Raw genomic sequence first — 72,089 nt, 5'->3', positions numbered from 1 at the left:
TGCGATGTCTGTGACCAGCCGGGAGCTCCTCCTACTGGTAAGTGACAGATCATTAAGCAATGCGCCACACAGACCTGTCACTTACCAGTAGGAGGAGCTCCCGGACGGACACAGACATTGCAGCAGCCAGCAGGTAAGTATGATGCTTCTAATATTGCTAAGTAACCATGGCAACCAGGACTGCAGTAGCGTCCTGGTTGCCATGGTTACCGATCGGAGCCCCAGCGATTAAACTTGGACTCCGATCGGAACTCTCCGCTGCCACCAATGATCGGGGGGGGGGGGGGAGGCCGCACACTGTGCCACCAATGAGTTAAATACAATAGAGGGAGGGAGGGGGGGCCGGGGGGGGGCGCACACTGTGCCACTAATGATAATACAATAGAGGGAGGGAGGGGGGGCCCGCACTGGCCACCAATAATATTCAAACTGGGGAGGGAGGGGGGTCTGCCCCCTGCTGCCTAGCAGCCCCTGATCTCTTACAGGGGGATATGATACACGCAATTAACCCCTTCAGGTGCGGCACCTGAGGGGTTAATTGTGCGTATCATAGCCCCAAGTAAGAGATCGGGTGCTGCCAGGCAGCAGGGTGCAGTCATGTACACAGTTTGTAGTATATTCTAACTAGAAGCGTCCCCATCACCATGGGAACGCCTCTGTGTTAGAATATACTGTCCTGATATGAGTTTTCACGATGTAACTCAAATCTGATGGTATATTCTAACATAGAGGCGTTCCCATGGTGATGGGGACGCTTCAAGTTAAAATATACCATTGGATTGGAGAAAACTCCGATCCGATGGTATAAAAGGGACTCCTGACTTTACATTGAAAGTCAATGGGGACGGATCCGTTTGCAATTGCACCATATTGTGTCAACGTCAAACGGATCCATCCCCATTGACTTGCATTGTAATTCGGGACGGATCCGTTTGGCTCCGCACGGCCAGGCGGACACCAAAACGACTTTTTTCTCATGTCCGTGGATCCTCCAAAAATCAAGGAAGACCCATGGACGAAAAAACGGTCACGGACCAACGGAACCCCGTTTTGTGGACCGTGAAAAAATACTGTCGTGTGCATGAGGCCTTACTTAACACTGTTTGTTTTCAGCTCTGGAGCTCACAGAATAGATAAGGAGGAGGAGATCTCACTTATAGAAAGGCAGGAGGCTCATATGATCTTCAGAAACAGTGTAGAATCCGTATTATTATATAGTGGCTGGCACTCACTTTCTGGTGCTGCATGAAAACAGACATAAGCCCATAAATCAATGAGTTACAACATTTATTAATATACATATAACACTCTAAAAACTAATTTAAAATAATAATAAAAATACATAAACCATCCTATTATTTGAGATACTGCCTTGCGATAGATCACAAATGGAATAAGGATTGTTGATCGGTAAGTATCTCAAATAAAAGCAACAATTGTATTAAAAATGCAATAGTTGTTATATGTCATCCAAATACCATAAGATCATATATTCAGGTGATGTGCAACAATTCTCGCATCTCATAAAATTCCACTCTGACTCTATAACAAATGTGAGTCACCATTTGTTACTTTCTTATTAGTAGCGATTAGTGTTTGTTAGGAAGTATTAAAGTCCCTGCTTCATGTCACAGGGGGCTTCCAGTGTAGCAGGTAAACTTCACCGATGATTCCTTTCCTGTTAGTAGAAAATGATTATATAAGAGGGTCTTAAAGTCCCTTCTTCATATGTTATAGTCAGGGGCGTCATTAGGTCAAAATATTCGAGACTTGAGCCCCGGATGTTTTGACCAGTGCCCCAAATGTATTGCTGGCACTGGCAGGGCCGGCTGGCGCTCTGACTCTCCTGCGCTACACCGGCCCCACTGCTCGCCTCACTCCAAAACTGTATGTGTAAATTATCCTAATCTCCGCCTGCCTGCAGATTTACTTAACTTTTAACTTGAAAAATTATCCGCAGCCGGCGCCGCTCATCTCACTAAATTTCTTACTGCAGCTCCGCCTCCGGTAACAGCAGGCAGTGCGGGCGGCGCTCGCTCACTGACGTCAGACGCCTGCTCCTCCCACTAGGCGACGCAGGCGCGTGACGTCAGTGAGTGAGCACCGTCCGCACTGCCTGGAGCTGACTAGCTGAGAGAGAGACTCTTCTCTGAGTAAGACTAGGATGAGCAAAAGTTAAAGTTGCACTTGCAGAATACGGATTACTAGGATTACAGTTTAAAATGTTAATGTACAGTTGTACATTCCTGTGAGCGGAGGGGAGGGGGATCTGTGGTGGATCTGTTATGGGGAGGGGGATCTGTGGTGGATGGCACTGTTATGGGGAGGGGGATCTGTGGTGGATGGCACTGTTATGGGGAGGGGGATCTGTGGATGGCACAGTTATGGGGAGGGGGCTCTGTCGATGGCACTGATATGGGGAGGGGGATCTGTGGATAGCACTGTTATGGGGAGGGGGATCTGTGGATGGCACTGTTATGGGGAGGGGGATCTGTGGATGGCACTGATATGGGGAGGGGGATCTGTGGATAGCACTGTTATGGGGAGGGGGATCTGTGGATGGCACTGTTATGGGGAGGGGGATCTGTGGATGGCACTGTAATGGGGAGGGGGATCTGTGGATGGCACGGTTATGGGGAGGGGGCTCTGTCGATGGCACTGTTATGGGGAGGAGGATCTGTGGTGGATGGCACTGTTATGGGGAGGGGAATCTGTGGATGGCACTGTTATGGGGAGGGGAATCTGTGGATGGCACTGTTATGGGGAGGGGAATCTGTGGATGGCACTGTTATGGGGAGGGGGCTCTGTCGATGGCACTGTTATGGGTAGGGGGATCTGTGGATAGCACTGTTATGGGGAGGGGGATCTGTGGATGGCACTGTAATGGGGAGGGGGATCTGTGGATGGCACTGTTATGGGGAGAGAGATCTGTGGATGGCACTGTAATGGGGAGGGGGATCTGTGGATGGCACAGTTATGGGGAGGGGGATCTGTGGGTGGCACTGTTATGGATGATCTGTGGGGTTGCCCAGATGGCTAGGCCCTTCACTGTAGTTATTAGCCCCATTCAGCAGTCCCCCATTCACTGAAGGGGGACTGCCGAAAGGGGTTAATAACTACTGTGAAGGCCCCCCGGTGGCGATGAGGGTGTGGCTTTATGGGATGGGGGCATGGCTTCATGTGGGCTCGTGCCACGGATGTCTTCAGACCCTAGCAACGCCCCTGGTTATAGTTTTCCTCTGTGTTAGACCACACGTTAGATAAGTCCTGAAGTGATCAATAGCGCAGTATATATTTATATATGAGCGATATATAGAATATTCAGGTTACGTTACCGCTCCTAATGTCTGCGCTGTGTTTGCCGGCCTAGTCCAATGGCGTCCCACGTGATCAGAAGGCAATCTCTGTGCTGTATCACCGGGCCCCAGAGCGGGTAGGATAGCGCCCTCTGTATAGGATTAATGCAAGGATTGTAATCCTTAGTAACATGACTGTCACAGTCCTTGTGGATCCACAATGTCCATGAATTTGAGCTTATTGAGGAATTTCAGAAATCTCATTAGAAGCCAGATTACTGCTTACAAAATACCAAACGCGTTTCGGAGATACATTCTCCTTCTTCAGTGGTGACAATATATTACATTCCCTACTTTTTGCTCTGACAGTGGGTACGTCTGTTTGGAGTGAGCACCCATTCACTGATCACAGCTCAGTCTCAGGATCTCAGCTAGCTCTGACGCGTTCCCGTTTCCTCTCTGCCATCTTCTGTGTCTTGGCTACTAGGGATGGATCTTGCCGGACAACAGACTGCAACTTAGCTGGAATTGAGCCCCCTAGTGGTCAAGAGTTTGCATCTCAGAAGCGGGCAGATTTTTAAATGAAGTAATTTAGAAATGTACATAACGTTGGACAAAAGTGTTTAGCCATAAACCAAATTTATAATCTGGTCTGAACCACTCTGATAAATTTAGCACATTTTTTGACTTCCTGTGTAAATTTATGCAGTCTATATATTAAACAGAATTAGTAAATCTGCCCTATTAAAGGGCATCTGTCAGCAGTTTTGTACACTGGCTGACCTGTTACATGTGCACTTGGCAGCTGAAGGCATCTGTGTTGCTCCCATGTTCATATGTGTCCCACATTGCTGAGAAAAATGATGTTTTATTATATGCAAATGAGTCTCTAGGAGCAACACAGATGTCCTTCAGCTGCCAAGCGCACATGTAACAGGTCAGCCAGTGTCATAGGGACAAAACTGCTGACAGATGTCCTTTAAGTCAATTCGCCTGCGGCCTATCAGAAGAACAGGGGAGGGACACGCCTCTCCCTCCCCTGCCGCAGCACAGGCATCTATATCGCTGTCCTAAGGACAGCAATACAGATGGATTAGATATGGAGATGAGCGCTTCCACAATGGAAGCGCTCATCTCCTACTGCCCCCCCACCACCGCCGCCGCTGCAATTACATCCAGGGCCGCGCCGCCTGTGGTGATTGGCGGTGCGGTCCTGAAGGATAAAAAAAAAAAATTTGGCTGGTTTTTCTAGGGGGGGGGGGGGTCCAGACCCACTGGACCCCCCCTGTGGGTGCGCCACTGCGCACAGTCCTTGTATGAGAGCCACATACAGATGTAGTAGAGCTAACACTCATGCTTTATGAGATGTGTTATCTAAACTAAATGCGTTAAGCAAACACCTTCAATTGCTTTTCAATGGCTTTTGTCTCAAGATAACGCGATAAGTTAAGAAATTTGAGTTAAGAGTTTGAGTGTTAACCCTGCTACATCTGTACGTCCATTTCTCTACCTTTCACATGAGTGTCCTCTGAAAGTAAACAGTAAAGCCTCCCATTGAATAACTTCAAGCTGAGATCCTGAAACGTATACACTTAGCATATTAGAAAACTGCACACGAGCTTTGTTTGCTGTACCAAAGAAATAATTCGGACACGTACAAAGTGATACAAGGCAGCGATATGCGCAGACCAATAATACAGCGGCATGTAGAGACTATCATTTTCCTACAATGGATCGTCTTTCGATGTGGCCTTCCTAATAAACACAATAAATAAGAGCCTGGCTTTTAGCCATCAACCACCAACTAGACAGGAAGGCAATCGAAACCTAGAGAAGACGTGCAACAGCGCCCCCCTCTGGTGATTTGTGCAGCATATCGCCTCAGCAGTGTGGAGCTGTGTCACCCAGGAGAGCAGGTGCAGCCGCTATTTGCTGTCCAACACTTCTGACGCTTGCGTGCTTGAAAATGTTAGAGAGTATTTTATACGCGTCACACAATAACCAAAGCATATCAAAATGCCAGCCATGTCAGAAACAATATCCAAATGTTTCCAGGCGCTTTCATGCATGAGGCGCAAGTGCACGCGCCAGACTGAAACAGGACATTTCTCACCACGACACAGTTTATTATATTAAGGACAATCTGACGGCAAAGATTCCTAAAGAGTTAAAGGAGTTATTCCGAGCTCCGGCCATCGATGGTTTCTCCTCAGCATAGGTCATCAATATCAGATCAGTGGGGGGATCCGACGCCCGGCACCACCGCCGATCAGTTCTATTACCGGATCCCCACCAATCTGATATCGATCACTAGAGATAAGTGAAGTTTTGACAAATTCGATTTGGCTGCTTCAACGAATTTCACAAAACAATTCTAGAGGGTGCGATGACGGGGGGCGGCGATTGTGTAATACCCCAGAGTAATATTACCACTTCTGTATGTCATCTGTGTATTTATTCCCGGTCCTTGGGCCTTGATATTATTGCTCTGACACTGATGTTCATGTAATGTGCCTGTAAAAATGTCAAGAACAAAAGCCCTTGTCCTGCGCGATACAGCATGCAACGCTGCGATGCTCATCTCAGAGGGGAAAAGGGGGATATGTCCAGGTTCAGCTCTGAACTCAGATAACCCCTTTAAAGGGAATCTGTCACCTGGTTTTACCCTATAGAGCTGCGGACATGCACGGATAGATCTCCGCTAGCATGTCCGCAATATACCTGTCCCATAGCTCTGTGTGGTTTTATTTCGGTGAAAAAATGATTTTATAGATATGTAACTGAGAAGTTACAGTGCCGTAATCTTGCAATGCGAGAGCTAGCGCATGCGCAGTTCGTTCACTGAGGCTGATGCCAGCAAAGGGAACTAACACTTTGCCGGCACTGTGCATGCGCTAGCTCGCACACTGCGATATTACGGCACTGTAACTTTGTGAGCAAGGAGGAGATTCCTGGATGCAGGCGGTGCTGGGCTCCTCACAGGGGGCGGTGCTGGGCTCCTCACAGGGGGCGGTGCTGAGCTCCTTCACAGGGGGCGGTGCTGGGCTCCTTCACAGGGGGCATGGCTGGGCTCCTCACAGGGGGCATGGCTGGGCTCCTCACAGGGGGCGTGGCTGGGCTCCTTAACCGTAAGTAACCACGCCTTGGGTACCTTACTTGGCTAATTTACATATCTATAAAATATTTTTTTAAACAAAATAAAACCACTCAGAGCTATGGGACAGGTATATTGCGGACATGCTAGCGGAGATCTATCCGTGCATGTCCGCAGCTCTATAGGATGAAACTAGGTGACAGAATCCCTTTAACGGATTAAAGGGGTTTTCCAGCACCAGATATTGATGACCTATCCTCATTGTAGGTCATCAAGTATCAGATCAATAGCTATAGCCCCCCAAAAAACCTCTTTAACTCTTTATGGGCATTTGTAGCATGAATAACCCCACTGACAACTATTTTTCTCTTCCCCTTTAAAGAAATACAACCCACCTTGCAAAAAAAAAAAAAAAAGGAAAAATAAAAAAGTTACGGCAGGGATGAACAAAAAGAAATTGCTGAAAAGTCCTGAAAGCCAAACTAGGTCACGAAAAAACCAGCAACTTTTGATATCCTGCAATAAAGAGAAAAATCCACTGTATAATCCCAAAATATCAGAATGTAATATACGGCAATAAAACCCATGCTGTAGTAAAACATACGCTCGCGTTCCGTCCTCACCTATTTTTAGAAAACATATTTAAAAGCATTTGTTCTGACAAAGCTTCCACGTCAGGATTGTCAGATTTACCGAGCCTTTAATGCTTTCCCAATAGGAAAAGCCGGGAGCTGTCCACCCTCTAGTGCTGAATTTCAACAGGTGCAGCCTGTGGGAGAGTAAATCACGGAACAAAGCGGCCGGGAGGAATTATAGTTCAGTGGAAATAAGCGCCGCAACGTGAGCGTCTGATCTGACAACAGACAGCACCTCGTCCGTGGCCAAGAAAGTACTTACAATGCAGCTGATTGATGTCGAAGTCCTTTGTGCAGGTTCCATGCACGTATCTGGGGAAGAGGAATTTCTGGGCAAACAATGAAGGGTTAAATTGTAAATTCTTTCACGGTGAGGTAGGCGCCGAGAGGTTTTTGGCGGCTCAGCGGGTACATTTCATTAAGAGGTCTTTGACCCACGTGTCACAAGAATGAAATACGTTTGCAGTGAAATATCGCCAATCTAGCTGAAAAGGATTTAGGTCCTGGGCGGACTTCACTGACGCATAAAGTCAAATGTGAAAGATACGGAGCTATACCGTCCCGAGCCTTAGGGGTGCAGCAGTGAGTCCTCCAAGCCAGAGGCACGCCAGCTGTTGTGAAACTACAATTCCCAGCATGCTCCATTCATTTCTATGCAAGTTCTGAGAAGTATTCAGAGGAAGAATGCATGCTGGGAGTTGTAGTTTCACAACACCTGGCCAACCCCCCGCTCTAAGCCATTATCTGATTAACACGGGTTGAACCAGAGTCTAAGGGATTATGCATTCTTCACCCTAGAACCCCTGCATGGAGGGATGGCCTTTCCCCTATGCTCCGCCAGAGTAGTTTCAGATTAGCAGCAGCAATGTAGCAGAGTCGGAGGCGTTGTCCAGAACTAGGCAGAGGTCACCAACAGGTAGACAGAAGGTTTCGTAGGACAAACCCTTTAAGTATGCCACCCATGAGGAAAACATTGCATGCCATGGCAACCTGATACCTCTAAGAGCGGCAGGAGCTCCCGGACAGGAGTATAGTCATCTGTATCGCCGTCCTCAGGGCAGCCATACAGATGGAAGTGCTGCGGCGAGGCAGGGGAGGGAGAGGCGTCTCCCTTATCTGTTCCTCTGATAGGCTGCAGGCACTAGGCCTGCAGCCTATCAGAGGCCGATGCAGGCGGTGCGATGACGTCATCGCGCACCCTGAGCCATAAAGCGCAGGACACTGGCCGGAAGAGGCCTGCATCGCATCGCTGCCAGCCTGATGGAGGTAAGTATATGTGTTTATTTTGTATATATGGTACAATACGGAGAGGAGTGCTATCGGGGCATTTGTTACTGGCAAATGATTGGGGGGCACTTCTTACTGGCACACGATTGGGGGGCATCTATGGGGGACACTTCTTACTGGCACATGATTGGGGGGCATCTATTGGGGCACTTCTTATTGGCACATTATTAGGGGCACTGTGGGGGCATCTATGGGGCACTCCTTACTGTCACATTATTGGGCGAAACTTTTTATGGGCACATTATTGGGTGGCACTATGGGGACATCTATGTGGGCACTTATTACTGGCACATTATTGGGTGGCACTATGGGGGCATTTACTGAGGCCACAAAGAATGGGTATTTTATATGGGGGGCACTATGGGGGAAGGGGGAGAGGAACACTATGGGGGCTGCTACTGAGGCCACAATGAAGGGGTATTTTATATGGGGGGCTCTGTATAGGGACATTTTATACTGGGACACATTATGGTGGGTACTATGGGGAAGGGGGGAGAGGACTACTATGGGGTCATCTACGGGGGCACTACACCCCCAAGGAATCTTTCAAGGGATGTAGTGAGCACTTTGGCCCAATATGCTTTTCATATAATTTAGAAACCCTTGGCTGTAAAAAAGAAAAATTACATATTTTACTGAAAAATGTCACTTTAGGGCCAAGTTTTTCATTGTCACAAGGGGTAACAGGAGAAAGTCACCACAAAATTTGTTACCCATTTTCTCCTGAATACGGCAACACCCCATATGTGGTTGTCAACTGCTGTATGGGCGTACGGCAGAGCACAATATGGCTTTTTTAGGGCAGATTTCACTGGAATTATTTTCAGGCGCTGTGTCGCATTTGAAGTTACCCTGAGGTACCCCAAAACGTGACCCCATTTTGGAAACTACACCCCCTATAGTATTCATCTAGCCGTGTAGTGAGTAATTTTCAAAATTATAATTGGCTAATAATATAATGAAATGTGGAGTGTTAAAAACCAGTGGATTGCATAATAAATTAAAAATGGTCAACATTGCATAAAAGTAAAAAAAAATAGTAAATTGATTAAATTAATAATCTAGGGAAGTATGGTAAATGCGGAAACACTGCTTAATGCAAAGTCCAGGCTTATCTGGACGGGTGTCACATTGATATGTGGTATCCTGCCGTATCCCAATATCCCATTCTTGTAACAGACCCTACATCTCTTTTGGGCTCTGCTTTTTTTCGCAGTAGGGGGCACCTCTAGATGCCGCTATCCCACTGCTATCCTGGCGCTGCTCTCCAAATATTAAATTTTTAATGATATGTTCTTGAAAATCAAGGTATGTTCCTTGGTTCCTTGCTTTTTGGAACATGACAAAAGAATTATACAGGGCTACTTGCATAAGGTGGGCTGCAAGTTTCTTATACCAAATGCGGAATTTCCTGACCGCGCTATAGGGCTGCAGCATTTGGTCTGCAAGGTCCACCCCTCCCTTATATTTATTGTAATCATATATGCAGACAGGTTTACAGACGGTGGTGTTTGTGCTGTTACTGTCTGGATGTATAGACGGCATTATGAGGACATCTTTTTTTGTCTCGATATTTTACAAGTAAGATGTCGCCATAGCAAAGGCCGCATCTTACTTTATTTTCGCAGACTTCAATTTTTGGTTGACTAAAGGTTTGGGCAGGCCACGTTGATTGCGGCGTATGGTGCCACATGCCACTGTCTTTCTGACTGAAAGGCACCTGAAAAGGGGTACGCTGGTGTAATAAATGTCAACGTAGAAGTGGTACCCCTTATCTAAAAGAGGGTGCAAAAGATCCCACACTATTTTACCTGCCACATTGAGGGAAGGGGGGCATTCAGGAGGGCAAAACCGGGTATCTTTGCCTTCAAACACTATAGGTGTAGCCAGATCCGCTCTCACAGAGCTTATACATTTTTAGCCCAAATCGTGCCCTCTTCCTTGGCAAATATAAATAAATAAAAAGGACAAGTGACTCGTCCATGGCAATAATCTTCTCTGGGGTGTAGGCCTCATTAAATTTTTAATTTAAATAATTTATAAGGTGCCTTATTTTTTTAAAGTCTGTCATGGCTGGGGTCATCAAGTGGGGGGCACTGCGTGTTGTCAGCGAAATAAAGGAATCGCAGGATTGTCTCAAATCGCCATTCCTTCCCTATACATGGGGGTATCGTACAACTCATCAGATGACCAATAAGATCTCATAGTTGTTGTTTTTTATGAGACCCATATTTAAAGGGAGGCCTCAAAATTTTAAGATGTCCGCCACAACAACAGGGCACCATACGCCAAAAAACAAACAAAAAAACACTGAAGTTCTGTGGGGAGGAAGGGTGGTTGGAGGATGGGGCGTCAGGGGAACAGTGTGTGTTTGGGGCACTGTGGGGTGTTTACTCACTTGGGGGCGCTCTGACAGGAGACCAGGGCAGTGCAGCTCCGATCTCCTGAAGTGTAACTGTCACAATGAGGAGATCGGAGCTGCGCTGTGTGATTTTTTTTTTTTCCCTGCCGGCAAGCAGGACGTGCTGTGATTGGTCACTCAGATCTGAGTGACCAATCACAGCGATCGGGAAACAGGGACCGCTGTGATTGGTCCCCTGGCGGGTGCCCGGGCAGCTCTGCTGTCTGTGACACCCGTTAAGATGCCGGTTTCACCACGAGTATACTTGCGGTGACACTTTGAGTTCATGACTTACTGTGCACGTCATGATGCGGTAACTAACACCACATCATGACGTACATAGTACGTCATCCTTCACTAAGGGGTTAAACCACACTGGAAATCGATCAAATGTCTTACTTTCTGATTGAAGAAACCTCCATTGGTATACTCTCAATGTCAACAAGACTCTCCGCTGCTAAATCCAACCACGGTTGACTCATCTGCTTCTCCTTCCTTCTGGTACAGCCGGTCCACTATATTAGGAAAAACGGCGAGGCATCCAAAATAGTGACGCGCGGCAGTGGCAACAGGCTTCTCACACGCTTTTATTATACTTACAGAAGGACAGTTAAAATAACATATCATAAAACCACCCCATGGTGGTTGTTACATGTGCACTTGGCAGCTGAAGACATCTGTGTTGCTCCCATGTTCATATGTGCCCGCACTGCTGAGAAAAATTATGTTGTAATATATGCAAAAAAGCCTCTAGGAGCAACGGGGGCGTTACCATTACACCTAGAGTCTCTGCTCTCTCTGCAACTGCCGCGCCCTCTCCACTTTGACAGGGACAGACAGTGAAAATGTGATAATGCCTGGCCCTGTCAATCAAAGTGGAGAGGGTGCAGCAGTTGCAGAGAGAGCAGAGTCTCTAGGAGTAATTGCAATGAGAATAAATCAATATATAGGAAGCTATGTCTCCCGGGGGAAATGCAGCTAAATGTATTATATTACTTTTCAGAGGGATAGGGGAAGGACAAATCATCCCCCTATAATAGGTACTATGAATTAAGAATATAGCTTTATTTCATATCTCCTTTAAAATATATCTGGTGTGAAATGAAAAAGTGCATTAAAAGTACAAGTATACATCCAATATATATGTATAAAATATATCAATCTTTATTTAGCACCACTACACTAAAATATTGTATATAATAGAAACCTTATGTAGGACTAGATATGTCCTTACATAAATGTGCGCAAACCGGTCCACAGATAAGGACAATCCTGAATGCCCAATAAACAGGTCAGGAAACTATATTAAAACATGACATCCAGTGTAAAAAGTCTAGCCCCACTGGTATCGCTGGAATAACCAGATTCCTCAGGGATCTCCAACTGGAAGGCCACAGAAGGTTTGCACCATGGCCATGTGAATGCTGCCTAAAGCAAAAATAAATGAAAAGACTCTGCATTTCATTGATATCCCACCAGTATCCCATTAAATGAATAATGAGATAATTATACATATCACTCAAATAGGAAATCTATTATTATTATTATTATTATTATTATTATTATGAACAAAAAAAAAAATCTGTGTCCAATTTGAGTATTTCAAACATATTAATTGCTCCCATTGTAAAGAGAATTTATTGCTCTATGAATATTGCCGGTAATTATTTCTAATGCAAAAAGATTTTTTACTATAGATATCAATTATAATTTATTATTTAAGAGATTTTTGCTCTATAAATACTAATTATAATTAATTATTTATTTACTATTCTTAGTGTTGAGCGAATCGAAGCATCCGAAGTGGAATTCCTTCCGAAGTTTAGGAAAAATTTGATTTGCAGTGAATCTGAATTTCCTTGCACTTCTTGGTAACAAATCAGTGTTTTCTTAAAATGGCGGCTATACATGTTACAAATTGAAAGTAAGAAGCCCGGGAATGTAAGATCACCCATAATGCCATGCAGACAGCCAATTAGCAGCTATCCAGCCCCTGTGATGTCAAGCCTCATCCCGTGCGGTCTCTGCCATTTCACTGTGAGCTGAGCATAGGGAGAGACGTGACAAGCACTAGGGACAGTGTTGCTAAAAGCTTTTCATTTTGGAATATTGGATAGGGAGACTGCAGGGACAGTGTAGGATGAGTTTTTACACACTGTAGGGAGAAATTAATTACACAACCAAGAGATGTTAGGCTAGGGTGTAAGACAATATGTGTGTGCATAGATAAAGAACCTAAAAAGTCACACACATATATATATTTGATAATGCTTTATTAGTAGAAAAACACAATAATTATTACATATATGGCGGTTTCAATTAATGGTAAAAAGTGCAGGAGTATAAAGTGACAAGTGCATAGGAGCCACCCAACCAATCCAAAAAAAGGTTGATATATCTGATAGGTAAGATGGTACAAAGGGTAATGGGACGATTAAGAGCAATGCAATGAATGGTATGAATCCCAATAGTACTTGCAAAAGCACAACGTCCTAATTACACTACCAAGGATCACTGGTGTATAAGCGGAAAGACATAAGTCCACACTTATAATGTACAGAGCGGTAAGCAGTAAAATATGAACATCAATAAACCAATGCTAGTCCGCCTGTAAACAGCAATTCAATAGAACCGACCGTGGTAACCTATACTGACCGGAGAGGATAGTGTGATGGCTCCTTACCCGACGCGCGTTTCGCCTTGCTTCTTCAGGGGGCGTACGCCCCCTGAAGAAGCAAGGCGAAACGCGCGTCGGGTAAGGAGCCATCACACTATCCTCTCCGGTCAGTATAGGTTACCACGGTCGGTTCTATTGAATTGCTGTTTACAGGCGGACTAGCATTGGTTTATTGATGTTCATATTTTACTGCTTACCGCTCTGTACATTATAAGTGTGGACTTATGTCTTTCCGCTTATACACCAGTGATCCTTGGTAGTGTAATTAGGACGTTGTGCTTTTGCAAGTACTATTGGGATTCATACCATTCATTGCATTGCTCTTAATCGTCCCATTACCCTTTGTACCATCTTACCTATCAGATATATCAACCTTTTTTTGGATTGGTTGGGTGGCTCCTATGCACTTGTCACTTTATACTCCTGCACTTTTTACCATTAATTGAAACCGCCATATATGTAATAATTATTGTGTTTTTCTACTAATAAAGCATTATCAAATATATACACTGTAGGGAGAGCATAGGGTGAGCATAGGGGGACTGCAGGGACAGTGTAGAGAGTTTTTACACACTGTAGGGAGAGCATAGGGTGAGCATAGAGAGACTGCAGAGACAGTGTAGGAAGAGTTTTTACACACTGTAGTGAGAGCATAGGGTGAGCATAGGGAGACTGCAGGGACAGTGTAGGAAGAGTTTTTACACACTGTAGGGAGAGCATAGGGGGACTGCAGGGACTGTTTAGAGAGAGTTTTTACACACTGTAGGGAGAGCATAGGGTGAGCATAGGGAGACTGCAGGGACAGTGTAGGAAGAGTTTTTAGACACTGTTGGGAGAGCATAGGGTGAGCATAGAGAGACTGCAGGGACAGTGTAGAGAGAGTTTTCACACACTGTAGAGAGAGCATTAGGTGAGCATAGAGAGACTGCAGGGACAGTGCAGGTATTGTAATCTGAAGCTGAAGGGATCCACACTAGACAGTGCAGTTTGCATCAATCCCTGTGTAGGATACAGAGCTATCTAATCAGTGTCCTCTTTGGTAAATAGATAAGCAATTCTATTAGGCCTTAATTCTCAAATTGGGGTGACTAACTTCTAATTTTATTGGGGTATCCACCTTGTTCAATACATAAGAAATTATTTTAGGCTGTCGATGTGCACGTCCATATACTGTATGAGACCTGCCTGTCCTACTGACAGTAACCGTTTCCCTACCAGAAAGGACTAGCTATACATGTTGCTGTGATGCACAGTGATGTACACCGAGATACAATCTCCCTGCAGGCCGAGATATAGCTGATTTAATACGCTTCATGATGAATTCATTCGTAAAGAAGCAAATTTTTTTTTTAATTAGGTGGAGTACCCAAATCAAATTTTTGAAAACGTCACTCATCTCTAATTAATATACTGGTTACCAATTAAGCCAGTATTATAATTAATTGAGATATATTATATATATATATATATATATATACAAACTCACCTAAAGAATTATTAGGAACACCATACTAATACGGTGTTGGACCCCCTTTTGCCTTCAGAACTGCCTTAATTCTACGTGGCATTGATTCAACAAGGTGCTGATAGCATTCTTTATAAATGTTGGCCCATATTGATAGGATAGCATCTTGCAGTTGATGGAGATTTGAGGGATGCACATCCAGGGCACGAAGCTCCCGTTCCACCACATCCCAAAGATGCTCTATTGGGTTGAGATCTGGTGACTGTGGGGGCCATTTTAGTACAGTGAACTCATTGTCATGTTCAAGAAACCAACTTGAAATGATTCGAGCTTTGTGACATGGTGCATTATCCTGCTGGAAGAAGCCACCAGAGGATGGGTACATGGTGGTCATGAAGGGATGGACATGGTCAGAAACAATGCTCAGGTAGCCCGTGGCATTTAAACGATGGCCAATTGGCACTAAGGGGCCTAAAGTGTGCCCAGAAAACATCCCCCACACCATTACACCACCTCCACCAGCCTGCACAGTGGTAACAAGGCATGATGGATACATGTTCTCATTCTGTTTACGCCAAATTCAGACTCTACCATTTGAATGTCTCAACAGAAATCGAGACTCATCAGACCAGGCAACATTTTTCCAGTCTTCAACAGTCCAATTTTGGTGAGCTCGTGCAAATTGTAGCCTCTTTTTCCTATTTGTAGTGGAGATGAGTGGTACCCGGTGGGGTCTTCTGCTGTTGTAGCCCAAGGTTGTGCGTGTTGTGGCTTCACAAATGCTTTGCTGCAGACCTCGGTTGTAACGAGTGGTTATTTCAGTCAACGTTGCTCTTCTATCAGCTTGAATCAGTCGGCCCATTCTCCTCTGACCTCTAGCATCAACAAGGCATTTTCGCCCACAGGACTGCCGCATACTGGATGTTTTTTCCCTTTTCACACCATTCTTTGTAAACCCTAGAAATGGTTGTGCGTGAAAATCCCAGTAACTGTGAAATACTCAGACCAGCCCGTCTGGCACCAACAACCATGCCATGCTCAAAATTGCCTAAATCACCTTTCTTTCCCATTCTGACATTCAGTTTGGAGTTCAGGAGATTGTCTTGACCAGGACCACAACCCTACATGCATTGAAGCAACTGCCATGTGATTGGTGGACTAGATAATCGCATTAATGAGAAATAGAACAGGTGTTCCTAATAATTCTTTAGGTGAGTGTGTATATATATATATATATATAAAATGAGTTTCTGTATGTCTGGATGTTCTTTATGCGCGACCAAATGACTGGACCGATCTTCACCAAATTTGGAACACAGGTACAAACAGTGTCCGGGAAGCTCTCTAGGACGTACCGTTCCTGAGATATTCCCAAAAAATTAGCCCCCCCCAGATACAAGCCTGCAAGTCTTTCTCTTCAAATCCCAACTGCCATAAACACAGTTTTTTCCAGGTTTCCATAACAACCCAGCCATTTTTCTTTACTGCTTAAAGGGGTGGGTACTGTGGAGGTCACTGTTTTTAAAGGGGCGGGCGCAGTGAGGGTCATGTTTTTAAAGAGAAGGGCACAGTGAAGGTCATGATTATTAAAGGGGCGGGCACACTGGAGGTCACTGTTATTAAATGGGCGGGCACTGTGGAGGTCACTGTTATTAAAGGGGCGAGCTCTATGAAGGTCCCTGTTAAAGGGGCGGTCACTGTGAAAGTTACTGTTAAAGGGACGGTCACTGTGAAAGTCACTGTTAAAGGGGCGGCCACTGTGAAAGTCACTGTTAAAGGGGCGGCCACTGTGAAAGTCATTGTTAAAGGGGCGGTCACTATGAAAGTCACTGTTAAAGGGGCGGTCACTGTGAAATTCACTGTAAAAAGGGCGGTCACTGTTAAAGGGACTGTTAATGGGACGTTACTGTGAAAGTCACTGTTAAAGGGGTGGTCACTGTGAAAGTCACTGTTAAAGGGGCGGTCACTGTGAAAGTCATTTTTAAAGGGGCGGGCACTGTGAAAGTCATTTTTAAAGGGGCGGGCACTGTGGAGGTCACTGTTATGGGGGAAACTCAATATCTTTTTACGACACACGGAAACATAAAATGAAATAGATGAAATATACCCGTGCAAAGCCGGGTCTTTCTGATATATATATATATATATATATATATATATATATATATATGCCATAAATTCTTATCATGGTTAATATTAATTATAATCTCTCAACTGATTAATCATGACATATTAATTCAGATATAAATTATTATTATTTACCATATAATCACTCTATAACTGCTATAAACCTTTGACCCTTCACCCGTAAACTGGATGTTATAATGAATTATAAATTATCCCCACCCCATGAATGATGTGGGCACATATGAACATGGGACCAACACAGATGTCTTCAGCTGCCAAGTGCACATGTAACAGGTCAGCCAGTGTCATAGGTACAAAACTGCTGACAGATGTCCTTTAAACAAAAGGTTTAAAGGGACATTATCGAGTCTCACTTTAAAAAACCAGTCCGCAAGCAGTGCAATTATGAACCTCACTGTATTACATTAATAGAAGATGGCCAGTCAAACTGGAGTTCTGGTTATGAAATACCTTAATGTATGCAGAGATTGGGTGACGTCAAGGATCTGCATGGGGAAGAAGGGGTTAATGCGCAACCAAATTCTGAAAAGGAAGAGCATCTACCTCCTCTGGAGAGCAGCATGAGATCAGCAAGGTACCCAGCAAAGATGCTCATAAATCAGGATAAACAGCAAACAAGAGCCGAATGCTACAACATGGAGAGGTCTGTGTCAGGAGCAGAAATCAGTGCACATGATAAGGATGCAGAAAACCTGGTGGAAAGACCTGCTTTAGTATTTTCCAAAGCATTTGTGCCCTCTACTGTAGAGCGCTAAAGACAAAGTTATAGGTGTGCAGCTACTGCCCCCTGCTGGCGACCATACCAGACTGCAGCTGGGCCAAGAAAGGTTGGCTTGAGTGATACTAAATCTAGACATCAATGCCACATTCGTTACAATGTGATAAAAGTGTGAATATTGTTTCATAAGAAAACGTAACAAAATATCACTGAGAGGATAAGAGATCCCTTAATGCTTCTTTCAAGAAAATCACTACCTAGAACTCCATCTTTAAATAAGGCCTTAGAGTGCACTCAGCAGCTGTGCTAGTAAGTACAATATGCCCCATACATTCTTAGAAGCGTGTGTGGCAGGTTTCATATCCTAAGGGATATCTCCTAAAAGGGTTTTCCAAGACTTTTTTTTACTGATGAGGTCATCAGTATCTGATTGGTGGGGATCCAACACCCAGGACCCAACCCCCCCGATCAACTGTTTGAGAAGGCGCCAATGCTCGTGATAGCGGCTGTGCTTGGTATCGCAGCTCAGCCCCATTCACTTCAGTGGGGCTGAGCTGCGTCTATGCCATGTGGAGGATGGACTTGATCTCACATAGCCGAGGCGAAGCTGGAGAAGGCAGTGAGAGCTGGCGTCTTCTCAAACAGCTGATCGGTGGGGGTCCCTCACCAATCAGATACTGATGACCTATCCGGAAGAAAGACCTGAAAACCCCTTTAATAGGAAAAGATTCAGCAAACCTTCTAATTTATTCATCTAATTCTAAATCCATGCTTAGGGGCCATGTGGCCGGTTCTGCATGACTAAGCAGACATAATGGGGTTCTCTGTAGTGGGATGAACCGATTCGCTCACCGCGGGTCTAAATCCTTCATGTTTTTTTAGAAAGTGGTGAAGGGAAGAGGCGACACAAATTCTCCACAAAAAAAAACATATTTGAAAGACAATGCGCCATAGGGTTCCATACTAATGTTATACCACTTGTTATACCGTCTGGTATCATTTGTGTTCAAAACATGGGCCAAAAATGGTTGAAGACTGCGGCAAAACAAGGTGCAAGGTAGGCGCAGACAAAAATCTGGCGCAACTTTCTTCTGCAGAAAACTCCTGTCTAGCATGTTTTAAATCAGGGATGCCCAACCTGCGGCCCTCCAGCTGTTACAAAACTACAACTCCCAGAATGCTTGCTTGGACAGCCTACAGCTATCAGGGTATGCTGGGAGTTGTAGTTTTGCAACAGTTGGAGGGCTGCAGGTTGAGCATCCCTGTTTTAAATGAAAGAAAACTGTGGTGCCCAGTACATTGCATAACATCAGTACAAACCAATTGCACAAGCTCTTAGGCCACTTTCACACAGGCCTCATGCACAGGGGCATTTGTGCGGCCGTTCCGTGCATTGGGGACCGCAATTTGCAGTTCCCAATGCACGGGCGGCCGGGACGGATCGAGACCCATTCAACTTGAACATGTTCTATTTTTTGCGATGCGGAGGCACGGACAGAAACACCACGGAAGCACTCCGTAGTGCTTCACTGCCTCCGTTACGCACCGTAGCTCCGGATTGCGGACCCATTCAAGTGAATGGGTCAGCATCCGTAATGCGGGGAGCACACGGTCAGTGCCCGCATTTTGCGGACCTGCTGTTTGCGGGCCGCAATACGGCCACAGCTGGTCAACGCCCGTGTGCATGCTCAGTGTTTGATCAGTGATTTTCATCAGTGATTGATCCTACACAGAGATGAAGTATAAGGCCAATATCTGCTCCTGTTCTGTGTTTTTGACTCGCACCTGGTTTTGGCTCACAGTCACTGATCTAAATCACTGATCAAACACTGACTGTGTAAAAGCAGGCTTAATGGGCATCTGTTAGCAGATATCTGTGACACTGGCTGACCTGTTGATCATATGTGCCCGCATTGCTGAGAAAAACTATGTTTTATTATATGCAAATTAGCCTCTGGGAGCAACGGGGGCGTTACCATTACACCTAGAGGCTCTGCTCTCTCTGCATCTGCTGAACCCTCTGCACTTTAATTGATGGAGCCAGGCAGTGAAAGCATCATAACGCCTGGCCCTGTCAATCAAAAAGTGGAGAGGGTGCGACAGTTGCAAAGAGAGCAGAGCCTCTAGGTGTAATGGCAACGCCCCCATTGCTCCTAGAGGCTCATTTGCATATAATAAAACACAATTTTTCACAGCAATGCGGGCACATATGAACATGGGACCAACACAGATGTCTTCAGCTGCCAAGCTCACATGTAACAGGTCAGCCAGTGTCATAGGTACAAAACTGCTGACAGATGCCCTTTAATCTGTTTTAAATCCGATTTTGTATAGTGGGAACCTCTTATCAAGAAGTTCAATTTTAGTTGTTCCAATTGCTTTTTCATTTCTAAATCAAGGCAGCAGAAGAACAGACTTTTTCATCGGCATTTAATTAGCTCGCGTTCAACGTGCCGCCGTGGAGTCTCCGGTCTCCCATTCTGAACCTGGGTGTATGTTTACTGCCTACAACAAAGAGCAAACAGAAGATATCAGTGCGGGCCCCGAGGTCCTCGTGTTCTGCTGGTATTATCTAGGTATACGGCTTAGCTAAATGGGTTTTCAACCTCGGGATGAGCCTTTTGTGTTTAGTTTAGGCTTTTCAGCCTGTTGTTTTATGATCTGCGGTGCGGTCTTCCTAAAGAGTAAACTTTAACCAGTTGTGATTTTAGAATGTCAGAATGACTGCGACCACATCTTTATTTCGTGGCTGACTCGGAGTACAGCACCCGGCGGAGGGAAAAGATTATCATGACAAATCATGAACACTTGCAGCGTGTCACAATACGCCGGGTCCCTACGCTGACAGCTGTTAATTACTTTTAAGATAGTCCCTGCCTCCATTCACAAAGTGTAATCGACTGCCAAATATCCGTGTCAGCGGTTGCCGGCTATACCCACCACAGGCAGGCCGAGATGACTCGTTTCATAAGAGAGACATTTGTCTGTTTTGGGATTTCTTGCTAACATTTTGATTAAATTAGCTGGGTTATAATTAATTATATTAAGCGGCACGCTTCGTATTAGTTTATTAATCGAGTCTAAGTTAATTAAGTCATAGAGTTAATGGCAGAACCTAAAGCTCGGCTCACTCAGGGCAATTTTCGGACATCGTTTGGGCATATTTTTTTTTGTACTGTCTAGGTCACACATTGCAGTTTTTGTGCGGTGCTTTCACAGCCTGTGATGAGGAGGATAGCAGCTTCCATGTGAGATGGCAACTGAAGAGGTCCACCTCCACTGACAGAAGAGGCGCAGTTCGCGATGACTATGATGAGTAATGCAGACCACTGGGAGACAATGAAATGGAGGAATAGACACAGGAGATAGAGCGCAGACTAAAGATGAGCGAAGTGACCTCCAAAGTCGATTCGCTAAAACATTTGTTAAAATGTTCTACGGAGATCCTTCTCCATACAGCAGTAGAATGTACTGCCTCCAATGGGGCAAAGTCCGTTATTGGCGAAGTTGTGCGACACTTCGTCAAATTACTTCAGTAATTAATTATTACAGTGAAAAACCTTGGAACCGAACTCGGGTTCACTTCCAAGGTACCAATCGGAACCGAACCTGAGTTCGGTTCCAAGTTTTGAAGTGGGTTTTCACTGTAATAATCAAATACTGAACTTATTCAACGAAGTCTCATGCGACTTCATGAATAAAGGACTGTGCCTCACAGCATTTTACCAAATTTTTTTGTGAAGTGGCTTCGGATATAGCATCCGAAGCTCACTTCGCTCATCTCTAGTGCAGACCATAAAGGTAAAGATTTTGTTGCAGAAATTTCTTCAACTGTCCAAGTCATCTCAATAGGATTGCATAAATCCACATGCTTTCCACCAAAAGAACGCTGTTCAGAGTAAGTTAACTGATTTTCAGCTGGAGAAACGTGTACAACAAAATTTGATGCATGTGAAGGTACGCTAACTTTCATAAACTTACAAGTTTTGAACTTCCCTTGCCGAGGCACGTTACACATGGTCCTGCGGTTGTGAGGCCAGTTGGATGTACTGCCAATTTGGAGACGGCTTATGGTAGAGAAATGAACATTCATTGCACGGGCAACAGCTCTGGTAGACATTCCTGCAGTCAGCATGCCAAATGCACGCTCCCTCAAATGTTGTGACATCTGTGGCATTGTGCTGTGTGATCAAACTGCACATTTCAGAGTGGGCTATTATTGTGGGCAGTGTAAGGCACATCTGTGCAATATTCATGCTGTCTAATAAGCACCATGATATGCCACACCTGTGAGGTGGGATGGATTATCTCGGCAAAGGAGAAGTGCTCACTAACACAGATTTAGACAGATTTGTGAACAATATTTAAAAGTAATGGGTCTTTTGTGTATGTAGAAAATGTTTCAGATCTTTGAGTTCAGCTCATGCAAAATGGCAGCAAAACCGAAAGTCTTGCTTTTAAATTTTTGTTTAGTGTAATAATGAGCAGGTGCTTAAAACAATCATATGCAAATGTATTTTATTATAGAAATAAAAAAAGCATATAACAGATTTATTATTTTAATGGATGCGTAGATACATTAAAAACACAATAGGTGTAATCTCATAAAACCATACCAGTTCGTCTATCAAACTGCGGCCTCCGCAGTTATGTACTCATGTGGATCCACATTTAATAAATAAATACAGCAGTGAGATAAATATCGCAGTGTGTGAACATAACTATGCTGCAGATTCTTTTTACATTTTAATACAGGCACACAGTATACACATTTTTTAACTTTTTTTTTTTTACTAATAAGCACCATAGAAAAGGATATAGTAACGTCATTGATCTGTGACTTCTATTTCTTTTTTTCTTTATATTTATTTTAATTAGTATTTTTGCCACTGCTATATTTATTAATTAAATGTGGATCCACATGAGTACATAACTGCAGGGCCCGCAGTTTGAGAGACGAACTGGTATGGTTTTATGATATTACACCTATTGTGTTTTTTATGTATCTATGCATCTATTTACCGGTAAATACTATTTTGTTATTAGCTTTTTTTTATTTCTATATAAAAAATGCATTTGCAGATGTTTGGTTTGAACACCTTCCCATTATTATATATTATATTTTCTCTGTATCTGTAGGCACCAGATAGGTGCATGAGCTCAACAATACTGTGCTGAAATATTGAGAGTGCATTAAAAAGGTTTTTTTTATTTATTTTTTTATTTTTTTATTTATACCCATTTTTTTATGTAGGTAAGCCATCAATTTTTTGTCTACTCCGCTTTGACCCCATGGTTTGCGCCGTGTTCACAATTTTTAATGTAGTTTTTAATAACCCAAACCAGGAGTGAACATGTGTAATGACTTCACACCTCCTGTGTTTTGGATCCATTCCTAGTTTCCATGCAGTACTACAAAATGTAGTCTTCTACAGACACTTCTAGAAGCATGTTTTACCATTGCAGTTCTCCCTTTATCGCTTTCAGCTCCACCATATATTAAAAAGGCCCAAATCTAACTCTTGAAAAGGGTTATGTAGACAGTTCAACACACTTGTATCATGGCCAGCCTTGGGGGTGTGTGACCTCGGCCACTATTGTTGAAGGCAGTGATGTATCTTGGTTTTGTGCTGCCCTAGGCGAGACTAAACTCGGGCACCCCCCCTAATATAAATTTGACCCACCCCTTCCTGTCACGGCCAAACCCCTTCCTCTGTAAACCCCACCCTTCCTCTTTAGGCTCCACCCTTTCCTGTTTTGCATAACCATATTAAGAAATTTATCACGATAACGATATATATATCGCAATAAATACCCGTTTTAAAGAAAAAAACACAAGGGGACGTTATACTGTATGGGGGCAGCCTCAACGAGACGTTATACTGTATGGGGGCAGCCTCAACGAGACGTTATACTGTATGGGGGCAGCCTCAACGAGACGTTATACTGTATGGGGGCAGCCTCAACGAGACGTTATACTGTATGGGGGCAGCCTCAACGAGACGTTATACTGTATGGGGGCAGCCTCAACGAGACGTTATACTGTATGGGGGCAGCCTCAACGAGACGTTATACTGTATGGGGGCAGCCTCAACGAGACGTTATACTGTATGGGGGCAGGGGCAGCCACAAGGAGACATTATACATACTGCAGACATAAGGAGACGTTATACTGTATGGGGGGCGGGGACCGGGGCAGCCACAAGGAGACACTAAACTGTATGGGGGCTGCCACAAGCAAATAGTGCACTCTGCACTGTGTCATAAATAAATGTGGTATGTGTGTCAGACTGTCTATGGTGGCCCTGGCCTCTCCTTGAGGCTGCCCCATACAGTCAGTATGGGGCAGCCTCAAGGAGAGGTCAGGGCCACCATAGACAGTCTGACACACATACCACATTTATTTATGAGTCTCACTCTCACTGTGCACGTGCACTATTTGCTTTTTAACTCTCTCGTCTCACTCACATTTGTTCCTCTGCCTGGACCTGGTCCTGTAGTGTTGGAGCCATGAGTAACGCCATGAAGTGTGGTGTTGAAGCCATGAGGGACGCCTGAGGAAGTCAAGTGCAGGTGGAGCGCATCTGCGTTCCAAAAACGAGCTGTAGAGGTCGGCACTTCCGGTGCCGGACCTTCGTGGAACGCATTTGCGTTCCAAAGCGGCACTTCCGGTTAGACCACATCCGGATGCTGGTTCCAGTCATATGTGGAACGCATGTGCGTTCCAGCCCGACTCTTCCTGAAGTGTAAGAGCCAGGAAACAGAGCCGAGGGGAGAGACGCACCTCTCACGTCACTACTAGAAGTGACGTGGGTAGCAAGGCCGGGTAGGTGAAAATTCCGGAAACACAGGGAGGAGGAAGTAAGTAGTAAGTCACTCCTTCACTATGCGGCGCCGGCGAGGCTGCCGCTCGCAGCGGCATAGTGAAGGATCGGCAAGCATCGGACAAAGCAAGGGGAAAAACTAACTAGGCAAACAAGGCATTTTGCCGCCCCATTGGCAAGTGCCGCCCTAGGCAAATGCCTTGTTTGCCTCGTGATAGATACGCCCCTGGTTGAAGGAGGACACAACAAGTTACTGGTATCTGAGGCTTGTGCCGTGACCCAGGAAGAGGATAGCAGAGGAGATGACTGATAGTACCAAGAATGGTGGCAGTAGTCAGTACTCACTCTGATGCTTCCCTGGGTCATGCAGTGATGGGAAGGGTGCACCTTCTTCAACCTGGTCTTGAGGTTCTCCTGCCTGGTGTTGGTTCAGGGTGTCCTTGATGGTGATGGATTGTAAGGTGCAGGACAGGGTCCCATGCAGCGTTGGAGGAAGGAATGATGAGAAATCTTTGCAGCAGAACAATTCTTTAACCAAATCCAGACTGGGCCATTTACTCCCTTCCTGACTAGGCCTAATTTTGCAAATCTGACATGTGTCAATTTATGTGGTAATAACTTTGGAACGCTTTTACTTATCCAAGTCATTCAGAGATTTTCTCGTGACACATTGTACTTCATGTTAATGGTAAATTTGAGTCAATATGTTTTCAAACCTTTACCTTTATTTATTAAAAAAACTCCAAAAGTTAAAGAAAATTTGAAAAAATGTACTGTTTTCTCATTTTAAATCTCTCTGCTTTTACGACAGATAGTGATGCCTCATAAAATATTCATTAATTAACATTCCCCATATGTCTACTTTATGTTGGCATCATTTTAATAATGAATTTTATTTTTTAGGACGTTCGAAGGTTTTAGAAGCAATTTTTGACATTAAGAGAATTTTCAAAGTCAACTTTTTGAAGGACCAGTTCAGTTCTGAAGTAACTTTGTGGGGCTTAAATAATAGAACCAACAGATAAATGACCCCATTTTAGAAACGACACCCCTTAAGCTATTAAAAACTGGTTTTAGAAATGTTGTTAACCCTTTAGGTATTCAGAGGAATTAAAGTAAAATAGAGGTAAAATTCCAAAATGTCACTTTTTTGCAGATTTTAATAAATTTTTTCCTGGAACACATCAAGGGTTAACAACAAAACAAACTTCAATATTTATTACCTTAATTTTGCAGTTTGCAGAAACACCCCATATGTGGTCGTATACCGCTGTTTGGGCACACGACAGGGCACAGAAGGTAAGGAGAGCCATATGGTTTTTGGAGGGCAGATTTTTCTGGAATGGTCTTTGGGCACCATGTTGTATTTGAAGAGACCCTGGGGTATCCTCACAGTGAAAACCCCACCCAAAAAAATATTATGCACACGCTACAATTCATTAGCTGACTATTGTGCAAGTAACCAGGAATAAAGGGATGCTATATTAGAAAGTTAAGTAAGAAGATGCAACCATGGGGCGGTCTTCAACGTCAGTCATAATGCTGCACCTTTTTGTATACCGGTTGTCGTACTCACAGCAAAAGATTCTTCACAAATATCCACTGCGAGAGGTGGATAATTACACAGGTGATCAATCTGTGCTTTGGTGTGCCCAAGCACCATAGACTTTATTTGACAAAGAGCTAAGGAGGCCAGAGGTCCACAGACTTCTCCATGCACCTCTTTGGCATCTGGCAGGGAGGGTCTGGCAGAGGAAGTAGGAGGAAAAAGTGTGCACTGAGTTGCTTGGATTCATCCTTATTGCACTTAACCGCTCATTTGCATATGGATTATAAGTACTTTTTCTCCAGAATGTAGCAACGCATCGCTACGTGAAAGGTATCACTACATTCAGCTGAGCTGAGCTACATGCACTGTGCCTGGTTTATCAGTGAATTTCCTGGTGGCACGCCCTCTTTAACATAAAATGCAGGCATCTTTTAGGTATGGTTATCTGTACCCTGACCGTGCACCACATAAGGAGTGAGCACCAACAGAAGGAATAGCACAGGACCAGCCCTTATACAGTCCTGAACAAAAGTTTAAGACCACTTGAAAAATGGCAAAAAATCATATTTAGCATGGCTGGATCTTAACAAGGTTCCAAGTAGAGCTTCAACATGCAACAAGAAGAAATGGGAGTGAGACCAAAAAAAATTTGAGCATTCAATTTAATGAAAACAACAAATAAACTGAAACAGGCTGTTTTTCAGCTGATCAAAAGTTTAGGACCACACCCCCCAAAACAGAAATCCAACTTCCAAACATGAACTCAGTAATGAGTGGCTCCGCCGTTATTGTTGATCGCTTTAAAAATTTGTTTCGGCATGCTTGATGCAAGCGTTTCCATGAGATGAGTGGGAACATTTCTCCAAGTGGTGAAGACAGCCACTTCCCCTGCCATCCATCCCCAAAGGTTCTCAATTGGATTTAGATCAGGGGAACACGCAGGATGGGCCAAAAGAGTGATGTTATTCTCCTGGAAGAAGTCCCTTGTCCTGCGGGCATTGTGTACTGTAGCGTTGTCCTGTTGAAAAACCCAGTCGTTACCACACAGACGAGGGCCCTCAGTCATGAGGAATGCTCTCTGCTACATCTGGACATAGCCAGCGGTCGTTTGACGCCCCTGCACTTCCTGAAGCTCCATTGTTCTACTGAAGGAAAAAGCACCCAGACCATTATGGCGCTCCCTCCAATGTGGCGCATAGAAAACATCTCAGGTGGGATCTGCTTGTCATGCCAGTAACGTTGGAAACCATCAGGACCATCAAGGTTAATTTTTTTCTCATCAGAGAATAAAACTTTCTTCCACCTTTGAATGTCCCATGTTTGGTGCTCTCTTGCAAAGTCCAAACGAGCAGTTCTGTGGCGTTCAAAAAGGAGACAAGGTCTTTAAATGCGTTTTTTGTTTTTGGAGCCCTTCAGTCTCAGATGCCGTCTGATGGTTATGGGGCTGCAGTCAGCACCAGTAAGGGCCTTAATTTGGGTCGAGGATCGTCCAGTGTCTTGACGGACAGCCAATTGGATCCTCCGGCTCAGTGCTGGTGAAATTTTTTGGGGTCTTCCACTTGACTTTTTTGTTCCATAACCCTCAGGATCATTTAAGAAATTCTAAATGACTGTCTTACTGCGTCCCACCTCAGCAGCGATGGCGCGCTGTGAGAGACCCTGCTTATGCAGTTCAACAACCCGACCACATTCAAAAAGGGAGAGTTTTTTTGCCTTTGCCATCACAACGTGTGACTACCTGACAGAAAATGACAATCCACATCTTTGCACAGATTTTGCCTTTTAAAGGCATGTGTTTCCAAAATTTGGATCAGCTGAAAAACAGCCTGTTTCAGTTTAATCGTTCTTTTCAATTAATTGAATGCTCAAAAAATGTTTTGTCTCACTCCCATTTCTTCTTGTTGCTAGTTTAAGCTCTACTTGGAACCTTGTTAAGATCCAACAAAGTAAAATATGATTTTTTTGCCATTTTTCAAGTGGTCTTAAACTTTTGATCAGGACTGTATGTACAATGATAAGTTTCATAGTGCTGCTAGGTACGAGAAGCAGATTACCCAAGCATGCAGCGCATTAGGGGGCCCACTCATAAACTGCACCATATATTTCTATTAGGGGTTCCCATTTTATCTGTCAAATATTTAAAGGGAATGTGTCGTCAGAAAATGACCTATAGTTTAAATTGCATTTTTCTGTTAAACATATTTTTGGTTAATTTTTTTTTCATTTTCCGTTTAAAAAATGTATACAATCCTGCCATTTCACACCGCCCACTAGGTCTAATAATAGGTGATGATTTTTGTAGATTGTAAGCTCTAGAGGGCAGGCTTCTCTCCCCCTCTGTACCAGCCTGTTAATAAGGCCTCTTGCACACAAACGTATTTTCATTCCGTATCCATTCAGGTTTTTTTGTGGACCGCATACGGAACCATTTATTTCAATGGATCCACCCAAAAAAAGAAGGTACTCCGTGTACATTCCGTTTCCGCATTTCCGTTCCGCAAAAAAATTTAACATGTCCTATTATTGTCCGCATTACGGACAAGGATAGTACTGTTCTATTAGAGCTGGAGCGCACGGCGTCACTGGTTGCTATGACGCCGTGCGCTCCCTGCTGCCGCCGCAATACAGTACTACACTGGTATGATCTATACCAGTGTATTACTGTACTGTGCCGGCAGCAGGGGGCGCACGGCGTCATAGCAACCAGTGACGCCGTGCGCTCCAGCTCACAGGAAGGGATCCAGGCCGCGGTTCCACGGCCCGCACACGGCCGTGAACAACGGCCGTGTGCATGGGGCCTTAGGGGACAGCTGTTCCATTCCGCAAAATACGGAATGCCCAAGAATGTCATCCGTATTTTTTGCGGATCCGTTTTTTGTGGACCACAGAATGCATACGGTCGTGTGCAAGAGGCCTAAGTTCATGCCTGGTGTGCTTGTATTTTTATTATGTATGTACACCCCCTCTCAGATGTACAGCCCCATGGAATTAATGGCGTTCTCAAATAATGAATTATTAATAATAATAATAATGATTTCCTGTTCCTGCAGGTAACTTTTCAGTAGCCATTATCTTTATCACCACAGCAGAATTACAATGACAAGTAACACCTCTATGTAGATAACACAGGATCCACCATTCACAATAGGTGATATCACATCTTATCGTCTCACTCCTGACCTCTACACAGGTCACAGAGCATGCCTAGAAAACTGTCCCATAGAAGTCAATGGGGCTGTGTCGATGCTCTCAAAAGACAGGAAGTCTTAACGCATTTTAGGCACAGTGGCCAGTGTGAAAACTGCAGGATTACATATATACAATATAATTTATAATTTAATATAGATACTGACATGGATTTTTTTTTTTTTAAATCACAGAAATTCAAAAACAAATATGTTTAACATAAAATTGTGATTTAAAGAATCTGTCATTTTCTCATGACACATTCCCTTCAATACAATTCAGGCTGCCTGCTGCAGTTACATGTATAACAACTCAGAGATTCTTAAAACGTATATGCAGAAAGCTCCGATTTGTATTATTTAAAGGGGCACCCCTGCTGAGCAGCGGTTTGAAGAGAAACAGGAGTCGGACTGCGCCGATCCTGAGGATAGGTCATCAGTATGAAAAAGCAGACACCCCTTCAACTATATGGGACATAAGTCCGAGGGTATCTTCAGACAGAGTTTTTTGGGCACAGATTTCAGTGCGGATTCGGTGCCAAAAATCCATCCGGAATCCCATGGCTGAAACCAAATCCCATGGTTTTCAATGGGAGGCCGTGCCACAGTTCATCCAGCCAAGGATTTTTACCGCATGGTTTTCCAGACTGTGCCAAGAATGCACAGGTCCATGTGCTGTCAGTGCAGCATAGTCATTGCACCACAGCATGCAGCACTGTTGGAAAGGTCAGCAGAAATGCGTTCCTCTGTGCGCAGACTATGATTAAAGGGGTCTTTGAGATAGAAAAACGTGTCTAATTTGTCCCAGACACAGCGCCAATCTTGTCCACTGGCTATCTCTGGTATTGCAGCTCAGCCTTATTAAAGCCACTGTCCATGGTTAGGAAAATATGGCGGCTTTTTTTTCTAGAAGCAGCGCCTCACCTGTCCATTGGTTGTGTGTGGTATTGCAGTTCAGCTCCATTGAAGTGAATAGGACTGAGCTGCAATACCAAACATGACCTATTGGACATGTGTGGCACTGTTCTTGATAGAAAGCAGCAATATTTTCCTAGTCTTGGAAAACTCCTTTAATTAGAAAGGGGCTGAGCTGCATATCCAACCACAGCCCACTGGGACAAGGGTCCAATATTTTTGTAATCCGATACAACCCTCTTAAAGGGGTTTTCTGGGATCAGCATATAGATGACATATCCCTTGGATAGGCCAACAATACCAGATATGGGGAGATCCAACGCTCAGCACCCTCGCTTATCTGCTATTTCAAGGGGCTGCTGCATACATTCAAGTGCTGCAGCCTCTTAAAAGTTTACCAGAATGGCGTCTTCTTACTAGTGGTAATACCATGTATTGCATCTTTGTCCCAATCACTTGAATGGGACCATGTGGCAATACCCTGCTCCACAGTCACTATCTATACAGCGTGCAGGTAGATGAACGACGTTGGTGAGGTTGAGCGCTTGTATGTGGTCCATGGCTCCTCCAAACAGCTGATCGACGGCGGTGCCGAGAGCCAAACAAACCCTCATCCCCCGAATGGATAATGATGACCAGTTTGGAGATGGACCATCCATCAATACGCTAATCGTGGAAACCCCCCTTTTAGTAACTTCCATTCCTAAACACAATGGCCTGTTCAGCTTGGATTGCAGACCATGCTGCGTTTTTTATACATTTGTGTGCTGGCCGTTCCGTGCATTACGGACCGCAACTTGCGGTACCCAAGGCAAGGGGCAACATCCGTGCGGTTTTGGCAGACGGATGCAGACCCATTCATCTTGAATGGGTCCGCGATCTGTCCGCACCGCAAAAAAATAGAACTACAGAGTGGTTCCGTGAGGTTCCGTGCCTCCGTTCAGCACCGCACCATCTGGATTGCAGACCCATGCAAGTGAATGCAAACTCACTGTTTGCTAGCCGCAATACGGGCACGGCCGGCAGACGTTCGTGTGCATGATGAGCCTTAAATACGAAGCATTCATTCAATCTCAGTGTTTCCTGATGCCGGACAACTCTATTTGCTTCGAGTCTTAAGTGCCAAACCACAATCAGAGAGACTGCATTCATTGCACTGAGCTCCACTGTCCCCACCGCTGACACTGACTGCAGAAGGGATTTCCCGACATCGCTGGGTCTCTAGCTGTAAGTGGTGTCTTTTCATGTCCAGGAGAAAAGTGGACAAACGTGATCTCTTAGAAATGTAGAGCAGTTCTGTCAACACTCATCTAAAGGTAGGTGCTGACGGAGCAAACACTGTTCACATTACTGGTGCGTATCACATTTCTTTAGGCGATTGCTTTACATGTGGAATATTAGATGTTCACGTGTTTTGCTCTTCTGCTGCTTTATCAATTGCTAAAACCAACTATTTCCCTTTTCAATAAACGTACAGTAAGTTGTCACAGCCCCACCCATTCCTCTGTTAGGGCTCATGCACACGACTGTTTTCTGGTTGGCAAAAAAACTGATACCGGCTGTGTGCATTCCGCATCTGGCAGAATGGAGCGGCCAGCCCTAATAGAACAGTCCTAGAATAGGACATGTTCTATATTTTTGTGGGGCCTCGGAACTGACATACGGATGCGGACAGCACACAGTGAATGGGTCGTATGCGGACAGCACACTTTGAAGTGAATGGGTCTTCATTCGACCCGCAAAAGTTGCGGATCGGATGTGGACCAAAAATACATTTGCGTGTGTGTGCCCTAAGAAAAACAAGAGCGGTCATCGGGCGATTTTACTTTTGTTTTATTCGGCCCCTAGTTCTGGTCCCTTTCCTCTTATTGTAGTGGCGGTGCTTTTGGTGCCTAAAAGGACAGCATTGGTTGCGCCCTGGGGTCTCCTCGGTGTATGAGGTACGGAACTGACTAGCTTTATATGTGCACCATGACAGAACAGATGCCTTCCAACATAAGTTTACTAAAAACAGCCCCTTTCTACCGAAAATGGAAGAAAAGATATTGAACTTATAGTAAAGCCATTAAAATTTACAGAAAAGTTCTTAAAAGTCGATATTAGTGGCAGATTGGAGACCTCGAGGGTTCACTGAGTAGAACGAGGATGGCTGGCCATGTTTGGTAGATGAGATTTATTGTGATCCCATTAGGGGGTGGTAGAAAAGATCTTGAGTTAGGAGGATGGCGCAATGGATAGCTTTTGGACCGATGGCATATGGCAGTGGGAATGGCCTTATGAAGGGGGGGTTGTGGGGGCTTTTTCTTTATTTGCTTTGGTTAACTTCAGATTGCGTTCCTGTACTTGATGTCTGAACGGGACAGTGACTGGCAATTCCTCTATATCTTGTTTTTGTATATTTATGAAACTCAATAAAAATAAATAAACCTGTTTCTTTAAAACTATTTTCGAATTGTCAAAATCTGCCGCTTTCTCAGCTGCAGAAACCGCGGCGGTTGTTTACTTTAGATGCCGTGGAGCTAAATCCCAAGTGGACACCAACTGCAGCTTCCAACAGCATCTGTTCGGACATTGTGCCAAAAAGGGAAGTTATTGCTTTAAACCGCCAAAATTCCATTTGAATAAACCGCTAAAAAGGAGTTTCTAGTTTGATTGTTTTTTTCTTTTTAGGGATTTCTAACATTTATATTTTTTTTATTGGCTCTCTAGCCAGCGGTACGTGTGGAGAAATGTACATTCACCTGCTCCCCGCCATACCTCTCCAGATCTCTAGTCTGATCTTCCAGTCTTCATCTGTTGAGTTCTGCACAGACGAGGTCACGCTCCCCACTGCAACCAATGACTGGCCACAGCAGTGACTTGTCTCCAAGTGGCACATGACTCAGTAGTGACGTACTGATGAGCCTAGTCATTGGCTGCCGCAGCACACATGATCCTGTCTATGTGGAAGTTGACAGATGGGGATCGGGAGCTCCGTGTGTTCTGCTGTTAGTGTTGCTGCTGCTGGGGAATGAGGTAAGTATGTGGAGTTTGTTGTTTCTTTTACTGCCTGTGAAGCGGGCACTATACTGGGCATATTACTGCCTGTGAAGGGGGCACTATACTGGGCATATTACTGCCTGTGAAGGGGGCACTATACTGGGCATATTACTGCCTGTGAAGGGGGCACTTTACTGGGCATATTACTGCCTGTGAAGGGGGCACTTTACTGGGCATATTACTGCCTGTGATGGGGGCACTTTACTGGGCATATTACTGCCTGTGATGGGGGCACTTTACTGGGCATATTACTGCCTGTGATGGGGGCACTTTACTGGGCATATTACTGCCTGTGAAGGGGGCACTTTACTGGGCATATTACTGCCTGTGATGGGGGCACTTTACTGGGCATATTACTGCCTGTGATGGGGGCACTTTACTGGGCATATTACTGCCTGTGAAGGGGGCACTTTACTGGGCATATTACTGCCTGTGAAGGGGGCACTTTACTGGGCATATTACTGCCTGTGAAGGGGGCACTTTACTGGGCATATTACTGCCTGTGAAGGGGGCACTTTACTGGGCATATTACTGTCAGGGGACACATAAATGGGTATAACTACTGTGAGGGGCACATATCTGGGCAGAACTACTGTGTGGTGGCATAAAGGGGGAATAATTACTATGTGGGGGCATTTAGGGGACTGGGTGGGATTAGGTGTTTAGTTAGAGGCGTGGCCTAGTGCTGAAAAAATTTGCCACAGCGCGCTTTGCATAATGTCCCACCGTTTTTTCAAAAGTTGGAAGGTATGTATATGGCGGCCAGACAAAAAGCCGGCATATATGTCAGATACAGTGAACTCTGGCAGTCTGTTCATCCGCCAGAACAGACAGCCGCAGTTCACAACGCAGATGTGGTGCAAACTGGTGCAAAGCTAAACTGACTTAGTTGCCCATAACAACCAATCAGATTCCACCTTTCAATCTTCAGCGCTCCTTTGGAAAATGAAAGGTGGAATCTGATTGGTTACTATGGGCAACTAAAGCTACTTTCACACCAGCGTTTTTTTCTGGATCCATCATGGATCAGCAAAAACGCTTCCGTTACTGATAATACAACCGTCTGCATCCGTAATGAACGGATCCGGTTGCATTATTTTTAAAATAGCCAAGACGGATCCGTCATGAACACCATTGAAAGTCAATGGGGGACGGATCCTTTTTCTATTGTGTCAGAGAAAACAGATCCGTCCCCATTGACTAACATTGTGTGTTAAGACGGATCCATCTTGCTCCGCACCGCGGACATAAAAACATTGCGGACATAAAAACGCTGCTTGCAGAGTTATTCTGTCCGCAATGGGAACGCAACCAAACGGAACGTGGTGCACTCCGTTTCGTTCAGTTTTGTCCCTATTGACAATGAATGGGGACAGAACTAAAGCGTTTTCTCCCACTATTGAGATCCTATGACGGATCTCAATAGCGGCAAGGGAAAGCGTTGGTGTGAAAGTATCCTAAGCCAGTTTGCCTTTGCACTCGTTTTAATAAATCTCCCTCTTTTTCCCCAGAATGAAGCCAGGGATCGCTAAGTGAAAAATGCTGAGATAGTCCTACGAGGAATCATCCCTGGTTTATCTGTGAATTTCCTGCTGACACACACCCTTTAATTATGACTCCGTATAATCATAGGAATATCCGTCACCTACAGAACTAGACATTATATCAGCGCTATTAAAGACGTCGGCTATAACTTCCGAGTCGCCATCGCCCGCACTTCTACGAGATGAATCAGATTTGATGAAACGCTGCAGAATACAGCCATTTTACAAGATAGCACTACGAGCCAAAAACTGAAATTGTGGGGAAAATCTATATACACAGATGAATCCTACTGACCTTTTGTCAGCTGTATAAAGCATGGCTGCCCAGTTAATGAATTGTCCTCCATTAATAGGAGGAGTATCGGATAAGATGAAGTGCACAGGCCCCGGCACTAATCATATCTAAAGATTTGTAGGTACACAATGCAACGGGAGCAGAAGATGCAGGAGCTCTGGAGTCGGGATAAATACGTTTTTTGCCCTATCTGCTTTCTGTCAAGTCAGAATTTATCTGTCTGGGAGTGATAGCGATAATCAATGAGCTTCGGATCCCAACTGATGGAACGGGAGGCGGCAAAGTATTCACGTGAATGTATTGAGCCTCCGACATTAGGAAGAAAATACTGTAAAAATACTGTAAGCTGTGACTATAAAAATGGCGTGTGAGGATGATAATACAGACATCTGATATCGGTAGCAATGATTCCCTGAAGTATACAGAGGTATTAGGCGCCATGTTTAGTACTGTTCATAGCGGTCACAGGGGATGTCTACTATTCTCAGTGATATGCCGTACATTATAACGCATTGTAACTGACTGAGACGGGATAGCACCCACTTATTCTATGGATGCTGGTTGCCAGGGGGAGAGTTGGCATTTCAGGGGCCCCAAGCAAAGTTATGTCTGGGTGTCCCTGACGCACAGCTAAGCTCCGTCCATGTTGCACCGCTAAGCCCTGCCTCATCATACCGCTAATAATGTGACCCTTTATGCACCCTCCCCCCACAGTATAATGTCCCCTAAGTATCTTTAACACAATATGATGCCCTCTTTTGAGACTCCAACACAGTATAATGGCCCCTTAGGTGCCCCTAACACAATATAATGTCCCCTTATGTGCCCCAACACAGTATAATGGCCCCTTAGGTGCCCTAACACAATATGATGTCCCCTTATGTGCCCCAGCACAGAATAATCCCCCCATTATCTCCCACCATCACAATATCATGTACATTTATCTTCCTCCATAACAATTTTGTGTCCTCTTATCTGCTCCCAACAAAATACGGTGTCTTCTTACCTGCCACCAACACAATATGATGTCCCCTTTTGTGCCCCAACACAGTATAATACCCCTTATGTGCCCCAACACAGTATAATGCCCCATATGTGCTCCCAACACAATATAGTGTCCCATCATCTGCCCCCATAAGAATATGGTGCCCTCTTATCTACCCCCAACAAAATACAGTGGCCTCTTACCTGCCCCTAACACAATACAGTGTCTCCTTATTTGCCCCCAACACAATATGCTGTCCCCTTATCTGCCCCCATCACAATATGCTGTCCCCTTATCTGCCCACAACACAATATGCTGATCCTTTATGTGCCCCAACACAGAATAATGCCACCAAATGTGCCCCCAACACAACATTTTGTCCCATTATCTGCCACCAACACAATATCATGTCCATTCATGATCCCCCATAACAATATTGTGTCCTCTTATCTGCTGCCAACAAAATATGGTGTCCTCTTACCTGCCACCAACACAATATGGTGTCCCCTTATCTACCCCCAACACAATATAATGTCCTGTTATCTGTGCCCAACACAATATGGTACCACCTATCTGCCTCCAACACAATATGGTACCACTTATCTGCCTCCAACCTAATATGGTACCCTCTTATGTGCCCCAACACAGTATGGTTTTCCCTTATCAGCCCCCAGCTCAATATGGTACCATCTAATCTGCCCCCAGCACAATATAGTGTCCCTTTGGTGTCTCCAAAATGAATACTAACCTAGCCTATGTTTCCATGATGAACGGAGCAGATCTCTCAATGCAGATCTGCTCTGGTCTATCTAGCGACTAGGCGCAGCAACAGTCACTTTATTGCGCCAGCCATCACCAAACCACCAGTCAACGGGTGAATGCTGACGGCTGAGGACGCTGATACAGTTGAAAGTGGAAATTCCACCGGAGAGGCCCAGCAGCCAGGTGGCATTAGGAAGCCCTGGACTTTAGGGCCCCTTGCATTTGTGTGGTCTGCATGGTGGCCAAGTCTGCCCCTGTCAGTTGTACAGATTTCTGCATATATTATATAATCTATAGCTATTACTACTCAATCTGAAGCTTTGTGTTATAGATTCATGAAAAATGGAGGCCTCAAACATCTTCGCATAACCCAGAAAGAACATAGAAAATAATATTAAAAGAATAGGTGATAAATGTTGCTGGGATTCTAACTGCTGGGATCGCAGTCAGCCCTTGAAGAGACAAAGTGGAGGATGGGAGTGGTAGTGGCTCTGACTATAGAATGTGTAACAGTGGTTTCCCTCAGGCCGTTGCTCTCTAGGGTTAGTGCAGTGACAGGAGGGTGCACCCTTTCTTCCCTCAGGGCACTCTCTGTAGTTTGGGCTACTGCCTGGTGGTAGTTTGGGGTGCTTTTGCCTATGCACAGGATAGGTCATTAATATCAGCTCAGCAGGGGTCCAACCAATAGATGGCGCTGTGCTTGGTGATTGGTAAGCAGCTGATTGGCAGGGGTGTCAGACCCCCCACGAGAATAGGCCCTCAATATCAGAATTTCTGAAAACTCCTTTAACATCCCTGTCCCTACACTATTAAAAATAGGCCAAGCAACTGCATTTACATTTTATGCGCCGCTTTCTCTTTAAGAATATTCAAGCCATTAGTTGTCTCCACTACAACAGCTGTTGGATAAAAACTCCAAATATTGGTGCTTGAAAACATGTCATTAAAAATTATGCTAATAAATAGCAGGATTCCATTAGATCCCAGTCACTGGTTACATCTCCCAAACATCTGTTCTGTAATGGAGCAAATAATAAGCACGCGCTTTATCAAAATACTTCAAAAACACGTGCGGAGACACACGTCTAAGTATTTCAGATAGATAGGTACGCTGTGCCTTCCTGAAAGTTTAGTTTTTGTTTTTATGAAGCATGAAGCAGTGCGGCTAACAGCCTGGTTATATGCATATTTAAAGGGGTTGTCCCATGACTAATGTAAAAAATGAAAACCAGACATCATATAGTCCATCACAATACCTTTCTAACAAAGTGAGAACCAGCCCTGTACCTCACATGGATCCAGAGATCTCCCCATTCATTGTTCTGCTAGATCTATATCAAGCTGACAGCTCAAGGGGAGTGTCTTTTCTGCTGCAGCTAAGGGGGCGTGTCTCAGCTCTTCCTTTCACAGCTCAGGGGTCGTGTCTTAGCTCTCCCTATCACAGCTCAGGAGGCAGTTGAAAGATGGAACTGAGCATGTGCGACCTTCTCAGTGAGCCGGACACAGAAATAAGAAATTAAGTGGCACTATAAAGATACATTTTACTGAATAAAACTGTGGCTATACAAAATTTTTAATTACATGCAATTACAAAAGTATTCAGATACAGGAGCTGATTTGAAAACTGTAGAATTTTTTTTGTGGGACAACCCCTTTAAATATAATTATTTACGGGAACCTTTGATATTGAGCAGGTTATAGAGCAGGAGGAGCAGAGCAGATTGATGTGTTGTTTTATGGGAAAAGATTCAGCATAAGGTGTAGTTTATTCATTTAAATCTCTGCTCTTTCTGGGCTTAGGAGTCCAGTGGGTGGGCTTATCAGTGATTGACAGCTATCTCTGTGATAGGGAAGGCTGTCAATCAGTAAGTGACACCGTCCCCTGGACTTCTAAGCCCAAAATGAGCAGAAATTTCAATCCATAAATTAATAGGGTTCTATTCCGTTTTCTTATTACTGATCTAGGTCATCAGTATCTGAACGGCGGGGGTCCGACACATGGGACCCATGCCGATCAGTTGTTTGAGAAAGCAGCGGTGCCCGCAGTAACGCCACAGCCTTCTTGCTGCTTCCCGCAGGTCAGGCAGTGTTAACTGTTTTTGTCCTTACACAACCAATAGAGATACACAGTGCATTATGAACTGAGGGCTTTTAACATTAAATCACAACATTTAACTCTGGAAAAACAATCTACTTTTAGCAGTGATCCGCTGGGTCACTGCATACACACTATACGAAACATGGATGCCATAAAAGATAACAATTAGGCCTCATGCACATGACCGTATGTATTTTGCAGTCCACAAACTGCAGATCCCAAATGTTTGCATGCCGCAATTATCTATTAGAACTACCTATTCTTTTCCGCAAAATGGACAAGAATAGGAGATGTTTTATCAGTTGCAACAGACGCACGGATGCAGACAGCATACGGATGACAACCATGTGCTGTCCCTTACAGTCCACTCACTAGTGACAGTAAGTTAAAGGGGTTGCCTATCCTCAGGTCATCAATAGTAAAAGCCCGGACAACCCTGGGAACTTAAAGTGGCCCATGAAAAAATACTAAAATGGGGCGTTTTGTAGTTGGGTCCAAATTGATGGAAGGCAGGGCCAGCAATACCCCAACAGAGCCAAATACCACATCCACCACAAAATACTGCCAGAAGCACAAAATACAACTTCTACTGGCCGGTTGTGAGGAGGGCCCAGACAGCCCCCTGGGCATTGGCCTACCGGGTAATTTCCCTGTAAGGTCTATAGCCAATCCACCCCTGCCTTTAATCCAGGGTTCCTCAACCCCAGTCCTCAGGTCCCACCTGCCGGTCATGTTTTCAGGGTTTCCTTGGGATTGAGCAGGTGGTATAATTATTGTCAATGTATCAGGACTTACCACAGGTATTCATTCTGTGGGACATTCTTACATCATGACCGACAGGTGGGCCCTGAGGACTGGAGTTGAGGAACACTGCTTTAATCTATCTACTGGCCTGACAATGAGATGCTCTACGCCTGGTGGAACAGTCAGTTGTTTGATGACCCAGTAGTTTGAATTTCATTTTCAGTGAAAGACCACTATAGCATTCATTCAATGGGGAACATATTCAAAGCATTACAAGCTTTTTTTTTCCGTAGAAGTCCATACAAAGTAATAAAGCCTACACAGAACTGACCACTTATCAGTCAGCTGCTGGCGCTAGTGGAGCTCTACCCATATGCATTCCCAGAACTCACCCCCTTACCTTGTGATATAGGGGGTCCTTTTTTAAGACTGGCGTTTTAAACGCCAGTCTTAATAAGGCCCTGCGCTGGCGATGGATCTGGCAAAGTTCTGTAGAAGCACCGACCCCTACATAACTTCGGCGGATCCACCGCCACTTCTAAATCTACTCCAGCTTCCTTGCTGACGTAGATTTAGACCATTTTCTATGCCTAGGGCTCATGCACACGACTGTGTGTATCTTACGGTCTGCAAAACACAGATCCACCCCAAAAAAGGATGACATCCGTGTAACATCCGTTTTAAGACTGCCTGTTTTGGTCCACAAAACCGACAAGAATAGGACATGTTTTTTGCGTAACGGACATGCAGATATACGGACACAGAGTCATTTCCGTTTTTTCCAGCCCCATTGAAATGAATGGTTCCGCATAGGGACTTGTAAAAAAAATGGAATTGAAATAGGAAGAAAAATATGTTCATGTGCATGAGCCCTCAGATAGGCGTAGAAAATGATGATGATGACTGCCACATGCCACGCTCACTTTTTTAGACCTGGCGTGAGCGGGGAGAAGTCGCAGATTGCAACGCAAAGGACCTTTGAGCCGCAATATGCGCCAGAAATACGCCTAATTTAGGCGTATTTCTGTTTGATAAATGAACCCCCAAAGTGGCCATAATAGAACCCATCGTGCACTAGAAAGAGACGTTTTCTGAGCCACAAATGGAGACATCACCGGGCAGGAATACTGTAGCTAATATTTACTTGATATTATCATATTGCTTTCACGTGTTGTACATTTAACTGCTACAGCGAGCGACAGTTCGGGAAGTCGTTCTTTCATAATCCCCCTGAGCCCAATCACAGAACTGATTATGTCAGTTTTCTCATTTCTATCTGCATGTAATGAATATTACAAGGTACTAGGCTCCATTACAGTATAGAAGGAATATAAATGTATTCATTTACCATTTTACTTCAGTGTAAAATATTAGGCCTCTTATGTGAAATGAACAGCTTGTAATTACACCCCGGCGATGTCTGTACTGGGATTTTCCCATCAGTTGAGTTCATTGGTCACAGGTATAGCCTTAAAGGGGTTGTCTGATTTACATTTTCTTAAGGCAAACTGCTGTGGGACTGGTAAAATAATGGAAAAAAAACTTGAATTCACATTCATCAGCTCCTTCCGATCCAGCACCGTCGCCCCTACCTCTCCTCCAGGCTGCAGCCGCGACGTTTTGTGGTGGCCGTAGCAATACGTAGTAACATAGGGGGACATTTATTAAGACCAGCGATTTAGATGCTGGTCTTAATCCCTCTGTGCTGCCGGTGGATGCGCCAAAGTTATGTTGAGACGTGACCTCTATATAACTTTGGCGTTTGCTACCGCTGGCCATGCGACATGCTTTAATCCAGGTATGTTCAACCTGCGGCCCTCCAGCTGTTGCAAAACTACAACTCCCATCATTCCCTGACAGCCTACAGCTATCATCCTACAGAAGGGCATGGTGGGAGTTGTAGTTTTACAACAGCTGGAGGGCCGCAGGTTGAGCATCCCTGCTTTAATCTATGCCAGCTCCCTTGCTGGAGTAGTTTAGGGTAATTTTCCTAGCCAAAAACTGGCAGGTTGAATGAGGCGAGCCTGCTGGCCTGCCTTATTCCCCGATCACACCCTGCCCCCTTTTTTCGCCACTTTGCAAAATTGACGTGAGAGGGGAAAAGTCACCGATTTTACAGCAAAACACCTTTGCCACAAAACCTGTGATATAAATAAGCCAAAAATTGGCATAAAAACATTAATAAATTACCCCCTTTGTTTGTAAGCCTGAAAAAGGACATCTGTCCATCCAGTTCAGCCTGTTATCCGGCAAGTTGAGAGCGTGTATACCACTGCAACCAATCACTGGCCTCAGTGGGCTATTGTCATATACTGCTAAGAACAGTGATTGGCTGCAGGTGTATAAGGGACATCACTGTGGCTGTTGGAGGAGAGGAAGGAGAGGCAGTGCTGAATCAGAGAGGGCTAGTGATATTCCGCCATAAGTAACATTTTATCCAGACAAACCCTTTAAAGCAGGAGAATAGCAAGAGTGGGTCAACAGGGCTCACATTTATTAAAGGGGTTTTCTCATCTCAGACAATGGGGACATATCGGTAGGATATGCCCCCATTGTCTGATAGGTGCAGGTCCCACCGCTGGGACCCGCACCTATATCGATAACGGAGCCCTGAAAGTGAAGGAGAGCACACTGCGCATGCGCAGCCGCTCTTTATTCATTTCTATGGGGCCGCCGAAAATAGCTGAGCACTGGCTCGGCTATTGCCGTCTGCCCCATAGAAATGAATGGGAGCATGGGCCGCGTATGCATTGCACGCTCCCATTCTCTTCTATGGGAGAGGCAGGGATTAGCGCTTGGTGGTGGACGGACCCCAGGAAATCTGGGGTCCTCCAGCCACAGCGCTCGCCGCTCCATTCTCGATATAGGTGCGGGTCCCAGCGGTGGGACCTGCACCTATCAGACAATGGGGGCACATCCTATCGATATTCCCCCATTGTCTAAGATGGGAATACCCCTTTAAAGGTGTTGTCCGGGTTTGGAGCTGAACACAAACATATCCCCATCTTCACCCAGGCAGTTCCTCTGAGATGAGCATCAGAGCAATTCATGTTCCAATGTTCTCCCTTGCCCTGCGCAATTCAGAATAGGGCAAGGGAGGCTTTTTCTGCCGATCCGGGATGTACCGGGTCTCTGCTAGGCATAGGCTTCTGCCCAGCCGTGTGTCACCACGCAGGACATGTGAGAGCATGGGTGCATGAAATGCTCCGATGCTCATGTCAGAGGGGCTGCCTGGGTGAAAAAGGCTTATTTTGCATGAAATTGGAGAGGGTGGATTGGTGACAATTGTGCCTAATTTATAAAAAGTTCACAGCTCTTAACAAATCATTACCTTTGGATTATCTGAGTTTCTTTTTAGGGTATAGGCACACCTGGCCGAAATCTCACCATCCAAGGTGCAGCCATTGACCACTGCAGAGGGCGGTGTGTTGGCCATATGTGGTCGATGCAAAATGTGTCAATGTCCTAACAGCCGTACATTTGTGCCACTGATTTTGTAACCTTTTAACAAAGGAATTTGGTACATTTACTGTTCGACTACACCAACTTTTCTGAAATATTTGCCAAATTGTGGTGCCATTTCACAACTCTACACCAAAATTTTTGATTGCTTAGCCAAAGTTCTGACCTCAATAGAGATGCTGTGGCAGGACCTTGAAGGATTCCAGGAAAATTATTTTTTAACAATTTCCCACAGCATGACCCCTGAAACAGAAGACTCATACTTACCTGCTCCACGCCGCTCCAGTCCTCCATGCTACACTGGTTGTCTTCATCTTCTGGTCAAGACACTGTTTACATCCGGCTGGCTGTGGGCACATATATGTCATGTAACCCAGTTGCTTACTAATTGTCAGTGGTCACATGATGTACAGGGTGTCACATGACTCATGTCATGTTTCAGTTAGGCCATGGATACATTACGCTGAACTGATCCATGGGCTGTACCATTGTACTGTGCAGATAGAGGTCAACTGCCTGATATAAGAAAGGTATTGTAGCAGAAATTTTTATACATTTATATTAGAAAATTATATGATTTCCTTTCATATAAACAAATAAATAAATAAAAACTGTAATACCCCTTTAACCGCCTCCGGACCGCCTAACGCAGGATCGCGGTCCGGAGGCGGCTCTCCCAGGCACAGCGACGCATATACACGTCATCTCGCGGAACGCGAGATTTCCTGTGAATGCGCGCACACAGGCGCGCGCGTTCACAGGAACTGCAGGTAAGCGAGCTGATAAACAGCCTGCCAGCGGCGATCGTTCGCTGGCAGGCTGTAGATGTGATTTTTTTAACCCCTAACAGGTATATTAGACGCTGTTTTGATAACAGCGTCTAATATACCTGCTACCTGGTCCTCTGGTGGTCCCTTTTGCCTGGATCGACCACCAGAGGACACAGGCAGCTAAGTAAAGTAGCACCAAGCACTACACTACACAACACCCCCCCTGTCACTTATTAACCCCTTATTAACCCCTGATCACCCCATATACACTCCCTGATCACCCCCCTGTCATTGATCATCCCCTGTCATTGATCACCCCCCTGTAGGGCTCCCTTCAGACGTCCGTATGTGTTTTACGGATCCACGCATCCATGGATCGGATCCGCAAAACACATACGGACATCTGAATGGAGCCTTACAGGGGGGTGATCAATGACAGGGGGGTGATCACCCCATATACACTCCCTGATCACCCCTCTGTCATTGATCACCCCCCTGTAAGGCTCCATTCAGACGTCCGTATGTGTTTTGCGGATCCCATCTATGGATGCGTGGATCCGTAAAACACATACGGACGTCTGAAGGAAATTGTTTTTTCTTACAAAGTCTCATATTCCACTAACTTGTGTCAAAAAATAAAATCTCACATGAACTCACCATACCCCTCACGGAATCCAAATGCGTAAAATTTTTTAGACATTTATATTCCAGACTTCTTCTCACGCTTTAGGGCCCCTAAAATGCCAGGGCAGTATAAATACCCCACATGTAACCCCATTTTGGAAAGAAGACACCCCAATGTATTCCGTGAGTGGCATATTGAGTCCATGAAAGATTGAAATTTTTGTCCCAAGTTAGCGGAAAGAGAGACTTTGTGAGAAAAAACAAAAAAAAATCAATTTCCGCTAACTTGTGCCCAAAAAAAATATTTCTATAAACTCGCCATGCCCTTCATTGAATACCTTGGGGTGTCTTCTTTCCAAAATGGGGTCACATGTGGGGTATTTATACTGCCTTGGCATTTTAGGGGCCCGAAAGCGTGAGAAGAAGTCTGGGATCCAAATGTCTAAAAATGCCCTCCTAAAAGGAATTTGGGCCCCTTTGCGCATCTAGGATGCAAAAAAGTGTCACTCATCTGGTATCGCCGTACTCAGGAGAAGTTGGGAAATGTGTTTTGGGGTGTCATTTTACATATTCCCATGCTGGGTGAGATAAATATCTTGGTCAAATGCCAACTTTGTATAAAAAAAATGGGAAAAGTTGTCTTTTCCTGAGATATTTCTCTCACCCAGCATGGGTATATGTAAAATAACACCCCAAAACACATTGCCCTACTTCTTCTGAGTATGGCGATACCAGATGTGTGACACTTTTTTGCAGCCTAGGTGGGCAAATGGGCCCACATTCCAAAGGGCACCTTTCGGATTTCACAGGCCATTTTTTACAGATTTTGATTTCAAACTACTTTGCACGCATTTGGGCCCCTAAAATGCCAGGGCAGTATAACTACCCCACAAGTGACCCCATTTTGGAAAGTAGACACCCCAAGGTATTCAATGAGGGGCATGGTGAGTTCCTAGAATTTTGTATTTTGTCACAAGTTAGCGGAAAATGAAAATTTAATTATTATTTTTTTTCTTACAAAGTCTCATATTCCACTAACTTGTGACAAAAAATAAAAACTTCTGTGAACTCACTCTACCCATCACGAAATACCTTGGGGTGTCTTCTTTCCAAAATAGGGTCACTTGTGGGGTAGTTATATTGCCCTGGCATTTTAGGGGCCCAAATGCGTGCAAAGTAGTTTGAAATCAAAATCTGTAAAAAATGGCCGGTGAAATCCGAAAGGTGCTCTTTGGAATGTGGGCCCCTTTGCCCACCTAGGCTGCAAAAAAGTGTCACACATGTGGTATCGCCGTACTCAGGAGAAGTTGGGGAATGTGTTTTGGGGTGTCATTTTACATATACCCATGCTGGGTGAGATAAATATCTTGGTCAAATGCCAACTTTGTATTAAAAAAATGGGAAAAGTTGTCTTTTGCCGAGATATTTCTCTCACCCAGCATGAGTATATGTAAAATGACACCCCAAAACACATTCCCCAACTTCTTCTGAGTACGGCGATACCACATGTGTGACACTTTTTTGCAGCCTAGGTGGGCAAAGGGGCCCACATTCCAAAGAGCACCTTTTGGATTTCACAGGCCATTTTTTACAGATTTTGATTTCAAACTACTTCTCACGCATTAGGGCCCCTAAAATTCCAGGGCAGTATAACTACCCCACAAGTGACCCCATTATGGAAAGAAGACACCCCAAGGTATTTCATGATGGGCATAGTAAGTTCATGGAAGTTTTTATTTTTTGTCACAAGTTAGTGGAATATGAGACTTTGTAAGGAAAAAAAAAAAGATAAAAAAAACTCATCATTTTCCGCTAACTTGTGACAAAAAATAAAAAGTTCTATGAACTCACTATGCCCATCAGCGAATACCTTAGGGTGTCTACTTTCCGAAATGGGGTTATTTGTGGGGTTTTTATACTCTCTGGGCATTGTAGAACCTCAGGAAACATGACAGGTGCTTAGAAAGTCAGAGCTGCTTCAAAAAGCGGAAATTCACATTTTTGTACCATAGTTTGTAAACGCTATAACTTTTACCCAAACATTTTTTTTTATCAAAGACATGTAGAACAATAAATTTAGAGAAAAATTTATATATAGATGTCGTTTTTTTAAAAAAAAATTACAACTGAAAGTGAAAAATGTCATTTTTTGGCAAAAATTTCGTTAAATTTCGATTAATAACAAAAAAAGTAAAAATGTCAGCAGCAATGAAATACCACCAAATGAAAGCTCTATTAGTGAGAAGAAAAGGAGGTAAAATTCATTTGGGTGGTAAGTTGCATGACCGAGCAATAAACGGTGAAAGTAGTGTAGTGCAGAATTGTAAAAAGTGGTCTGGTCATTAAGGGTGTTTAAGCTAGGGGGGCTGAGGTGGTTAAATATTTGCTCACATCACAGCTTATCTTAAAGGGATTTTCCAGTAAAAATGATTTTTTAACAAGTTCCCACAGAATGACCCCTGAAACAGAAGATTCATACTTACCTGCTTCATGCTGGTCAGGTCCTCCGCACTTTCTCTGCGCTGTCTATCTTCCGGTCCTGACACTGTTTACATCCGGTTGGCTATGGGCATGGTCACATGTACTGCTCCAGCGAAAGACTGGCTTTAGTGGGGATGTGGCCACAAGCAGCATCCATGAAAGGGAAGAAGAGGTGCGCACTTCCTATTGCTGCATGGTACTATGCACATTGTTTAAGGTTAGGACCAGACAGGGTGGCACAAACATGGCCGCAATGTTCCACCTGCAAAACCATGTGGCCCATTTTGTAATGGCTTCCAGGTTTTGTAGGTGGAACAGCTTTTCTCCCAGCAAAATCATATGGGCACTTAAAGGGGTTATCCATAAATCTGATGAATATCAATATCAGATCAGTCGGGCCCCGACTCAGCCCCGCTGATCAGCCCCAGTGAGCACTATGGCCTCATCGCAGCTTACCAAGCACAGCGCCATCCATATTGTAATGGCTGTGCCTGGTAATACAGCTTAGCTCCATTCATTTCAAGGGGACTGAGCTGCACCTACACCATGTGGCCGATGTACGGTGATGCCACATGGCCTAGAAAGTGGCCTAAGCACTCACGAAGCACCATAGCCTCTTCGTACAGCTGATCAGCCAGGGTGTCAGACCCCCGCTGATCTGATATTGATGACCTATCCTGAGAATAGGTCATCAGTATCAAAGTTCCAGATAACCCCTTTAACAATTAAATTGAAAACCACAGGTTTTCACCAGCATTGCAACCATTTCAGTGCCATTTCATGCGGCCCTATCCTAAGGATTCATGGCAATGACCATGTCTGTATGGCTACTTTCATGTGTGAGTTTTTGCTGGATCCGTCAGGAGATCAGCAAAAACACATCTGGTACGTCTGCATCTGTTCAGAATGGATCCGGTTGTATTATCTCCCAAATGAACAAGACGGATCCGGCACTAAATCCATTGTAAGTCAATGGGCACCGGATCTGTTTTTATACGTGTCCTAAAAAACGGATCCGGCACCATTGACTTACATTGTGTTTCATGCCTGATCCGTCTTGATCAGTATCCCATGGCGCACCCCAAAATTCTGCTTGCAGCGCTTTTGTGTGTGTCATTGGAATGCCACAAAACGGAATGGATTGCATTCTGGTGCACTCTGTTCAATGAATGGGGACAAAACTTAGGCTACTTTCACACTTGCGCTTGATCGGATCCGTTCTGAACGGATCCGATCATATTAATGCAGACGGAGGCTCCGTTCAGTACGGATCCGTCTGCATTAATAACTTTAAAAAATTTTGCAAGTGCGCAAGTGCGCAAGTAGCCTGCGCGGATCCGTTCAGACTTTCAATGTAAAGTCAATGGGGGACGGATCCGCTTGAAGATTGAGCCATATGGTGACATCTTCAAGCGGATCCGTTCCCATTGACTTACATTGTAAGTCTGAACGGATCCGCACGCCTCCGCACGGCCAGGCGGACACCCGAACGCTGCAAGCAGCGTTCAGCTGTCCGCCTGTCCGTGCGGAGGCGAGCGGAGCGGAGGCTGAACGCCGCCAGACTGATGCAGTCTGAGCGGATAGGCATCCATTCAGACTGCATCAGGGCTGGACGGAGGCGTTCGGGTCCGCTCGTGAGCTCCTTCAAACGGAGCTCACGAGCGGACCGACGAACGCTAGTGTGAAAGTAGCCTAAAGCGTTTCCTCCGGTTTTGAGATCCTATGATGGATCTCAATACCATAAAAGAAAATGCAGATGTGAAAGTACCACTGCGGAAGGGGTAGTTGTGACCCCGAAACGCGTCTGGTACAGAGCAGTGAGGGATAATATTGAGCTGATCCGACTCGGATATATTACACTATTTGTGGACTCGCTAAAGAAAGTTGGTGAATACTTAGCCGCTCTATTACAGATTCCGGACTCTTAGAAGCCAATCAACGCATATTGCCTCTGTCACGTGGGCCGCCGCGAAGGTCCTTGCAGCTCAACAAGCGAGCGTGTTCCCCGGACGGCCCCGGTCAAGGAGCCCGGATACAGAGCGGTTGAACATCTTTATTACGGGACTGGTAACGTACTGAACATAGCTATATATTCTATCTCAACCCACAGGCTAAAAGCAGTGCCCCCTCCTGTTACACGGGTATTTTGGAGGATTTTACCCCACGTATAAAGACTGTAGACATCAGTGGTCCTAAAATATATATACTGCTATATGTCCCAGGATAGGGGACCATCCACTCAATAGGATCATTCAGCAAGATCATATTGTATAATGCCACCAGTGTAGGTCGTGGCATAATATCACCTATAGATAGCATTATACAGATATCACTATTACAGTGGGTATATTGATTAAGATTGTGTTCACATTGTTTTATATAAATCTTATAGGGCCATTTTATCCATGATTTTATTACAATCGATGTGTGTTTTTATGATGTGATATTAACAAATAAATGGTATTTAGATTATTGCGGTAGTCCATGTATTGCCAGTTATAGAGTGCCCCCCGTTTTTTTTTTTTTTTTTTTTTTTTACATTATTCTTTTTGCAGAAAGTAGCCTATGTCCGTCTGCAACAATGGCTCTGTAAAACACAGATCCTTCCTTGTGCATTCCACATTTTTCTCACTCCCATCAATAGAAAGGACTATTCTCTTCTGCAATATGGACAGAAACAGGACATCCTATATAATATGTAGAACAGCCACATGGATCCGCCCAAAAAATACAGGTGCAAATCATTTTTTGTACAGGACAATGTTGTGCAGTATTTATTACCAATTTATATATTACTGTAAGTAAAGAAGAAAGGTAATTGGATGAATATTTACGTCTACCCAAACCGATAAATAACCATTGCAAGTCTAAGCATTCAGTGGAATTGTGTTGTGCACTGAAATAGCATTATTGATTGGTGGATTGAAATATTCCTCAATTTGCAAATGAACCTAATGAAATGGACCCATAGGGAAAGCTCATATGTTAAGTATAATAAATGACAATATGTTAAGAAATCAAGCTCGGTAATTTAATTGAAAAAGCCTAATTGGTATAAAAAGCAATCTAAAAATGCTGTTCTGCCCAGCAGGGTTAGAAAATGATTCTAGTTTATTCTGCCAGAGTCTTGGTATTTCTCGAGTGGTTAGTGTGGTTATAGCACCATCTAGCGGTGTTAAGTTGTATTACACTTTGTTTTACTATTACAAGGCAGGCTGGATTGTGGGTGGTGTACTGAATTGTGGGAGTGAAATGCATCCTAGGTAAAGAGTAGTCTCCAGTCTCAAGGGACACGTCAGCAGAGCTGTCCTTTTACATATCTCCTTCTTAAACTCCACCATCCTTGTATAAGCATATCTGGTGAGAGATCTACCTTTGTTTCAGGGATATTATGCTATGCAGAGTTGTTCACCTAGTTGTAATCGTTACTCAGGGAGTTGTTACTACTGTTAGCTAGACATGTAATCCTATGTATAGTCAGACATTTTACCATGTGCTTTCAGTGTTAATGCAAATGTTATAGTACATGCTATCTATACTTATACTTGCTATTTGTATTCTTATAGTTTTATCAGTCAAACAATCCTGTTTTACCAATAAACAAGTTAGACTACAAAAAAACAGTCCTCTTATTTGGAAGACAGGAATGGTTTATGCTGAATGTCACACTGCACACTGTGTGAACGTGTATGAAGACAGAACAGTAAAACAGATGCTAGTCACCAGCAATAGTGGATCTGACTATACGGAGCCGTCATCAGCCACATGGTCCTGCGTACACAATGGCAGCGGCTGCCATACAGTCACGAGAAGCGAGAGTGCACCCTTCAGAAAGTGTAGCAAGATCCAGACCAAGCTGAAATCCGTTCCTACCTAGACTGAGTCTGCACAGAGACATTAAGCAGCCAGCAAAAGGCACACAATGTCCGCTAGTCAGGCATCATCATACAGGACCAGGTCACAAGCAAGCTGCTCTAGCAAGTCTTCAATAAGAGAAAAGGCTGCCCTCACCCGTGCAGAAGCTGAGTCTGCAAAAGTAAGGTTTTCCTTTGCTGCACAAGAGATGCAACTAAAGAAAGAGAGAAAGACAGACATGCAATGTGACAATGCACTGCAATATATAGTACAAAAATTGCATGGAAATAACAAGTGCTACACTATAAGTGCGAGATACTTGGCAAATTATTTTGTACAAAATTATTTGAGCCCGTCTGCCAAGCGTCAAGGCGTTCTCTGTTAGACGGGTTCCTACGCTAAATTCTACCTGTTAGGTGCCATAACGGCTACCATACACTTCAGGGAGTATAGGTTCCACGTGCCTGCATTATAACCTACCTGTTGGGTGCCATGACGGCTACCATCCACTTCAGGGAATGCAGGCTGCACAGCAGGCCCACTCCACAACACCACCGGCGCCTAAAAGCCACCAAGGACCGCAGTGCGAGTCCTGGTGCTGTGGCTACAGTGAATGAAGTGGAGCAGGCCTGACTATGCACTGACACTAATTAAAATCAGCCAATAGAGCAGACAGGGTGGTCAGAAATGTGAGACTGAGGAGGCAGCCACACCTCAATTACAAACTACAAGGGAAACCAAAAAAGGGGCTCAGTCACATAACAACCGCAGGAGCACATTGCTGAGGCAGGGAAATAACATGAAAGACAGACATGCAATGTGACAATGCACTGCAATATATAGTACAAAAATTGCATGGAAATAACAAGTGCTACACTATAAGTGCGAGATACTTGGCAAATTATTTTGTACAAAATTATTTGAGCCCGTCTGCCAAGCGTCAAGGCGTTCTCTGTTAGACGGGTTCCTACGCTAAATTCTACCTGTTAGGTGCCATAACGGCTACCATACACTTCAGGGAGTATAGGTTCCACGTGCCTGCATTATAACCTACCTGTTGGGTGCCATGACGGCTACCATCCACTTCAGGGAATGCAGGCTGCACAGCAGGCCCACTCCACAACACCACCGGCGCCTAAAAGCCACCAAGGACCGCAGTGCGAGTCCTGGTGCTGTGGCTACAGTGAATGAAGTGGAGCAGGCCTGACTATGCACTGACACTAATTAAAATCAGCCAATAGAGCAGACAGGGTGGTCAGAAATGTGAGACTGAGGAGGCAGCCACACCTCAATTACAAACTACAAGGGAAACCAAAAAAGGGGCTCAGTCACATAACAACCGCAGGAGCACATTGCTGAGGCAGGGAAATAACATGAAAGACAGACATGCAATGTGACAATGCACTGCAATATATAGTACAAAAATTGCATGGAAATAACAAGTGCTACACTATAAGTGCGAGATACTTGGCAAATTATTTTGTACAAAATTATTTGAGCCCGTCTGCCAAGCGTCAAGGCGTTCTCTGTTAGACGGGTTCCTACGCTAAATTCTACCTGTTAGGTGCCATAACGGCTACCATACACTTCAGGGAGTATAGGTTCCACGTGCCTGCATTATAACCTACCTGTTGGGTGCCATGACGGCTACCATCCACTTCAGGGAATGCAGGCTGCACAGCAGGCCCACTCCACAACACCACCGGCGCCTAAAAGCCACCAAGGACCGCAGTGCGAGTCCTGGTGCTGTGGCTACAGTGAATGAAGTGGAGCAGGCCTGACTATGCACTGACACTAATTAAAATCAGCCAATAGAGCAGACAGGGTGGTCAGAAATGTGAGACTGAGGAGGCAGCCACACCTCAATTACAAACTACAAGGGAAACCAAAAAAGGGGCTCAGTCACATAACAACCGCAGGAGCACATTGCTGAGGCAGGGAAATAACATGAAAGACAGACATGCAATGTGACAATGCACTGCAATATATAGTACAAAAATTGCATGGAAATAACAAGTGCTACACTATAAGTGCGAGATACTTGGCAAATTATTTTGTACAAAATTATTTGAGCCCGTCTGCCAAGCGTCAAGGCGTTCTCTGTTAGACGGGTTCCTACGCTAAATTCTACCTGTTAGGTGCCATAACGGCTACCATACACTTCAGGGAGTATAGGTTCCACGTGCCTGCATTATAACCTACCTGTTGGGTGCCATGACGGCTACCATCCACTTCAGGGAATGCAGGCTGCACAGCAGGCCCACTCCACAACACCACCGGCGCCTAAAAGCCACCAAGGACCGCAGTGCGAGTCCTGGTGCTGTGGCTACAGTGAATGAAGTGGAGCAGGCCTGACTATGCACTGACACTAATTAAAATCAGCCAATAGAGCAGACAGGGTGGTCAGAAATGTGAGACTGAGGAGGCAGCCACACCTCAATTACAAACTACAAGGGAAACCAAAAAAGGGGCTCAGTCACATAACAACCGCAGGAGCACATTGCTGAGGCAGGGAAATAACATGAAAGACAGACATGCAATGTGACAATGCACTGCAATATATAGTACAAAAATTGCATGGAAATAACAAGTGCTACACTATAAGTGCGAGATACTTGGCAAATTATTTTGTACAAAATTATTTGAGCCCGTCTGCCAAGCGTTTATTTCCCTGCCTCAGCAATGTGCTCCTGCGGTTGTTATGTGACTGAGCCCCTTTTTTGGTTTCCCCCCTAAAGAAAGAGAGAGCATCAAAGGAAAAAAAGAGAGCGTTACTGGAAGAAGAGAGAGCATGCCTGCAAGCATCAAAGGAAAAAGAGAGAGCATGCCTGCAAGCGTTGAAGTAAAAATAAAAGGCATTACTGGAAGAAGAGACGGCATCCCTGCAAAAATGACAGGAAAAACTTGCCGCAGAGAAAGAAGAGGCAACCGCGATGGCCAAAGCAGAGTTCCGAGAAGCCTTGGAATTTCCCGAATCCGAGAAACACAGCCAAGTACTTGGGCCAGACCTAGATCAACAAGATGCAGGACAGCGGGTCTCAGAATATGTCCATCAGCATCCCAAGACAGATGACAACTATGATCCAGCATATCAGTCAGCCTATACAGAGTGTCAAAGATCCTACTTTGAACCACAGTACCTTGAGCAGGACAGTATGCGTCAAGTAGATGCCAGCCACAACTACCGCCCTACAGAACAGAAGCTACAACCTTCGCTTCGACTTAAAGGAACAACCTTTGCGTCAGAACGGTATTATACAGACTTCTTGAAGCCAGAAACCCCTAAAAGGTATGGTAATACACCACACATGCAACATAACAACAACACACCAGGTAGTATTGGCGCTAACTAGGCAACCATGGACTTCACTAAGTTCTCTGCTAAACAGGAGCTGGTTACCAAAGGACTTATAAAGTTCACTGATCACCCCGAGAACTACAGGGCATGGCGAGCCTCCTTCCAGAACACATAAGAGACAGATCTTTCCTGTAGTGAGGAGTTAGATCTCTTGGTAAAGTGGCTTGGAAGAGAGTCTGCTGAATATGCCAAAAGAATCAGAGACATTAACATAAACTATACGGGCAAAGGCCTTAGATCATGTGGGAAAGACTTGATGAGTGTTATGCATCAATAGAAGCTATAGAAAATGGTTTATATAAGAGAATTGATAATTTTCCCAGATTAGTGAGTAGGGGTTACCAGAAGCTCAGGGAACTCAGCGACTTGTTAATAGAGGTACAGGCTGCTCAGTCAGAAGGTGATCTGCCAGGGCTAGCATTCCTGGACACCGCCATAGGTGTCAATCCGATTGTCCAAAAACTCCCTTATAATCTACAAGAGAAGTGGATCATGCATGGTTCCCATTATAAACTGTTTCATAATGTACCATTCCCCCCCCCCCCCCCCCCCCTTTGTGGTGTTTGTAGACTTTGTTACTCAACAGGCAAGGATCAAAAATGACCCCAGTTTTGACTTTACATTGTCATGTTCCACTACAACTGGTGTCAAACCTCATAAAACACCAGTGGCAGTCCACAAAACTAACGTTGCCTCCACAGGTTCTCCTTACAGGCCATTTAAGTCTTCTCAAGAAGAGAACAAACTCAAAGATCTTACCAAAGAATGCCCCCTGCACAAGAAACCACATCCTCTACTAAAATGCACAGCCTTCAGGGAGAAGTTTTTAGAGGACAGAAAATAATTCCTCAAAGAAAACATCTGCTTCAGGTGTTGCACTACAACATCGCACTTTGCCAGGGACTGTAAGGTCAGTGTGACATGCACAGAATGCGGTAGCATAGAACACAACATGGCTTTACACCCTGGACCACCCTCTCAGGTATCATCCCAGGAAGAGGAGCATGACAGAAATCAGATAGACACTGACATAGATACCCAAGTAGTCACTTCTCACTATACAGAAATCTGTAAAGGACTTGCAGGAGGGAAGTCCTGATAAAAAAATCTCCCTTGTCAGAGTTTATCCGGGCGGTCACCGAGATAAGACGATCAAGGTATATGCAATCTTAGATGATCAAAGCAACCAGTGTTTAGCTAAATCCACCTTTGACACCTTCAACATCGTAGGGCCCGGTTCTCCCTACTCCTCAAGGACATGTGTTGGTACTGTTAAGAAGGCAACTGGGTACAAAGTAGAGTCCAAATAAGGTCAGACCCGCTTGTCCACGCCAACCTTCCTGGAGTGCAATCACATTCCTGACAACCGGTCTGAGATACCTACACCAGAGGTAGCGGCATACCACCCCCTCCTGAAGCGTATAGCTCACCTGATACCGTAACTGGACCCAGAACCCCCAAAAGTCTTACTCCTTGGAAGAGACATACTACGAGTTCATAAGGCTAGAGGACAGATTAATGGTCCCCAAAACGCTCCATATGCCCAGAGACTTGACCTTGGATGGGTCATCATAGGAGACGTCTGTCTAGGAGGAGCACACAAGCCGACCTCAGTCAATAGTATGCTCACCAACACACTTGAAAATGGATGTCCTTCCCTATTCCAGCCATGTAACAGCAGTTTCCTGATAAAAGAATTGCCACAAAGCGCTCCTGTGCCTTGTCCTTTCGCAGATACCTCCTGTGAAGACCGTGCCCTTCGATGGTAAGCAAGATCACTTAGGGTGTACAGTCTTTCACAGGACAAAAGAAGACAACAGGGTCGCAATGTCCATAGAAGACAGGCCGTTCTTGCATATCATGGATCAAGGAATAGTAAAATACAAATCAAAAAGCTGGGTCGCACCTTTACCATTTAAACCCCAGAGACAACACTTATCTAACAACAAAGAACTTGTCTACAGTTGATTCATCTCCCTCAAGCACAAACTTCACAGGACACCAGAGATGAGAGAACATTTCTTTACCTTCATGGAAAGAATATTCCAGAATAACCATGCAGAAATGGCACCCACGCTCCAAGACTCCAAGGAGTGCTGGTACTTACCCATATTCGATGTGTATTATCCTAAAAAACCAGGGCAGATACAAGTAGTATTCGACTCGAGCGCCAGGTGCGAAGGCGTCTCGCTAAACGTCTTATTCGCTGGTCCAGATCTCAACACCAGACTTCTAGAGGTACTTCTCCACTTCCTCAGAGATTCTGTAGTATTTAGGGGTCATTATTTCAGAAGACCTAAAGGTAGGCAGACAATGTCATAGAGCAGCAGGAAATGCTAGCAGAATGCTTGGGTGTATAGGGAGAGGAATTACCAGTAGAAAGAGCCGCTCTACAGAGCACTAGTGATACCTCATTTGGAGTATTGTGCTCAGTACTGGAGACCATATCTCCAGAAGGATATTAATACTTTGGAGAGAGTTCAGAGAAAAGCTACTAAACTAGTACATGGATTGCAGGATAAAACTTACCAAGAAAGATTAAAGGACCTTAACATGTATAGTTTGGAAGAAAGACGAGACAGAGGGGATATGATAGAAACTTTTAAATACATAAAGGGAATAAACAAGGTAAAAGAGGAGAGAATATTTAAAATAAGAAAAACTGCTACAAGAGGACATAGTTTTAAATTAGAGGGGCAAAGTTTTAAAATTAATATCAGGAAGTATTACTTTACTGAGAGAGTAGTGGATGCATGGAATAGCCTTGCTGCAGAAGTGGTAGCTGCAAATACAGTGAAGGAGTTTAAGCACGCATGGGATAGGCATAAGGCCATCCATCATATAAGATGGGGCCAAGGGCTACTCATAGTATTCAGTATATTGGGCAGACTAGATGGGCCAAATGGTTCTTATCTGCCGACACATTCTATGTTTCTATGTTTTATGGCCGACATACAACAGATGTTCCACTGCTTCCTCGTCAAGGAAGAACACAGAAACTACTTGAGGTTCTTCTGGTACCGCAACAACGACCCCAATGAAGACATTGTAGAGTACTGAATGAGAGTGCACATCTTCGGAAACAGTCCTTCTCCTGCAGTCTCTATCTACGGTCTCAGACATTCAGCCTGAGAGGGTGATGCAAAGTATGGGTCAGATGTCAGATCCTTTGTGGAAAAAGATTTCTACGTGGACGAGTGCTTGAAATCCACACCCACGAACGAGACCGCAATCAGTCTTCTAAAAAGGGCTCAAGAAATGTTCGCTCTATCTAATTTGAGGTTGCAAAAAATCGCCTCCAACAGTCGTGAGTTAATGGTGGCCTTCTCACCCCAAGACCATTCAAGTGATCTAAAGGACTTGGATCTTAGTACTGACTAATCCACCCTGTTACCATCCAAAGAAAATGATGTTAAGAGACTTCACCACAGAGACATCCGACATGGGATAATCCATTTCCCGTGGAGAAAAAGGACCGGTGGACAGGTTGGAAGAAGTCTCTCAAAGCTTTGACCAGCCTTCACGTGGCACGACCCTATGCTTCCATGCCACCAACTGAAGTCAAGATGCAAAGACTGTATATCTTCTGCAATGCTTCAGTCAAGGCAATTGCATACCTAAAGAATATTGACGTCAAAGAACGATGCCATATAGGAATTGTCATGAGCCGGACCAAACTAGTGCCACTCCGTGAACACGTGATTCCCAGACTGGAGCTCTGCACTGCTGTGCTTGCTGTGGAGTTGGCTGAACTTATATAATCAAAAATTAACCTTTGCAATGAAACCAGACGCTTTTACGTCTATGTCTGCAATCGGGTGCTAAGGATCAGGAGATCCACTTGTCCTACATGCCTACACAGCATAAACCTGCGGAACACGTGACTAGATCCGTTGCACCAAGCCACCTTAAGGAAACAACATGATTTACGGGTCCTGCCTTTCTGTACTGTTCAACGTCTCGCAGCATCGGATATGACACCTTTGAATCGGTAGACCCAGATGCTGATGAAGAAATCTGACCTGAAGTATCTGTTCTACATACAGTGAATTCGGAACACCAACTCAGATCCCATTGTTTCAACAGGTTTTCCACCTGGATGTTGCTCGTTTGTGGTATAGTCTGTAGTTCATATAGCTCAGTCTTAAAAGTTGACATTACCTGTGAGCCAGAAGCCCTGCAAAGGTTGGCATCAACACAAACATGCCTTTAATGCTCACAATACGGAAAGGTCCAAGAGTATAATAATTTGCACTATACAACACGAATGTTATGCTAAAGAAATAGACTACCTTAGCAAAGGCCAAACAGTCTCCAAGGATAGCACTTTGAAAAAGCTTGAACCCACCATTGACCAAAATGGGTTGCTAAAAAAGAAGGATTCAGTAGTGGCATCTGTTGATGCCAGACGGGAAGTGTTCGGCCCAGCAGGGTTAGAAAATGATTCTAGTTCATTCTGCCAAAGTCTTGGTATTTCTCAAGTGGTTAGTGTGGTTATAGCACCATCTAGCGGTGTTAAGTTGTATTACACTTTGTTTTTCTGTAACAAAGAATGTTGCATTGTGGGTGGTGCACTGCATTTTGGGAGTGAAAAGCATCCTGGGAAAGAGAAGTCTACAGAGCTGTCCTTTTGCATATCTTCTTCTTAAACTCCATCACAATATCTGGTGAGAGATCAACCTTTGTTTTAGGGATATTATTTTATGCAGAGCTGTTCACCTAGTTGTAATTGTTACTCAGGGAGTTGTCATTACTTTTAGATAGACATGTAATCCTATGTATAGGCAGTCATTTTACCATGTGCTTTCAGTGTTAATGCAAATGTTGTAGTACATGCTATCTATACTTGCTATTTCTATTCTTATAGTTCTACCAAACAATCCTGTTTTACCAATAAAAAAGTTAGACTACAAAAAAAAGTCCTCTTATTTGGAAGACAGGAATGGTTTATGCTGAATGTCAGACTGGACACTGTGTGAACGTGTATGAAGACAGAACAAATGCGGATGAGAAATGTTTTTTATATAATGTGAGCAGCGCCAGTGTGTGATTCCTCTTCAGGTCTTTCTCTTTCTTATCAAGTAACATTTAGTTGTTTTTTTTTTTTGCTTCCTCCGTGCATGGCGCCTTCATCGCCTACAGATGATCCAGCAGAGGTGTTTCATTATACACCTGGCGGCTCACACTGTCTTGGTTTGGTGTATGCCTTATCAATAAAGACAAATCTTACCTTTATCATTTAATCTGAATATTTACCTGCAGGGAATTAATATAAATCTCATGGGGGCAGAATTGGAACACATATAATGATATATATCACATGACATTGCATTCTGCATTATTTCCTACATTGCTATATACAATGTTTTTTGTTTTTTTTTCAGAACCAGTGCAAAGCAAATGCAGCGATCCTCTGTTGAACCCGTGTAGAGGATAGGAGTAGCCCTGATGAAGTGTTGTGTCACTGTGTACTCCCTCAGTGCAGTGGAAATATTGTATTGAAGTGAATAGGCCAAAGTTTTACTAAATGTAACATAGAACTTAAAATACATACAGTAGCAGTGGGCTTTAAAGGCTATGTACACCTTCGGAGGCAATTTTTGTTTATGATTACATTTTACCAATTTTTTACTAAAATCCATATTTTCAATTGGTCTTTATTAAAAATATTACGCCGTTCTGTCACAAAGGGTTAACTGTTTTTCTATCTGTGTAACTGGTACTTTCATTTTGTGCCGGTCATCTAATAAACCTTATCTGTAAACTACTAAGAGGTCATAAACACTTAAGTGTTTATGATAAGAACTGAACTATAATGAGTGTGTTTACAATGTCAAGGAGCAGAGATAAGGAGTCCGTCTGTTCCTCAGATGATGGAAAAGACAGAAAATCCACAGGCTGCTACTACAGCAACTCACCTATGTACACAAAAAAGGAAGCAACATTTTTGTTAAAGACCAATTGAAAAAAATGATTTTTTTTTTTGCTCAAAATGAGCACAATGCAAAATTACAAAATGCCCCCAAAGGTGTACATAGCCTTTAAATAAAAATCTCCTCTCTGGCATCAGTAAGGATATGGAGGCAGGTTGGTTGGTGGCAATTCGGTGATAATAACCTAGTGGTTTTTTGCTGATGGGTGGCTTGGCCCTCACCTTATAGTAGGGTCTGCAGTTGCAGATATATCAGTTCACTCTGCTGTCTGGAGTCTCAAGGCTTTAATTGAAGGAAATTGGAGTAACAGGAACAGGAGCTCTGCAGACTGCTTCCTCTCTGTGATTACACAGCAACTCCCCCTCTTGGCAAGGAGTAGGTCCAGGTGCCTGGTTAACCCTTGCCACTCATGTCCTTTACATATAGACATAACTTATAAAATATAACACAATACATAAGAATGCAAACTATATACAAATCAGTACAGGTCTGGGGTACTACACAAAAGTGGAGTCACCCACATGGACTAATAAGCTTACAGCCTTTATGAAAATAAATAAAGCAATCTGGTTGGTTGTTATGGGTGACTTCTTTTTTTCTCTTCTACCAGTTTTGATAAATCTCATTGACTTCATTCCTTCATATGCCTGGCAAATGCTCTAACCAATACATCACTGGCCAAAGGATATGCAATACTGTTTGTGGCTATTTTATACAAAGCTCAACCCTTTTTTTTTCATGTTAGCAGATTCCAAACCAAAAACTGGTGTTACAAGGCGGATCTGGATTCCGCTGTATCTATAGATTTGACTTCTAAGGCTTCTTCTAAGGGTGTTTCTAAGTGGTCCCTCTGGTATTCACCCTTTGACACCTGTACAAAAATCTGGATACCAGCGCAAGGGAACCACCAGGCTGCTACCTCTTGGAATAGTCTCTGTTCAGTGACTGCTGACCCACGGGACTCAAGACACACTGATGCGAAACACAGAGGAGTCAGGCAAAACCATAGTTAGATACAAGACGAAGTCAGGGCAGGTAGAGTTCATGCAATCCAAAGTCAGTCCAGAGGTCAGGGCAGACAACACATGGTCAGTACAAAGATCAGGCAGAGGTTGGGTCAGGTAGCGAAGGGTCAAAACTAGAGACAGGCAGAAGTCGGTACACAGAAGAGCAAACAAGACAATTAACACACCTTTGCAGAAAACTGGAAATCTAGAACATATAGTTTAGGCATCTTCCCAAACAGAAGGTGCCTTAAATAACCTGGGTGGTCAGCAATAGACTAGGGGAGATTACCAGAGCCATACAGTTTAGATTTTTCCATTCACATAGACTTATGAGGGCTTATTTTTTGTGGGACAAATGGCACTATTTAATATTGCATATGATGTAGTGGGGACCTAGAAAAAAATAAAAATGGGGTGGAATTAGGGGGAAAAATGCAATTCTACCACAGTTTTATGGGTTTTTTTTTAGGGCATTCCTTATGCATTAAACTTAACCTGTTACCTTCATCCTCAGGTCAGTATGATTACAACAATACCACAATTGACATGCACACAGCCCCTTTCACTTTTTTCACGTTTTGTTATGTTGCTGCCTTGCGCTTAAATAAAAAAAAAAAAACGTTTCCTCCATCAATCTGCAATTCATACTCCATAAAGAGAAAGTGAAAATAGAATTTTAGCTAATTTATTTAAAAAAAAAAAAAAAATGATATGCTGACGTAAGTATTCAGACCCTTTACTATGACCCTTGCAATTTATAACTGGGGGACTCCCATTTCTCTTGATCAGATGTTCAGATGTTTCTACACCTTGATTGTAATCCACCTGTGGTACAGTAAATTCATTTGATTGGACATGATTTGGAAAGACACAGCCCTGTCTATATAAGGTTTCATAGCTGACAGCATAGCTGGCATAACAGAGCAGGAGATATGAACTGCCTGTAGAGCTCAGAGACAGAATAGTGTGGAGTTACAGATCTGGAAAAGGATACAAAAAATTTCTGCTGCACTGAAAGTTCCCAAGAGCATCCTGGCTTCCATAATTCTTAAATGGAGAAGTTTGGAACAATCAGGATTATTCCTAGCCACCCCACCAAACTAAGTATTCAGTGTAGAAGGCCCTTGGCAAGAGAGGTGAACAAGAACCCAATGGTCACTTTGGCTGAGCTCCAAATATCCTGTGTGCAGATGGGGAGAAACTTCCAGAAGGTCAACCATCACTACAGCACTCCACCAATCTATGCTTTATGGCCAGAAAGAAGCCTAGCCTCAGTAAAAGACACCTGAAAGCCCACCTGGAGTTTGTGTAACACCCCAGAGTGGTGTTACCACTCCTGCACCCTGATACTGTATTTAATGGGCTAACACAACGTCATCTTATGTATTTTTGTCCAGGTCCTATACACTGTGCATTCCTAATCTTTTTGCAACTGTTATGTTCATGTACTATACTTGGTTCACTAGCAGGTAGGAGCAAACACGGAAGAGCTATAGTTCGAGAGAATGGACATTACCATTCCATTCTAACCCCCCTCTGGAAAGAAGTGGGCTAGACTATTTCCTGCAGGAAGGTGGGGACTAGAGATAGCCTTGCAGTTCGCCCGGTGGTCGTTTCGTGATTTGCCGAACATGAGAACATATGGCAATGTTCGCATGTTCCATATTCTTTTGCATTGCGCCGAACTTTGACCCATGACACATCCATCAGATGGGACAGGACAGCCAATTGAGATGTTTCAGCACATGGATACACCCCCACCCTATAACAGAACCTGATCTGGCAGCCATTTTACATTCTGTGTTTTGCCAGTGTAGGGAGAGGTTGCTTTGTGGAGCAGGGACAGGCTGTTAGGGACATCAAACACTAGATAATATGGCCACAAAAGTCCTTTTAAGGACTGGTAAAGGTGTGCTATCGATAGGTGTGATATACTGAGGGGTGTGATATACCTGTTGCCCCCCAAAAAACTGATTGAGGGGTGCGATATACCTGCTTCCACAAAATACTGATAGAGGTCTGCAATTTACCTGCTTCCACCAAATATTGAACCAGGTGTTCTATATACCTGCTTACACAAAATACTGATTGAGGGGTGCGATATACCTGCTTCCACAAAATACTCATTGAGGCCTGCGATATACCTGCTTCCACAAATACTGCTCTTCTCTAGGGACTTTGGCACAGGGTCATTTTGAAAATGACAGGCAGAGGAAGAGGCAGGCCGTTCCGCAGCAGTGGTAGGAGTCGGGCAGGTGCACCGGGCAGGTGCACCGGGCCGGAGCCTAAGTGGGATGTTGGAAAGGGTGCGTGTAATTACGTCAAAGGACACACCAGAGTTGGTTGAGCGGCTCACTCAGTTTTCCGATTCTGCACCCTCCTCATCCTCTCTATCTGCACCCTCCTCACTCTCTGCTGTCTGCACCCCCAAAGACACCACCACCACCACCATAACCCCTCCACTTGAGTTAGAGGAATAATTTTCCCATCCATTTCCAGACCTTAACGATGCGCAGCCATTCTTGGCATCAGATGAGGAAGAGGAGGTAGCAACAGCCGCCACCCAGCGGTCTGACGACAGTACCCAGGTCAGCCCAAGGAGGGTGGTCCCTGCTGTTGCTGCCTACTCCGAGATCTCTAATGTCAGTGGTGGTGAAGGGGACGATGATGATGTGTCGATGGATGTCACGTGGGTGCCCACAAGAGAGGAAGAGGAGGGGAGTTCAGAGGTAGAGACGGAGTAGCAGATAAGGAGGAGAAGCAGGCAGAACTCACAGAGGCAAAAAGCAGACTGCTAATGTATCTGGAGCGAGCCATCCACCATGCATGGTCACATCTTGTGCTCCCAAGACGCCGGCATATGGCTCCGCAGTGTGGGCTTTTTTTAACGTGTCAGCTGCTGAAAATAGTGTTGCCATCTGCAGCCTGTGCTGTCAATGCATAAGTCGACGGTTAACCCAACACCCACCTAGGGACCAGTGCCTTAAGAAGGCACCTTGCCTCCTATCACCAAGCCCAGTGGGAGCAATGCCATCAGAACCAACAAAGCCACACTCCCGGCGCTCCATGTCCTGCTCTTTCTACTTCTCCTCTCTCTTCCTATTTGTCCTCCATTCCCCTTCCACCGTGCCGTCGTCGCATTCATCTGGCAGAAGCAGTGGTGACTCTAGGAACAATATATAGGGGGGGCACAAAGATACCACAGTCCAAAATGGGGGGGGGGGCAAAAGCAAAATAAGTATATATAAATAAGATTACAAAATACGAGAGAATTGCGGTATGCAGGGATACATTTATAGTAAAACAATTTACTTACAAAAGAAGCTATTCAGTCGTCTGCTGTGCCATCCTCTCCCAGAAGGGCACGTTCAGCTGCAAGTTAATATATCTCTGTCACACAGTGTCGGTGCCAAGATACATCTGACCACAGACACGTGGTCTAGCAAACATGGGCAGGGAAGGTACATAACTTTTACTGCCCACTGGGTGAACCCTCTGATGGCCGTCAAGCATGCAACCCGTGGCACCCGTGTGGATTTGGTGTTACCACCACAGATTGCATGCAGGCCTGCCTCTTCTTCTCCTCCTCCTCCATCCTCCATCTCCTCCTCGGCTGACTCCTCCTTTTCCACTGCTACCGCCTCTTCCGCTGCACCCTCCAAACTCCCCAGAACCTATTCGACGTGCCAGGTGAGTTGTTGCCATGCTGTGCTGCAGCTGTGGTGCCTGGAATCCAAGAGCCCTGCACTGCTGTCAGCTCTGCGGTCACAGACCGATCAGTGGATAACCTCGTTCAATTTGACAGTTGGTAAAGTGGTGTGCGACAACAGTGCCAATCTGCTGAGCACGCTGAAACAGGGCAAAATGACACACGTGCCGTGCATGGCACACGTCCTGAACTTAGTTGCGCACAATTCGTTGCCAAATACATCGTGGTTCAGGACGTCTTGCGGCAGGCCAGGAAAATCTCTTGTCATTTTAGTCTACTTTAACTATCGTGTTTGGTGCAGATCAGTCATGGATCTGCACAAACGCTTCCGTTCAGATAATACAACCGCATGCATCTGTTCAGAATGGATCCGTTTTTATTTTCTGTAACATAGCCAAAACGGATCCGTCTTGAACACTATTGAAAGTCAATGGGGGACAGATCCGTTTTCTATTGTGCCATATTGTGTCAGTGAAAACTGATCTGTCCCCATTGACTTACATTTGCCTCCTTATCGTCAGGTGGACACCAAAACACAGCAAGCAGCGTTTGGTTGTCTGCCTCCAGAGGCAAACTGATGCATTCTGAACGGATCCTTATCCATTCAGAATGCATTAGGACAAAACTGATCCGTTTTGGACCGCTTGTGAGAGCCCTGAAATGGATCTCACAAACGGAAACCAAAACGCCAGTGTGAAAGTAGCCTTAGCAGATCTTACACGGCCATGGCTCGCCTTGCTGACGTTCAGCAGCGACACCACCTGCCCGTCAGACGTCTGATTTGTGAGAGCCCAACGCGCTGGAACTCCACCTTGTATATGCTTGATAAGCTGCTCCAGCAGCAACGTGCCATTAACGACTACCTGTACGAACTCTGCGGCAGGACAGGTTCTGGGGAGCTTGGTTTATTTTAACCGCGCCAGTGGCTGCTCGTGCGCGACGCGCGCAGACTTCTGCGGCCATTTGATGAGATCACCAAACTGATCAGTCGCAGCCAGGGCACCATCAGTGACATCGTACCTTACGCCTTCTTTCTGCAGCGTGCATTGCGTCGTGCCATTGATCAAGCTGTCGAGGAGCAGGAGCTGGAAGATGAGGAAGTCGCAATGCTGAATGAATTCCCAGGAGGGGCTACTCCATCTCAGACAAGTCAGCAGGAGTCTGAAGAGGAGTCAGAGGAGGATGGTGGCTGGGGAGAGGAGGAGCAAAAAGAGCAAGCTTTGAGGGGGACTTTAAACTTTTCAGGGGATCCCTGGTGTTGTCCATGGCTTGGGGGAAGAGACCGAGGACGACATTCTCCTGGGCGATGAGCAGGAGCCATGGCGCTCCACCGCTTCCAATTTAGTGCAAATTGGGGGCTTCATGCTCCAGTGTCTGAAGAGGGACACCCGTATAAAAAACATAAAGGGCAAGGACCAGTACTGGGTGGAAACGTACTTAGACCCCTGGTGCAAACACAAAATGGCAGACATGTTACCAGCATCACAGAGGGCTGTCAGAATGCAGCATTTCCAGGCCTTGCTGCGAGAGATGCTGCATTCTGCTGTTGCGGGAGCTGGCAGAGGAATTTCCACCCACAGAGAAACAGGTGCGGGTACCAATCCTACCGGACCTGCAAGAAGAGGGCGGTTTGAAGATGTGTTGGTCACTTCGGATATGAGATCATTCTTGCAAGTAACACATCGAGAGCTGCCCTCCGGATCCAGCCTCAGAGAACGCCTAGACTGACAGGTGTCCGACTACATCGGGTTAATGGCCGATGTGGATGCTCTGAGAAGCGAGGAACCGCTGGACTACTGGGTGTGCAGGCTGTAGCCAGAGCTAGTAAAATTGCCATGGAACTCTTGGCTTGCCCCTCGTAGAGTGTCCTGTCCTAAAGGACGTTCAGCACAGCGGGTGGATCATGATCGATAAGCGCACTCGCCTAGCTCACGACAGTGTGGACTACCTCACATTTCTATAAATGAATGAGTCATGGATCTCGGAGGAATTTAACGCCTGTGACGACCACGTGTAATTGAATTTCCTCATGCCAGACCACACATTCTTTCCTGTATATTTACTTGTATATAAAGTGCAAGTGCTGCCAAAAAGTACAAGGAAGAGGCACTCCGATACAACCTGTATATCACATAAAGGAGGGCCTCATTCACATTGTGGTACAATTGTTCAGGTAGTTGGACTCCTACACTCATAAAGCCTGTGCACTAAGTGAAAGGGCTGCCAAAAATTACAAGGGACTGGCACTCCAATACACCCTTTGTTACATATAAAGGAGGGCATCATACACAGCTTTGAAAAATTATGATTGATGGCCTGCTGGTGACCCTCAAAAACATTTGGAGCAAGGGCCTGCTGATCTGACCATCTAAAACATTATGTGTGATGGCCTGCTGCCGCTTTGGTGACTCTAGATAACCTGGGGCCAATCGTACGTCCACATGACGGCGACGACCCATTCGGATGTCTGCTCAATCAACTTTCAATGTTATTTTCAGCCCAAACCATGTAGACCATGGGTAACGGGGGAATCATGGTTCGATGCCGGAGAGGGAGCCTGAGAAACAGCTATGGCTAATAATAATAAAGGTATAATTAGGTAAAGGCCTGCAGGTGATATGATCCTGTAAAAGATTTTAGGTGTGGGCCTGCTGGTGAGCTCACCCTCTAAAAGGTTGTAGGTGAGGGCCTGCAGTTGAGCTGACCCTCTAAAACATTATATGCAAGGGCCTGCTGGTGAGCTGACCCTGTAAAAGATTTTAGGTGCGGGCCTGCTGATGAGCTGACCCTGTAAAAGATTTTAGGTGCAGGCCTGCTGGTGAGCTGACCCTCTAAAACATTATATGCAAGGGCCGTCAGGTGAGCTGACCCTGTAAAAGATTGTAGGTGAAGGCCTGCTGGTGAGCTGACTCTGTAAAACATTAGAGGGCCTGCAGGTGAGCTGACCCTCTAAAAAATTATATGCGAGGGCCTGCTGGTGAGCTGACCCTGTAAAACATTATATGCGAGGGCCTGCTGGTGAGATGACCCTCTAAAAAATTATATGCGAGGGCCTGATGGTGAGCTGACCCTGTAAAAGATTTTAGGTGCAGGCCTGCTGGTGATCTGACCTTGTAAAAGATTTTAGGTGCGTGCCTGCTGGTGAGCTGACTTTCTAAAAGGTTGTGGGTGAGGGTCTGCAGGTGAACTGACCCTCTAAAATATTACATGCCAGGGCCTGCTGGTGAGCTTACCCTCTAAAAAATTATATGCAAGGGCCTGTTGGTGAGCTGACCCTTTAAAAATGTATATGCGAGGGCCTGCTGGTGAGCTGACCCAGTAACACATTTTATGCGAAGGGCATATATGCAAGGGCGTTATCTGCGATGAATAAGCATGTGTTGATATGATGGAAGGAGAAAGAGGATGAGAAAAGAAAGATTCAACCATATACCCTTGTTTGTGGTAGAAAGGGTGCATGGGAATACAGTGCATTCAGTACATTATAAACAACACATTTAAAGTGCCTTTATGTTCATCAGCTTTCCTCTGGTGGAGTCGAGAAGTCATGGTCAATCCAGGCCTTGTTCATTTTTATAAGAGTCATCCTGTCAGCATTTTCAGTTGACAGGCGGATACGCTTAACTGTTATAATGCCACCAGCAGCACTAAATACCTGCTCAGACAAAACGCTGCCGGCAGGGCAGGCCAGCACCTCCAAGGCTTAGAGCGCCAGTTCGTGCCACATGTCCAGCTATGTACGCCACCATCTTCCAAAAATGTTCCCTCCTTGTGACACTAGGCTGTGCATCAGGGTGAGGGTGCTGGCGGGGTGTCATGAAACTGTCCCAGGCTTTGGAGAGTGTTGTCCTGCCTCTGTTGGAACTGCTGTGTGTTCCCCTTGTCTCCCCTCCTCGGTTGTCCAAGGAACTACGGACTCTGCTGCCAGCGTTGTCAGATGGACATTTTTTTGAGCAATTTTTCAACAAGGACCTTCTGGTATTGCACCGTTTTGCTCATCCTCTCCACCAGAGAAATGAGAGATGAGAAGTTCTCTTTGTAGCGGTGGTCCAGAAGGGTGAACAACCAGTAATTCATGTTGTCTAAAATGCATATAACGCGCGGGTCACTGGAAAGGCAGCCTAACATGAAGTCAGCCACTTGTGCCAGAGTACCAACAGGCAAGACTTCGCTGTCGTCATCAGGAGGATCACTCTCAATCTCCTCATCCTCTTCCTCCTCTTCTGTCCACCCACGCTGAACAGATGGAATTAAACTTCCATGGTGACTACCCTCTGTAGCGGAGGCAACCATCTCCTGCTCCTCCTCCTCTTCATCGTCCAAATCGCGCTGAGAAGACGAACTGAGGGTGGTCTGGCTATCACCCTGTGTAATGTCTTCCCCCATTTCCACCTCTTCTACATGCAAAGCATCGTCCTTAATTGTGGGCAGCGAGCGTTTAAGTAGACACAGAAGTGGGATGGTTACGCTGATAATAGCGTTATCGCCGCTCACTATCTGTGTCGATTAGTCAAAGTTTCTTGAAACCTCACAGAGGTCAGATATCCATGCCCACTCCTCCCTTGTAAATAGCGGCAGCTGACTGGAAAGGTGACGACCATGTTGCAACTGGTATTGCACTTCTGCCCTCTGCTGCTCACAAAGCCTGGCCAACATGTGGAACGTGGAGTTCCAGCTCGTGCTCACGCGTGCTAAGGTTGCACAACACCAGTAGCTCAGGCAAATTGAGGTAGGTTTTGAGAAACCGCTGAACCACAAGGTTGAACACGTGGGCTAGGCATGGGATGTGTCTGAGCTTGCCAAGCTCCAAAGCCGCCACCAAGTTACAGCCATTATCAGACACAACCATGCTAGGTTGTAGGTTGAGTAGCGAGAGCCACAGCTCAGTCTGGTCTCTTATCCCCTGCCACAGCGCCGCAGCAGTGTGCCGTCCCTTAAGCATATCAGCTTCAGTACGGCCTGTTCCCACTTCCCCACTGCAGTGCTACACTGCTTCCAGCTACCGACTGATGACTGACTGGTGCTGCACATGGATATATTGGAGCTGGAAGTGGAGGTGGAGGCGGAGGAGAAGAAGTGGGGTTTGGAGCCACTAACATAGGTGCTGGCGGAAACCCTGATCGACGTAGGGTCCACAATCCTTGGTGTCGGTAGCACCTGTGCCATCCCAGGGTACGACTCGCTCCCAGCCTCTACAACATTCACCCAGTGTGCCGTCAGGGAAATGTAGTGTCCCTGGCCGAATGCACTAGTCCATGTGTCCGTGGTTAAGTGGACCTTCCCAGTAACTGATTTGGTCAGGACACGTGTAATGTTACTGGACACATGTTTGTGTAAGGCTGGCATGGCACACCTTGAAAAACATTGGTGCCTGGAGACTGCATAACGTGGGACGGCCACCGACATCAGGCTGCGAAAGGCCTCAGTGTCCACAAGCCTAAATGGCAACATTTCCAGGGCCAATAATTTAGAAAGCTGCGCATTTAGTGCTATGGCCTGTGGGTGGGTGGCTGGGTATGTTTGCTTACGTTCAAAGGCCTGGGGTAAGGACATTTGGACGCTGCTCTGGGACACAGAAGTGGATGTGGTCACTGATTGTGCTTGTGAAGGTCCAGGTGCAGGGCGGGAGGCATCCGGGCCTATGCCTTCGACAGGGGATTGGCCAGCACGAAACATTGTGGACTCAGGCGTTCGTCCCACTTATTATGGTGCTTGGATGCCATGTGGCGGATCATGCTGGTGGTGGTGAGGTTGCTAGTGTTCACGCCCCGGCTAATTTTCGTATGGCACAGGTTGCAAACTACTATTCTTTTGTCGTCCGCACTTTCCTAAAAAAAGCACCATACTACGGAACATCTACCCCTTGGCAAGGGAGAATTCCGCAACAGTTGTGGGCCTGTTTGGTGTGGCCCGCCCTCTCCCTTTTGCTACCCCACTGCCTCTTCCAGCCTGTTGTGGTGCTGCAGATCCCTCCCCCTCTGTACTGCTGTCCTCACTCGGCTTTCCACCTTCCCAGATTGGGTCAGTGACCTCATCGTCCACCACCTCCTCTTCCACTTCCTCACTCTGATCATCCTCCTGATTTGTTGACCTAACCACAACCTCAGTGATGACAACTGTGTCTCATCCTCTTCATCAACCTCTTGAGACAGTAATTGCGGTTACATCATTGGCAACTGTGTCTCATCATCATCCAACTCATTAAACAATTGCTGTTCCCCACTGTCATGTTCTTGTGACTGTGGATGCTCAAGAGGTTGGGAATCAGGGCACAAGATCTCATGTCCCTCTTAAAGAGTGCTTGACGAGAGGGCCAAATCAAGTAATGGCAATGAAAAGAGCTCCTCGGCCAGACTGTACATGGTGGGAGGAAGAAGGATCAGGGTGAGAATCGTGTTGACCAGACTCCTGGCTACTGAGACTGGACTTGGTGGAAGACAGGGTGGAGCTTAACCGACTGGAAGCATTATCTGCTGCAATCCAACCGACCGCCTGATCGCACTGGTCTGACTTCAAAAGTGGTGTCCTGCGCCGCCCTGCAAACTGGGACAAAAAGCTAGGTATTTCTGATTAGGAAACATTATACAGGACAGGTACCACAGGTAATGTCACTGTTCACAGTGTCTACGGAAAAAGGTACACTGGATGTCACAGATATTTTAGGGATGCGCACACTTTACACAGGAGATGTGGTTTGGATAATTTAACTGTCCACAGCGGACACCGTTTACGGAAAAATTAAACTGGATGTCACTGATATTTTAGGGATGCGCACACTTTAAACAGGAGATGTGGCTCGGATAATTTAACTGTCCTCAGCGGACACCATCTACAGAAAAAGTGCACTGGATGTCGCTGATATTTTAGGGATGCGGAAACTTTAAACAGGAGATGTGGAGCGGATAATTTAACTGTCCACAGCGGACACCGTTTACTGAAAAATTAAACTGGATGTCACTGATATTTTAGGGATGCGCACACTTTAAATAGGAAATGTGGCGCGGATAACTTAACTGTCTGCAGCGGACACCGTCTATGGAAAAAGTGCCCTGGATGTAATTGATATTTTAGGGATGCGCACACTTTAAACAGGAGGTATTTCTAATTAGGAAACGTTATACAGGACAGGTACCACAGGTAATGTCACTGTTCGCAGTGTCTACGGAAAAAGGTACACTGGATGTTACTGATATTTTAGGGATGCACACACTTTAAACAGGAGATGTGGC

This window comes from Bufo gargarizans, chromosome 2, assembly GCF_014858855.1.
Source record: "Bufo gargarizans isolate SCDJY-AF-19 chromosome 2, ASM1485885v1, whole genome shotgun sequence".
Lineage (NCBI taxonomy): Eukaryota > Metazoa > Chordata > Amphibia > Anura > Bufonidae > Bufo > Bufo gargarizans.
The sequence above is the reverse complement of the archived record's forward strand: the minus strand, read 5'-3'. Positions refer to the sequence as shown.